Source organism: Rana temporaria, chromosome 12 (genome assembly GCF_905171775.1).
Source record: "Rana temporaria chromosome 12, aRanTem1.1, whole genome shotgun sequence".
NCBI classification, from domain to species: Eukaryota; Metazoa; Chordata; class Amphibia; order Anura; family Ranidae; genus Rana; species Rana temporaria.
Window position 1 is genome coordinate 114,785,502 of NC_053500.1, and position 60,948 is coordinate 114,846,449.

A 60,948-nucleotide genomic window follows, 5' to 3' on the forward strand; every position below is an offset into this window, starting at 1 on the left:
TTTCTCCTCAGTAAGCTTTCCACCATCATCCGAGCTGTGGAAAGTCATTTAGAACAGCTTACTGAACACCTTACTGAGGAGGAACAGGAAGTGAGAAATTCAGACAAAGAAAACTAAGAAAAAAAACATTTAGAAGGGAAATGGAAGGAAAAGGTAAGTGAATCAACAATGCACTAGCTTAAAGGAACCTATTTAGAAAATAAAAGACGAACCTTTACAACCCCTTTAAGGCAGTGCTGGAAAATAATGGTGGCCACACAAAATATTGACACTTTGGACCCAATTTGGACATTTTCACTTAGGGGTGTACTCACTTTTGTTGCCAGCGGTTTAGACATTAATGGCTGTGTGTTGAGTTATTTTGAGGGGTGAGCAAATTTACACTGTTATACAAGCTGTACACTCACTACTTTACATTGTAGCAAAGTGTAATTTCTTCAGTGTTGTCAAATAAATATTATAAAATATTTACAAAAATGTAAAATGTGAGGGGTGTACTCAATTTGAGCTACTGTGTGTGTGTGTGTGTGTATATATATATATTTAAACCAGACTTCAGACATTGTCAGATGTGACTCTGAAGAAGAGGGGCTGCCTCTCGAAATGCACAAGCAATATTGGACGCATAAGAGGTCTTCCTGGCCTATAGGATATGCATTGCTGATCTGGAGATAGTTGGCTTTTGGTCCGTTGATATGTTTGTTCAAGCACATTGTGAGTATGTCATTTGTTTTTATTAATCAATAAATTGTATATTATGGTAATGCACTAGACTGGTGCGCCCTCTTTTTGTTTTGTAGTGCTGAATATAAAGGAATACCCATAGTCCTAAGAGGGCTGGAAAGCTGGTGAGCGCTGCAACTAAAAAGCATGGAGAGCCTTCCCCTAGTACCACATTCCAGCACAGAAGATAGAGTACAAATTATTTACTTTGTTGTTTAGTGGTTGTCCTAATTCCAGAGGAGTTACATGGTACTGGGGAAGGAACTAGGCATCATTTATTAATATCTCTCTGACAAATATACAACATGATGACTTCTATTACAATGAGCATGCAGTAGCCTAGTAGAGTAGCTCTTAAGCTATGTACTGTATATATCGTATTTTATGTATTTTAACTGGATAAGAATGATTCTTTTAGGGTGAGTGTTCTATTTGCATTGTATACCTAAAGTATATGTACAGGCTAGCCAAAACGTATTTTTTTTTACAATTGTAATTATATTTAATTCAACAAAATCTAACAAAGGAACAGGTTTACAATGTCATTTCAGCAAAGACAATAATGGTCAAAGGTACATGAAAGCTGAACAATTAGGAGAAATCTACAAAATAGTTTGCTCTGAAAGCAATAAAAGTCCAAATGTTAGCTGCAGTATCTTCCAACTATGGTTTATTCTTTGAGCTGAGATAACAACATGTAACCAGGGGAAGAAGGTAATTAAAGAAGGAGCAAGGAGAAGGGAAAGGGTATAAGGAAAAAAACTAGGGACAGAACATAGCAAGCCCAGAAAATAATACAAAGTATGTCAACCTGTAAGTCATCAGAAAATATAACAAATCAAGTTCTACCTTTTTTTTAGACATGTGCAATCTGTTTAGTTCCAAATTCGTTTAACGAATTTTGACAAATTTGTTAATTCCGAAATTTCCAAATTTTTCAATTTTCCGAATTTTTTAGGATTTTTGGATCTCAGAAATTTTGAATTTCAGAATTTTGGAATTTCCGAACTTTGGAATTTCGGAAATTTGAAAGTTTGAAAATTGGAAATTTCGAAAATTCGAGATTCGAAATTGCAAAATTCGAAAATCTAAAATTTGAAAATCAAAAATGCGAAAATGGTAAATTTTGAAAAATGTTCGAATTTTCCGAATTCCGAATTTTTCTAATTTCCGAATTTTCTAGAGAATAGGAAGGGGATTTTGGGACTTTAAATGAGGTCTATGAGTATAGCACCTCCATCCCTAGTAACGTATGTGAAAAAATAGGGCAGGAAAATATTTGGGACTTTGAATGAGGCTGCAGACATGGTGCGGGATGTTGATATGTGTTTTGCAAATGTGTGACCAATAAATTTGTACGTTTTTTATTACCCGCACCATGTCTGCAGCCTCATTCAAAGTCCCAAATATTTTCCTGCCCTATTTTTTCACATTCCGAATTTTCTAATTCTGAACTTTCGAATTTCCAAATTTCCGAATTCCCAAATTTTCGAATTTACGAATTTTTCGGCAGTGCACGTCTACTTTTTTTAAATTAAAGGTTTTTATTTCCCACAAAAATGTACAATTTTCCAATGCACAAACATTTTTCTTCAGTACAATTATTTTATATATTACATGTATGGGTAATTCAGAAAGTTCCTGATCAATTACAAAGATTGTTACTATGTAGTCATGCTTTTGTTTTTGGAGCATTAACATACTTTTTGCGATTATGTATACATGAAGAAAGTAGCATTTATGACCCAGGTCCAGCTGAATGGCATTCAAAGGCGGGAGATGAGTTACACATCTATAAGCCAGTGGTCCCAAACGTTGTTATATTTTGCAGGGCACCCTCTATTAATGTAGATAATTTTTTTATAGGGAAATGTGATGTTTACGTCAGTCTTCCAGTCAGATAGTCTGGGGGGGCCTGCCTCATTCAAAGTTTAGCTATTGTTTTTCGGGCAGAAAATAGAGTAAATCAAGTTCTACCTTTAGTTCATTTTTCAAATTTTGGATGGAGTGGGGAAAGATTAGAACCCTATCAATATTGCTGCCTGAGTCCCCCCTGGGAAGATTCGCCCTCTTAATTTGTGGTCATTAGCACTGGTACAGAATGCAATAGGAAATCCAAAATGTTACAGTAGATGACTAGAAATCTTCCAACAGGGATATCTCTTCTGGTAAAAATTGTCTAAACGGGCATTTCCTTCACTTTGTAAAGATTTGGGGCAGATCCTCAAAGAAATTACGCCGGCGTATCTGTTGATACGCCGCGTAATTTCAAATTTTGTGCGTTGTATCTTTGTTTTGGTATCCACCAAACAAGATACAACGGCATCTGTATTAGATCCGACAGGCGTACGCCTTAGTACGCCGTCGGATCTAAGATGCAATTTTCCGGCGGCCGCTGGGTGGCGTTCACGTCGTAATCCGCATTGAGTATGCAAATTAGCTATTTCCGACGATCCACGAACGTACAAGCGGCCGTCGCATTCTTTTACGTTGTTTCCGTTCGGCTTTTTCCAGCGTATAGTTAAAGCTGCTATCTGGTGGCGTACTTAATGTTAAGTATGGCCGTCGTTCCCGCATCTAATTTTGAAAAATGTACATTGTTTGTGTTAGTCGTCAGTGAATGGGGCTGGACGCCATTTACGTTCACGTCAAAACCAATGACGTCCTTGCAACATCATTTAGCACAATGCACATCGGGAAATTTTAGGGACGGCGCATGCGCAGTTCGTTCGGCGCGGGGAAGCACTTAATTTAAATGAAACACGCCCCCTACCCGCCGCATTTGAATTCCGCGCCCTTACGCCGCAAGTGATACAGTACGCCGCCGTAACTTACGGCGCAAATTCGTTGTGGATTTAACACAAAGCCAAGTAGGTTACGGCGGCGTAGCGTATCTTAGATACGCTGCGCCGGCGCAGATCTTTGTGGATCTGCCCCTTTATCTTACTTCCCATACATGAAACGAAACACAGACAGTAAAGAATACATACGCCAATTACTTTTTTGATATCAAATGCCCTGTACACACGATCGGACCTTTGTCCGACCAAAGTCGCATGGGAATTCCGCCGGAGTTCCATCGGAGTAAAAGAGAACATGCTCTCTATGTAATCTCCGATAGAATTCATCGGAATTTCCGATGGAATTTCTCCGATGGGGCATACACACGGTTGGAATTTCCAATGGAAAAAAGTCGGACTTTTCCATCGGAAATTCCGATCATGTGTACGAGGTCTTACTCAGACTTTAAAGCAGAGCTTACCCAAAAGGGGAAACTCTGCTTTTCGTACCCCTCCATGGGTACCTGGGGCAAACTCGGCCGAATGTTCGGCCCCCTCCTCCTTCTCCAGCAGCCGGCCCATTCACAAAGCGCACAGCTCACTGCTGGTTTTACTTAGAGGGGATGGAGGCGGTAGCACCAGATAGACAACTGAAAAATTGGCTCAGGTGAAAACACCACTGGATTCCTGGACAGGTAAGTGTCCTAATATTAAAAGTCAGCAGCTATAGTATTTGTAGCTGCTGACTTCTATTTGTTTCTGCAGGAGCCTGGAGCTCCTCTTTAAGAATATCTATGTGTTCTATTCTTGGGAAATTTCAATACTTGTCTGTTATCATTCACTTTTTAACTTGTAGTTAGCATAGCTTACTTTTAAATTAAAGATACCACTTTTTTCTTAATGAATAAAATAGGCTTTCATTTATTTGGAAATAAATGCAAATGACAAAATGTCTAAAAATCTTTTTCGATGCACCAACAACAAATGAGGCTTCTAAATAATGTTTATTTTGTGTTCCCTCCGGCAGGTATGGCTTTACATGAAGAAGCCACTTGAACTGATTTAAAGCCCTTCACATTTGGAAACTTCTTAGAGGAGAAATCCGCTAGGAGACTTCTGTCACCTTCTCTGTGTGGAGTCATCTCGAACTGAATTGTAACCCTCTGATCGGGTTTCAGACTTGGTACACTAGAAGAACAAAAGATGTTTATTAGTAAGTTGTGGGAGGTCTATTGTTTATGTAGTTATACAGAAATGGGTGGAAATATTGTATTGCAGTAATTTTTTAGCATACATGTTACTCCATTTCTATGAATTTATATGCATGGAATGAACCCTCTTTTGTTAGAAGAGATCGTGGAACCTTTTATAATGGATGGCAGTTACAACTTTTCATGAAATATGATAGATAGATAGATAGATAGATAGATAGATAGATACTGTAGATAGATAGATACTTAGGGCCAGACTTGCATACATTTAGATCGGCGCAGCGTATCAGAGATACACTACGCCGCCGTACCTTACCTGGCGTATATTCAAATCCTCAGCGAGTTTGCGCCGTAAGTTACGGCGTCGTAGTGTATTTCTGGCGGCGGATTTGAAATTGGGCGGGTTGGGGGCGGGTTTCTTTTAAATGAAGCGCGTCCCCGCGCCGAATGAACTGCGCATGCGTCGTCCCAAAATTTCCCGCCATTCATTGCGCTAAATAACGTCGCTAAGACGTCATTTTTTTAACTTGGACGTGAGTTATGTCCATCCCTATTCACGGACGTCTTACGCAAAAAATTAAAACATTTCAAATTTAGACGCGGGAACGACGGCCATACTTAACATGGCAAGTCTATGTATACGCCGAAAAATACCAGCTTTAACTATACGCCGGAAAAAGCCGACTACAGACGACGTTAGAAAATGCGCGCGTACATTCGTGGATCGTCGTAAATCGCTAATTTGCATACCCAACGCGGAAAACGCCACCCAGCGGATGCCGAAGTATTGCATCTTAGATCCGAAGGCGTACGAAGACGTACACCTGTCGGATCTAACCCGGATGCCGTCGTATCTTGTTTTGAGGATTCAAACCAAAGATACGACGCGGGAAATTTGAAAGTACGCCGGCGTATCAGTAGATACGCCGGCGTACTTCGTCTGTGTAATTTGTACCATAAGGTGTAGTAGTACACTTTAGTGGTATGCAAACTCCTTAAAGGAGTTGTAAAGGAAACATTTTTTTTTTGCTGAAATGACTGTTTACAGGGTATGGAGACATAATAGTTAACTGATTCCTTTTAAAAACAATTAAAAATAGATAAAAATCAATCATATAATGTACCTGTACTTTTTTAGTTTGGTTTTTGCATCTAGTTTCGTTTTTGCATGTTATCCTGCCTCTGTGCTATACAGAGCCATAGAGCAGTGATGGTTTGGAACATGAAACTAGAAACTCCCAGTACTGTGGTCATCAGGGAACAGACAACCAGGAAGTGTCCAGAATAGAGAAGGATTACAGCAACATCAGAGCAAAAACGAACAATGAGGACATGAAACCAGGACTGCAGTAAGATAAAGGAAGCTATTTAGCTAAAAAAATGTTTTCCTTTAGTGACCCTTTAATGTTCAAAGTAAACCATTAAGGGTGCTGCCTCCCATTTCCATTGCTGCCCGCCACCCCCTATTGCATGCATCCGGCCCCTTTCAAGGCGCTAATGCTCGTGAATAACAGCAGCAGTGTTTTTTAAGCACCTGATTAGAGGAAAAGGCTCTAATAGTCTTCAAAATAGGGTGTGCTGTGGACGCAGAGTATTGTGTTATGCCGCGTACACACGTTTTTCGGCATGTAGAAAAAACTACGTTTTTCCAACTTCATCATTAAAACGACGTTGCCCACACACCATCGTTTTTAAAAAATGCTCTAGCAAAGCGCAGTGACGTACAACACGTACGACGGCACTATAAAGGGGAAGTTCCATTCGGATGACGCCACCCTTGGGGCTGCTTTAGCTGATTCCGTGTTAGTAAAAGACGATTCGCGCTTTTCTGTCTGTTACAGCGTGATGAATGTGCTTACTCCATTACGAACGGTAGTTTTACCAGAACGAGCGCTCCCGTCTCATAACTTGCTTCTGAGCATGCGCAGGTTTTTAACGTCGTTTTAGCCCACACACAACCATTTTTTACAACCCGAAAAACGACATCGTTTAAAACGTTGTTAAAAAATGCAGCATGTTCAAATTTTTTGGGGTCGTTTTTCAGAACCCGAAAAATGATGTGAAGCCCACACACCATCATTTTAAATGACATTTTTTAAAAACAAAGTTTTTTTTCATGCCGAAAAATGATCGTGTGTACGCGTGCATCAGAATAGCGACTGAATATTCACTAGTCTCACACTGCATCACCTCTCCTCCAATCAGGAAGCATGGGTGTGAAACGCGTTTCCTGATTGGCCGAAAGGAGAAGTGTTCTGATTGGCGGCTGAGGAGGAGGGAGGCGACGGAAGCCGCAGAGCAGGGGAAGGAGATGCCCACTTGTGATGCCTGTGGAGGAGAGCCGGGGAAGCAGCCCAGGGTTGAGGTAAGTGCACCTGCTGTAAATTGACCCGACCCGGGGGGGAATTGGCTGCACTGTTTGTGGCCCTCCCCAAAAAAAATTACCATCAGCCGCCATTGGTCCAAAGATCATTGAAGCCTAGAAGCCCAGGCTAAATTCAGTTGTGTTTCTATCTGCTGGTTAACTTTAAAGGATGAGTTCACTTTTAGTAATATGCTACATGTTATACCCATATTTGGGGTGTAACATGTAACATGTTACTAAATTACCTAGTCTTAAGACTCCCTGGCTAATCGGGTCCCAGGAACTGCTTCCTGATTGGCTGGGGGGGGGGCTTGGGGGGCGCAGAGCCTATAATTTTTTGAAGCCAATTAGAGCCTTATGCCGCATACACACGGTCGTTTTTTGGCATGAAATAAAATGACATTTTTAAAAACGTAATTTAAAATTCGAACATGTTTCAATTTTTTATGTCGTTTTTGAAAATGTCGTTTTTTGTGTTGTCAAAAATGATCGTGTGTGGGCTAAAACGACGTTTTAAACCCGCGCATACCCAGAAGCAAGTTATGAGACGGGAGCACTCGTTCTGGTAAAACTAGCACATTCATCACGCTGTAACAGACTGAAAAGCGCGAATCGTCTCTCACCAAACTTTTACTAACACGCAGCAACACGATATCAGCAAAAGAGGCCGTCTTCCGCATGGAAATGGCCCTTTATAGTGCCGTTGTACGTGTTGTACGTAACCACGCTTTGCTAGAGCATTTTGAAAAAACAATGGTGTGTGGGCAACGTCGTTTTTTATGATGAAGTTGGAAAAACGTTGTTTTTTTTTCATGATGAAAAACGTTGTTTTCTTCCATGATGAAAAACGTCGTTTTCTTTCATGACAAAAAGTGATCGTGTGTATGGGGCATTAGGCTCTAATCATGTGCTTGAAAAAAATAAATCCCCATTGAAATTCATGTGTCCGGCGTCCAGCATTTAGATTAGGGGGCCAGATGCATGGACGGGGGGGGGGGGGGGGGCAACGCCCGTGTGCCCCCTATGTACGGGCTGCCACTGGTGAGTACTCTAGTAGTTGATCTTCCTGCAGTTCAGTAACTGACTGCTCCAAATCTGCAGGAGCATGGTATGGCTTTACATGGCACCTAAGCAAAAAAAATAATAAATGCCCATTTTTTTTACCTGTTTTTAAGGTAAGCTCATCCTTTAATTACTATAATTCTGGCTAATCTCTTTACCTAGCAATAATGTATAGAGATTTCATTTTGTACACTGTTTTGATAAAAACAGTGGGGTAGATTCACGTAGAATGGCGTATTTTTGTGCGGGCATAACGTATCCTATTTACTTTACGCCTCTGAAACTTTTACAGGCAAGTGCCGTATTCTCAAAAGAAAGTTGCGGCGGCGTAGCGTAAATAGGCCGGCGCAAGCCCGCCTATTTTAAATTGTGAAGAGGTGGGCGTGTGTTATGTAAATTAACCAAACGACGTAAATTTTTCAAATTTCGTCGCGGGAACAACGGCCATACTTAACATTAATGCGCCGCATATATGCCTCATATAGCAGGGGTAACTTTACGCCAGGAAAAGCCTAACGTAAACGGCGTAACTGTACTGCGTCGGCCAGGCGTACGTTTGTGAATTCGTGAAATCTAGCTGATTTACATATTCTAGGCGTAAATCAGCGTACACGCCCCTAGCGGCCAGCGTAAATATGCAGTTAAGATCCGACGGCGTAAGAGACTTACGCCGGTCGGATCTAATAGAAATCTATGCGTAACTGATTCTATGAATCAGGCGCATAGATACGACGGCGTATCTGGAGATACGCTGTCGTATCTCCTTTCTGAATCTGGCCCCCTGTAAAAAATCTGCCCACTAAGCGGACTAGTGGGCAAAAAAAATGCATGTACGTGTATACAGTGTGTGTGTATATATATATATATGCACGAAACATTTTTCAGTCTATAATTTTTTTTTTTGCCTGCCATGGCCAAAACATTTTTTGTAGCTGACATAATAACTTTTCTGCTACGTTCCTTTTAAAAAGTTTGTTCTTTATTTCCTTTTATAACATTTTCTTTCTTTCCATTTGCAGGTTTATTTTGTAGCTTAGAAGTAGGACCAGAATTATACATTCACAAAATACATTTTCATTTTACCGTATAGTCCTTTCAATATATAATATTTCCTTATATAGTAAGACACTTTTTCATTATTAAACTAAAATTTACTTTCTAGAACATTATCTATTATTTAGAACATTTAAAGTATTTTTTTTTTTTTTTATGTCACAATTATTTTGCTAGTTTCCTAATAGAGAGAAGGTACAGTATTATGAGCAGATATCCCGTGGGAAAGCCAGCATATTCTTCTTAATATGCTTATGAAATATACAGTACTCCTCCTGGGTATGACTATATAATTTTGCCATTTAGAACCTGTTTGTTCTTGTTGGTTCAATTTTTCTTTTTTATTAGTCAACTGTCACAGCACACATTTATACTATATTATCTTGGCATGGATATCTCTTTGGCTCAGGTGCATCATTTTATTATTGAATTGTTTTTTTTTTCTCATCATTGTGAAAGTATTTACTTTAAATCTCTTTTGGCCTTACTTCTCCTGTGGGTAAAAGGGGTGCACTTAGTTCTGCACTCCTGTGACCCAGGTTCAGCCATTGGTGGGCTAAAGACTGTTGTTGTCTAACATCATAGACGTCACGGAGCTGGTCCAGGCTCTGCAGGGATCCTGACATTTAGGGTTGCACAGATACCGATACTACTTACTTACCTACCTACTTACCGTACTTGTACTCATGCAAATGCTCAGATGCTTGACCCGATACATAGACAGACTCAGGGGGGATCCATGCGACGGATGGGATGGAGTTACAAGCACTTATCTCCCTGTATAGATTTTCTGACAGCCGTTTCACCTCCTATCCCTCCCATGGCTGTCAAGAAGATTAGTGCTTGTAACTGCCCCCCCACCGCCGCACCAATCACCCCCTGCTGTCCCCCTCTGCTCTCCCTGTGTCGTCCTCCTGGTCCCCCTGCGTCCTCCCTGGTTCTCCGTGTCCTCCTCCGGGTCCCAATCTGTTTTATCCTCAGGGTCATTCCCGGCTCCCTGGCTCCTTCACCGGTTCCCCATGTCCTCCTCTGGGTCCCCCTTGTCCTCCTCTGTGTCCCCCTGCTTCCTTCCTGGCTCTCCAGCTCTTCCACTGATCCCCCTATGCCCTCATTCAGTCCCCCCCCGTCCTCCCCTGGTTCCCCCTGCATACTTCCTGGTTCCTCCTCTGGTCCCCCCCATCCCAGATCTGTCAGGATGGAGAGCAGAGGAAAGAGCCGGTAAATCTGTCATTTTCTGACTCCTTCCGAATGCACAGAGTCAGCGATCACTGAGCATTGTAAACTGTTCACAATGCTTCAGTTTATGAATGTATGTTCATTTATTTTCAATGCAGCTGAGGCTGCAAAGAAAGGGACTGGTGAATCTCTGTCCTCAGTCCCGTTCCCTGTCTCAAAGGGGAGATGTCAGGGGTCTGTTTAGATTTTGATTTATATCTCACCAAAGCTCACCCTCCCCCCAACAGGGCTGAAAAAAAAATGTAATAAATATTTCAAAGTTAAATTATTAAAAAAACAAAACAAAACACTGACATGGTCAACTCCCCCGCCCCCAAAAAAAGAAAGCATTGTAAAAAAAATAACAGAAAAAAAAGCTACTGACACTATACCACTGTCACGTGATATTAAAAAAAAAAGTATCGGTAATCGGTATCGGCGAGTACTTAGAAAAAAGTATCGGTACTTGTACTCGGTCTTACAAAAGTGGTATTGGTGCAACCCTACTGACAATAATATCAGGATTGGGCCAGATTTCTGACCGGCAGCTGGTTCAGCCTCTCAGGGTACCACCTTAAGCCTGAGCCGGAGTGTCCTGGCCCTTCCACAGCCAGACAGTGTAGAGCCTGCAGGGGACAGCATGTTTGGATTTTGGTTTCCCACACTTCTCTTCTGAAGTGGAACTCCTGACTCACTCAGCTGATATTGTTAAATTGTAATTCCATCTACTGTGGAGTAATTGTACTCCACAGTATGATTAATCTATAGTAGGAAGCAAATATATATCATATGGAAGAATGTATGCAGTATCTCTGCTGCTAGTATTGTATGTGGAATTAAAAAGAGTGAGACAAGACCTAGATTCTTGCCTGAACCCTCGGCTTAAAGGATAAGTTCAACTTTGGGAGCATGTTACATGTTCCGCATGTTTTTAGGGTGGAACATGCAACATGATCCTGAAGCTGCTCCCCGATCCCTGTACTCCCTGTGATAGCAGGTTGGGGATCTTTTCCCCATACTTGCTGTCTCTATTTCATTGATTCCTGTGAATCAATGAACTACAAGTACCGACAGCCTTTGCAGCTGTCAGCTCGTAGTTTTCAATGAACTACCAGGGAGCTGTTGAGTGCTGTGGTAGTTCATTGAATCTTCCTGTCTTTGTGAAACTACCTGCCTGTTTGGCTTCCGCGATCTATTGAACGCGGGTGCAATGCTTTCCTATCACCTTCGGGAAAAAAAAATGTAAATGCATTTTTTTTTACCTGCAAAAAAAATGTGCATTTATTATTCTTTTAAAAAAAGTGAACTTATCCTTTAAATTGAGTCCTTTCAGCAGTGAATTTGGCTCAGTAAAGTGGCACTACAACAATTTGTTTTTGGTGTAAGTAGAGAAAAGTTAGAAGCAAGCAATGTCAGGTTTGTATTCGTCTCTCTCAGAGTACTCCATACGTGTCCTGATGATCACTGTCACCAGGACAAAACATGAGAAGATAACCCAAAATATTACAATTGACAAATGGAAATCGTCCAAGAAAATACCTGTTCTGCTGAAAACTTCCACTTTTGGCAACTCTTCCTGATTTTGGGGAGATTTCCTCTTACTTCCTGTTGTGTCTCTGGGACAAGAATCGATAAGCAATCTCCATACTTAGGCGGCAAACAGCCTCTAACCTTTCTTTACTATGTCTGAAGCTTGGTTTTATCGAGAATTTCACGTATATTTGAATCAGTTTTCCAGTGAAAGGATTTGCAAATCTGCTTAACCAGTCTTGTGACATCCGCTGCGCATCCAGTAGGCGACAATTTAATTTTGTGGACTGCTTTTATAGCTTGCGGAGTCCCCAGCACCACAGAATGCTAATTAATTTGTCCAGTCAGGAGCGCTGAACTAAAAGATGGATCCCATCTTACGTATAGCAAAGTCGTGTTAGGCGCAAAACTAGCTGAGCAAAATTCTAAGTTCTTTAAACTGAAAAAACAGTTCGGCATATGACCACTTTTATAATAGGCCATGTCTGAAAATTGCCATGTCCATTCAGTACAGGCTAAACAGCCTACCATGCCTGGCATTGGTCAAGATAGTGAAAGAAAAGACTGTTTTAAGCTATGATAGTGAATATTAAATTTTATATAATTTTTTAAATAATATTTATACTCACTTGATAAATACTCGGTCACGCAAAAGGCCACTCCCCTCTACAATCAAAATACTGTCCGGGACATCCTCTTTGATTGGGTTAGTAAATATGCAATCCACACGTGCAGTTTCGTCAAATTTGACATCGTCGATAGGCTATAAATAAAATGCATATACAATCTGTATTATTATTAGTATTATTATTATAGTAGTAATAATAGTAGTGATGGTAGTAGTTTTAATATGCTAAATAATATGTATAAATTAAAGTGTATGTAAACCCTAATAATGAACTTCTCTTCGCTTCCTTTCAGCCTGTTAAGATTACTATTCAGAGCTTTTTGTTATATCCATGGCAGGTGTTCCTGCCAGAATCTTGTGAAATAGTAACTTCCTGTGCTGCACTCTTACATTAAGTTTACACTAGACATTTCATCTGCGTTTTTGAAGCCTATCGAACGCCTGTCAATGCTCTGTTAATTACATGTATTGAGGCAAACAGTGTTGTTCACATGGTTGCATTTGCTTCACTTTGTGGTGTGTTGCACCAAAATGTATCTCACATGAAGTGTTCGCCTGGCTTTACTGCTCCCCAAATGCCTCCATTAACCACTAGAGGGCCACGCTATAGACGAAAGACGTCCACAGCGCGGCTCTCAAGCAGGGATGGACTGGCCATTGGGACTACAGGGAGTTTCCCGGTGGGCCGATGGCTCAGTGGGCCGGCTTCAGTGACAGCAGACCGCCGCCCCCCTCCGCTCCTCTGTGTCTCCCTTCCTGCAGCGCTCACCTCCTCTCCCTCCCCGCAGCGCCTCCCTGGGGGGAACAAAGAAGCAGAGGGAGGACCAGAGGAGCAGGGGGGGGCGACAGAGGAGCATGGGGGGAGGGGACAGACAGCTGACTCAACAGCTATGGCCTGGGAGTTTCTCACTTCTGCCTAATCTTGTCCCATAAGGGGGGGGCACCGAACTGATTCTTTGCCCCGGGTGAAATAATGTCTAGCTTCCCCACTGGTACTGCCTATAAGAGTACCAGTACCAGCCGTTCTACTCTAATAAAGTAGAATGGCTAGTGGCTAGTGAATGGGGAGAGGGGGTGCGGGTGGCTGGGGGGGGGGGGGGTGCGGGAGTTGTCCGGCCGCCATGGGAGAGACCTGTCATAGTGGGCCAGTCTGGATGAAGTCCAGGGCCAAATTTTTGTCCCAGTCCAGCCCTGCTCTCAAGTGCCGGGTGGACGTCCCTGGACGTCCTGTTGTTTACATTCCCCGCGCGCGCCGGGGAAACACTGTGCCCGGCACATCGCTGGGAAGCCGATGCACGTGCCTGGTGGCCGCGATGTCCGCCAGGTACCCGCGATTGGCGGTGACAGCAGGGACGTGGAGCTCTGTGTATTTTGTAGGCATTTTTATAGCACTGATCGCTATAAAAATGCCAATGGTCCCAAAAATGTGTCAAAAGTGTCCGAAGTGTCCGCCATAATGTCGCAGTACCGAAAAAAAAAACGCTGATCGCCGCCATTACTAGTAAAAAAACATATTAATAAAAATGCCATAAAAATACCCCCTATTTTGTAAACGCTATAACTTTTGCGCAAACCAATCAATAAGTGATTATTGCAATTTGTTTTAACGAAAAATATGTAGAAGAATACGTACCGGCCTAAACTGAGGAAAAACATGTTTTTTTATATATTTTTGGGGGATATTTATTACAGCAAAAAGAAAAAAATATTCATTTTTTTCAAAATTGTTGCTCTATTTTTGTTTATAGCGCAAAAACTAAAAACTGCAGAGGTGATCAAATACCACCAAAAGAAAGCTCTTTTTGTGGGAAAAAAAGGACACCAATTTTGTTTGGGAGCCACGTCGCACGACCGCGCAATTGTCAGTTAAAGCGACGCAGTGCCGAATCGCATAAAGTGCTTTGGTCTTTGGGCAGCAATATGGTCCGGGGGTTAAGTGGTTAAAGAAGTGGTATGACCCACGGCATGGCCATACCTCTGTTTTGTAACTAGACTCCTTATTGTACCTCTGGACATTGGGGTGCAGTAAGAAGATTGTCCTACCCTAATCAGCAGTTCTGGATTCTTCAGCGTAGTCACTGTTTGTGCTAGCAAGTTGCCTCCCTTTTCATCGGTACACACAGCTACAACTTGGATCATGTTGTCTGCAGTTATGGCATCTCTATAAGCAACATATGGTAATTTCATCTCAAGAGGTTTCTCTGGAAAACAAGTACATAAAGAAAGGTTATGAAAAGGCTATCAAAGCACAACAAAATATTGTTTCACATCTAGGCTGAAAAAGTACAGATTCATCAAGGTCAACAAATAGAAGAATCCCACAGTTCACCCACATTAAGCCCTCTTCCACACAGGCAGACTCCGTCGCTACGGGGTCCGCCAGCTCCCGCCGGCTCAGCGGGAGATCTCTCCGATGATCTCCGCTGAGCCGGCGGATGACAAGTCCCTCTCTGCTCACTGAGCAGGGAGGGGCTTGTGCAGCGCCGCTGTCTCCATCTGATTTTGGCAGATCGGGTCGGATGTCGACATCCGACACTCCATAGGACTGCATGGAGCGGTCGTTCAGGTGCGTCGTCAAAACTGACAGGTGGACCTGAATGGTCCGATCGTGTGAAAGGGGCCTAAGACTAAAGACCCATATAAAGCATTGTGTAGTTTGCTCCAACAAGGCAAAAACGTCATTCATGTTCCCCTAGTAAACGTGCTCCACCTGTGGCTGCAGGGGTGATCACTAAGTCAACATAATACAGCACATGTGCCAAACATAAGGCCCATGGACCAAATCTAGCCCACCAGACAATTTCATGGGGCCCTCATACCCAGGGCTTTCTTTCGAGTGGAACAGCGTTCCACCACTTCCGGCTCTCGCCCTCCACTCCCCAATCACCACTGGGACTTGTAAACACGGAAGCCTTCTATGTTTTCAACGACATCTTTCCTTCCGGCAGCTCTCACAGATCCATGCTTGTCCTACACTCACAATTAAAGCGGAGGTTCACCCGTACAATATACTTTTTCCCCTTAGATGGATGCTCGTTTTGTCTAGGGGAATCGGCTAGTTGTTTTAAAATATGATCCGTACTTACCGTTTATGAGATGCATCTTCTCCGTCGCTTCCGGGTATGGGCTGTGGGACTGGGCGTTCCTATTTTGATTGACAGTCTTCCGAGGGGCTTCCAACGGTCGCATCCATCGCGTCACGATTTTCCGAAAGAAGCCGAACGTCGGTGCGCAGGCGCAGTATAGAGCCGCACCGACTTTCGGCTACTAGTGACGCGATGGATGCGACCGTCGGAAGCCTCTCGGAAGACTGTCAATCAAGAAGGAACGCCCGCTCCCGAAGACCCATACCCGGAAGCGACGGAGAAGATGCATCTCGAAAACGGTAAGTACAGCTCATATTTTAAAACAACTAGCCGATTCCCCTAGACAAAACGAGCATCCATCTAAGGGGATAGTTTGAAAAAATAGATTAATGGGTGAACTCCCGCTTTAAGTATTTAAAAAGCAACAACAAAACTAAAATAAAAATTATTTAATTAAAAAAAAAACAGCTCTTCGCCCTCTAGGGTCGGGGCGATTACCTTCAAGTGCAGTCTGCATCCAAAACGCCGATCAATCACAGGTAACTGCTGCATGGTGATTACATGCGAGAAGCACCAACCAGGCGTAGGGTCAGCGACAAAAAGGCGTAAACCGGGCATAAGGTCAGCGACAAAGCACAAGGAATTGACAACATTGGTGTTAGCCAATCACAGTGGTCACGTAATCAGTTGGGTCTTTCTGCCCCCCAGGCGTTAAAGGGATGCCATATTTGTAACATACTAACCAATGTTCATCTTCAATGGGAATCTTGCTTTTTTTTATTTGTTATTTACCATTTGTAGAACCGTGGCTTTTTCCCTGGCAGAAAAATTCCCTGTGTGCAATATTTACAGTTTATGTTTTTATATCCACTAACATTAGCATACATACTGTACATTGTACCTACCTTCATTAGGTCCTAGGGAAACTGAATGGGATTCAGTAAGAAAATCTTTAACTGGTTTACTGTTGTATATTACGGAGGTGGCTGTCATTTTGATCTGTATCTTCTGGGGGTCAGTTACAGTGTTTTTGAGCATCAAGGTGACTGTCAGGTCTTCACCAACTTGTGTTTCAGGGGCCTTTTTAAAACTGCCAGTAAATAAAGGTTTCACAGGAGCAGAATCATCAGCGGCATTAGCAGCAAAAGCAGATTCGCGCATAGACATTCGAGACAATAATCTGGGTGGCTCTATTATATTTCTTGCTTTTTCAAAACTCTCTCTTTCCTTAGCAGAACCTGCAAACAAATTTGATATAACAGTCAGTGAATGTGGAACCTTAACATTTTTTAACCTTTTTTTGAGCTGAAGAGCAGAAAAACTTGGAATGTGCCTGAACGCGTCTAAACACGCATAAACATTAGACACGTCTAGCGTTTGAGTTTGAGTTGTAATGCATTACAATAGCTAGAAAAAAATTATATCCTGGCCAACAAAATGCAATAATGCTCAAATGCTATTTGCAATATGCGGCTTTTAGTGCGTTTTTTTTAACCACTTGCCTACTGGCTTATACCCCCCTTCCTAACTCTCACATTTTGAATGACAATTACTCAGTCATGCAACACTGTACCCATATGACATTTTTGTCCTTTTTTCACAAAAAAGAGCTGTCTTTTGGTGGTATTCGATCACCACTGAGTTTTTTATTTTTTTGCAATATAAAAAAAAGCCCGAAAATTTTGTAAAAAAATGCATTTTTCTTTGTTATAAAATTTTGCAAATTAGTAATTTTTCTTCATAAAATATGACCAACATTTATACTGCTACATTTCTTTGGTAAAAATAACCCAAATTAATGTATATTATTTGGTCTTTGTGAAGGTTATAGAGTCTATAATCTATGGCGCCAATAATTGAAAATCGATCACACCTGATGTATTGACGGCTTATCTAATTTCTTGAGACACTTGACTCCTTTTTGGAAAGTAGACATTAAAAAGCTTTTTTAGTAAGAGGCATGGTGAGTTTTTTGTAGTTGTAATTTTTTTCCACAATTTTTTGCAAACTTTAAGATTTTTTTTTTCCACAAAATTGTAATATTAACAGGTTTTTTTTTTCTCATATGGCATATGCCTAATTGTAATTACACCCCAAAATACATTTTGCTACTCTTACTGAGTATGGCAATACCACATGTGTGAGGCCCCGTACACACGTCCGAGAAACTCGACGAGCAAAACACATCGTTTTGCTCGTCGAGTTCCTTGTGAAGCCGCCGAGGATCTCGGCGAGCCAAGTTTCCTCATTGACTAACGAGGAAACAGAGAACATGTTCTCTATTTGGCCCGAGGAGATCCTCGTCAGTTTCCTCGGCTGAAAGTGTACACATGACCGGGTTTCTCGGCAGAATACGGCTCCCATCGAGTTTCTGGCTGAATTCTGCCGAGAAACTCGGTCGTGTGTACGGGGCCTGAGACTTTTACACAGCCTAGCCACATACAGAGGCCCAACATGCAGGGAGCACCTTCAGGTGTTCTAGGGACATAAATTACACATCTAATTTCTTGACTGCCTATAACACTTTTGAAGGCCCTGGAGCACCAGGACAATGGAAACGCCCACACAATTACCCCACTTTGGAAACACTCCAACATATATTCTATGAGGCATAATGAGTCTTTTGAAAATGTAATTTTTTACACATATTTCTGACACTGGTGTGCACTGATGAGCACTAATAGAGCACTGTATTGGCACTTATAAGCACTGTAGTGGCACCGATGATTACTTTAGTGACCCTGATTAGCAGTCACTGATGGCACTGTAGGGCACTTATATGGACTGTATGGCACTGATGTGCACTGTAGGTCACTGATGAGCACTGGTAAGCACTCATTGATGGCACTGATAAGCACTTGCTGATGGGCAGTGATGAGCACTGCAGTGGCACCGATAAGCAGTGTAGTGGCACCAAAGTGCACTGATGAGCACTGTAGTCGCACCGTAGGGCACTGATGAGCACCTGTAGTGGCACAAATGGCACTGATGGTACTGTAGGGGCACTGATGGTACTGTAGGGGGCACTGATGGCACTGATTAGCACTGTAATGGTACTGATGGCACTGTTGAACACTGTAGTGTGTTCACGGACATTTCCTGGATGCGCGCCCACAAGAAGCGCGAGCATGGGAGGATGTCAATAGACGCCCTCCCAGAACTAGCCAGTCATGCTGTAGCCGCCATACAGCTATAGCACGGTTGGCAAGTGGTTAAAGTGGGTGTGAATTAATTCTCCCCTTCCACTCCCTACTGGGGAACTTTACAACTGAAACTTAAGAAAAACAATATTTTTCACTTTCTGCTATTTTTCCATATCCGATAAAAAATGCAAAACATCTAATCTCTTCATAAATTTAAGCCAAAATGTATGCTGCTACGTGTTTTCATTAGAAACAATCCCCATAAGTGTACATTGATTGATTTGCATGAAAGTTTCAGGGACTGTAATAGTGTGGCGCACAATCTGACGCTAACTGCCACTGAGTGTGAACTGACTAATTGCCACTAACCTCACCAGTCACATTAATACAGTAATCAGTGCTAATACTATACACTGTAAAAAATCCAATGACATCTTTTGTGAAACAGTCAGGCCTTGCAACACTACCATACACTTGCAAGTGTTAAAGTAAACCTATTAAGACAGAAATGCAAGGCAAACTTTTGCTTACTACTGAAAATGCTCTTTGCTGGGCTGTCATGCCTACCCAGTGATTCACTATTTGCTGTGCCTCTGAGCTGTAACAAGAGTACAGATGAGCGATATCAGAAAAAAATGAGAACTCTCGATTTGCACACAGAGTCAGCGCTTTCGAAAGAACTGAAGTCAGAGGGTCGGCATGAGAGCCAGATAGCTAGCACTTTGAGGCCCCGTACACACGTCCGAGGAACTCGACGTGCCAAACACATCGAGTTCCTCGTCGAGTTCTGTGTTGAAGCCGCCGAGGATCTCGGCAGGCCAACTTTCCTCATTGAACAACGAGGAAATAGAGAACATGTTCTCTATTTGGCCCGACGAGTTCCTCGTTGGCTTCCTCGGTGAAAAGTGTACACACGACCGAGTTTCTCGGCAGAATCCAGCTCCGATCGAGTTTCTGGCTGAATTCTGCCGAGAAACTCGGTCGTGTGTACGGGGCCTTAGAAGTGAGTCCAAGGCAGCCTCTGTGTCTCTCTCAGAGAAATTTATTTCTTCCATCTTTAAATGCATATATACAGTATAAAAAACAGTCAGCTCAAAGATTGGCTTGTTTTTGGAGTTTTATCCCCCTGACCCATTATATTCATCCCTTGTGCTGCTTATTTCTTAATCATATGACAAGTATATAACTCATAAGCTTCAAGCAAGATTTGAACACTTTATGCTGTCATTAAATGAGACACATCAAAGTAAAAGATACCTTCAGGGTGTTTGTAGTCATTGGTTACATCCTTGCGTTCAAAGAGACCAACGGCTTTGGTGCTGGTGAGTCTCCCCACACCTGCAGTATCGGTGTAAACCTTTCTTTTGGTTCCATCTCTACTTTTTACCCAGGTTACTGTGTCGGCATTCACTTCAGCAAACACAAATGGTGTATCGTATGCTTTGTCTACATCTCCGTTCTTCACAGCATACACTGAGGTTGGTCCTAATCGGTATATACCTGTATGAAAACACAGTCATGTACTGTTTGTTAGTATAACATGATTAGATCTTTAATTAGATACGTGTTAAAAATTATGGAATGTAATACTTCATAAGCAGGGCCGCCATCAGGAATTATAGGGCTCCGTACACAGCTTCAGGCATAGAACCGGGGGGGGGGGGGGGGTGGTGCTGCCGCCTCAAATCGAGAAGCAGGGGGGCTGCCGCCAATTGAGAAGCGGGGGGAGGGTGCCGCCGCTAATTGGTTGAGAAGCGGGGGGGGGCGTGAATTGAGAAGCGAGGGGGTAGCCTGGGGACCTCTGGGCCCCTTACAAAAAAATTGAAGAAATATATTAAAAAAAGGGGGGTAGCCATCCGGGGCCCTGGGGACCTCTGGGCCCTTTAATAAAAAGAAGAAATAAAAAAATATATAAAAAATAAAAATAAAAATAAATTTATATAAAAAAAGGAGGGGTTGCCATCCGGGGCTCTGGGGACCTCTGGGTCCTTTAATAAAAAATAAATACATTTTTTTTTTTATATATATATTTTTTTTAAATGGGGGTTGTCATCCGGGGGCCCTGGGGACCTCTGGGCCCTTTAATAACAAAATACAATTAAAATATATAGGTAGCGCCTGTGTACTTATCAGTACAGGTGCTATACTAAATTTAGTGGGGAATGAAAGAGTTCTTTGCTCTCATTCGTTGATTTGTTAAATTTGGCTGTCGCCAATCCTGGATTGTCCTGTGGGTCAGTCTGTGCGTCCAGAGATACGGTTTCATCTCTGGACGGCAGATGGCGCCAGAGGGATCCAGGCGGAGCCATTTCTTCCCAGCGGCCAATGAGAGGAGTTGGACCTCGCTGTGCAGGCTGGGAAGGGGTATTTCTGTGGCGGAGGCCGCTGTTCGGGGTTCTTCACGGGTTCCTGGTTCCAGGTGCGGCACCCACCTTTAGGGTGTGCGCACATCACGGGCCCCGGCGTTATGGCCTACCAGGCCGGGGCGCACGTGCTACGCGGAGTTCCTGACTCTGGGCTCCTAAGGCCCGGAGCAACTGATGCTACAAAGGGGCCCCAGTGACTTACTGGGTCCCCCATCTCTATTGAGAAGATCCCAAGCTGGGTGCTGTTCGGTGGGGGATCGGTCTGAGGAGAACCTGGAGGCAGGTGATCCAATAGGGCTTGAATGAACCATCGGGGATCTGGGTGACCGGACACTGACAGGTTGTATGCGGCAAACTGTCGGTCGGTAACCCTAAAAAGTATATACTGGGAGGATTCGCTCTACTATCTAAACCTTATACTGGGCCTGTGACAGAGGTCTCATCTTTAAACTTTAAATCCTATTAGAGCCAAGTCTGTGGCAGAGACTTGTTCCTTTCCCAGAAGTTTAAGTGGCGCTCTGGCTGCCAGGCCTGTGAGAGGGGTCTGTCCAGGGGCACTTTACCCACTCCGGCTGGAGTGGCGACGTGAGAAAGTATAACTATTGGAGGCAGGACTGCTTTCTTTATCCAAGGCCTGAATCTGTGAAGTTGTTCTTCTTTCACCAACCTACTGTATGCTGTCTACCTTAAGTTGACTGTTGGTCGTGTTGACCAGGAATAATAAAAGCATTGAAAACGTCAGTCAACTGTTTGGACATTCCGTCATTGCTCTCACTGCCGTCATCACCCCTAGACACATCACAGAGGTAACTTAAATACGCTGATCTCAAATCTAACCAGCGGCTCCTCCGGGGGGTAGCGCTACACATATATATATATATATATATATATATATATATATATATATATATATATATAGGAAATGTTTTTCGGGAAAAAAAGGGGGGGGTTGCCATCCAGGGCCCTGGGGACCTCTGGGCCCTGTAATAAAAACATAAAAAAATATATATATATATAATAAAATAAAACAAAATTTAAAAAAGTGGGGGGGTTTCCATCCGGGGCCCTGGGGACCTCCGGGTAGTAGGCCTTCCTATTTCTGCAGTTTTGCTGTGAGAACCCCTTGTGGCAATACCTAGAGCATGACCGTTCACAAGCGCCTATGGCAGCAGTCCCCGTAGGTTCTGCCAGTATGCAATCCTCTAACCCAGGGGTGTCCAAACTTTTAAAACAAAAGGGCCAGTTTATTGTTCTTCAGACTTTAGGAGGGCCGGATTGTGGGCAGTGTGAGCAGAAAATGTCCCAGGTCTGGCATTAGTGACAATAAATATGGCCTCAGGGTTGATGGTCAGTAGGAGGAGGAGGAGGAGGAGGAGTAATGCCTATATTAGTAATAGGAATAGTATCCCATGATTGGTAGCAGTGAAAGAGTGAAAGAAATAGTGCCCTATTGTTGGTGTCAGTGGGAGGAATAGTGTCCCAAGGGCCGGATAAAGGCTAGCAAAGGACCACATCTGGCCCTCGGGCCGCAGTTTGTTCTAACCATTTAGTTGAGGAGGGTTGGCAGATGGGGAGTGGGGTTGCTGTACTAACAACCCCCCCCCCCTTTTCTTAAAAGAGCCCACATTTATTAACGATCAGAGCAGCCGGGAAGTACCACATAGGCAGCACTGATCAGTGTATTCTGATGGCGGAGAAGGTTACCCGCTATCAGAATACAACAGTTCACCAGGAAAGATTCCCTCGTCCACTTAGAATGTGTGAATGGGGGAAATGGGTCATTTTTTTTTTTTTTTTTCAACCCACTGGTTGAACGAAAAAAAAAAAGAATAATGTATGGACTGCTTTACTTTTGTACGACGTAACATTATTCGGGTGAGTTCCTGGGACAGCTAAGGTTCCCAAATCTCCTACACGGCATAGGAGTATCTTTTCGAAAGATTTTGGATACTCAGTTTTCCCAGATCTCGCTCGAAGGGCCGTGACATCACTTTCTTTGATTTGGAATTTAAGATGTAAGGTAGTTTTCTAACTTTTTCATGCAGGGTTTTTGGCAATAAAACTAGGATGATAAATAGACAAGGTAGCCCTGATGTAATAGGGGGTTTTGCAAAACAATACAAAGTATGCTTTAGGCCAGGGGTGTCAAACTCAATTTCATTGTGGGCCCCATCAGCATTATGATTGTTCTCAAAAGGGCCGGTTGTATCTGTAAGATTAGATATCCAGTGCATCCCCTCCCCTTACATTGGATGTCAAGAGTCACCCCACCATCAGAAGTTGAGTCCCCCACTCTTACTTACATCAAAGTGCACCCAGGGCTGTCTTAATAACATCATGGGCCCCTGGGCAAAGTAATGCTCTGGGGCCCCTACAATGATGACAATGCAGGTAAACAGACATCAAGTAGGAAGGAGGCAGACTGCCTCCCTGTGTATCTATCACTCTCAGTGCCATCATGGGGCCCCCAATTATGGGGCAGCGTGGGCTCAAGGACCAGCTTTTTTGGGGAAAGTGCAGGGGCCCCCCATGCAGCTAGGGCCCCTGGGCAGTGCCCTCTCATTAAGACAGCCCTGATTGCACCCCCCTTTCCTTATGCTGCTGGGAAGAAGCTGGATGCATTGCTTGAAAGCAGAAAGTAGGGGTCTGGAGGAGGACCAGAGGAGGGCTAGAGCTCTACTGCAGCTGCAGGAGAGATGCGAGGGTCACATGAAATGGCCTGGAGGGCCGGATTCGGCCTGCGGGCCTTGTGTTTGACACCTGTGCTTTAGGCTTTGAAATTATAAATCTAAAATGCCAGGATTCAGATCTGCTGATCTGTTGTTGCCTAGTTCCAAAAGGATCAAATGAAAGTAGATGCTATTGTCCACCAAATGTATCTATCTATCTATCTATCTATCTATCTATCTATCTCTAGCTGTCCATCCAGTTTATGTAATTAATAGAAATATACTTTATGTATATTTATACAGGGCACATATTTTTTAACCTTAGTCAGTCACATACCCTGGCTGGTTTCCTGTGGAGTTGCATCAACTACTTGCCATCCACCAAACTCGGGCCCAAGATCCTTTCTCGCAAAATAGGCTTCATTCCATGCATGGAAGTTCCTAGGAATAGAAAAACATACACATCATAACTAGAAGAAAAATGAACACTTCTGACTTACTGCAACACAATTTTTTTAAATTGAAATGATCTTATTAAAGGGTTAGTCTATCCAAAAAATTTATACAGTAAAACCTCGGTTTCAGAGTAACTTGGTTTGAGAGCATTTTGCAAGACAAACAAAATGTTTTAAAAAATTTTGCCTTAATATACAAGCGATGTCTTAATATAAAAGAAGAGAGGAGCCTCTAAGTGTAGCAATACGGTTACATTTAAAGGGGTTGTAAAGGTTAAAAAAAATAGCTTCCTCTTAGTGCAGTCCTTCTTCACTTACCTCATCCTTCCATTTTGCTTTTAAATGTCCTTATTTCTTCTGAGAATTCCTCACTTCCTGTTCTTCTGTCTGTAACTCCACACAGTAATGCAAGGCTTTCTCCCTGGTGTGGAGAAAGCCTCTTAAAGCAAGCAGGAGGGTCAGGACACTCGCTACTTTGCAGATAGAGAAAGGAGCTGTGTGTTAGTGGGCGTCCTGACACTCCTGCTCGCCTCCTCCCCCCTCAAGAGGCTTTCTCCACACCAGGGTGAAAGCCTCACATTACTGTGTGGAGTTACAGACAGAAGAACAGGAAGTGAGGATTTCTCAGAAGAAATAAGGACATTTAAAAGCAAAATCGAAGGATGTGGTAAGTGTAGGGTGACCACATTTCCAAACTACCATTCAGGGACATCTTCCTTCACAAAAATCAGTTTGTGCTGTAATGTATCACAGCACAGTGATTGGACACAAGAGGCAGGATTCATGATTTCTCCAATCACAAGCAGGGCACGGGGATTGTGCTCCTACTACTCTTCTTCAGCTACTACTTTTATTATTTTACCCTGTAGGGTAAACAGCTTCCTCTCAAAGGAACAACGCTTGGTATCTTCTCAGGATTGGGGACCCAGTCGATCACTGGGGTCCAGCCACAGCTCAAACGTTCCAAACCAACGTGGTCCCAGAACCAGGAACACCGCGTGGCATGTGCACCCCGGCCTGGTAGGCCATTTTGCCGGGGGGCTGTGATGTGGCCACCCTAAAGGTGGGTGCCACACTGGAAGAAGACCCAGACCAATGGCGTCTGTCCCATAAATACCCTCCCCCAGCATGCACATCAAGGAAAACCCCTCCTGATAGGCTGCTAGGGAAAAGCACCCAAACCTTGACTCCACTGCTGCCACCTGTCATCCTGGGGTGGCATCAGCACCCCAGAAGCGACAGAATGAGCTCACAGCACAGCCAAGCTGAGACAGAGACCCAGATTCAAACAAATCAGCCTGGTCAGAGCTAACTAACTCTCTGACCCCCTCTAAATTTAAATTAGCACCGGTTCTTAGAAGTAACCAGACGCTACATTGCGATAACTTGTATTTTACAGAAATCCTTGTTTTTATTCGTTGCACCTTAAACATCCCATCCTGATATGCAAAACCTTTTTCTATTTTTTTATTCAGGGATGCAGCGCCTGGTGGTCACTCAATCTTAGTTTTTGATTCTTGTTGGAATGTAAAACTTGTCCTATATGTCTATTCAGCTGCTTGCCTGGAGTTTGGCTACAAATAGTACAGTACGTCTAAAACCAGACCTAAAGTATGGATATAGTATAGAGTAAGAGAGCGTTATCACTCCTGTCAGATAATTTTTTTTGACATCTGTGGCCCATTGGTGGGATTTATCTTCACTTCCTGTCCCATAGCCAAACAGGAAGTGAGAAGAAATCCCTAAAAAATAAGGAAATCCATTGGAGCCCCCCTAGGTCACCAGAAATGTGTGTTCCCATTGGAAGATTTCCCTCTATTACTTTTCTGGGGACAACCCAATTTGAGATTTTCTTTTACATTTAATGATAATGGTAAACGGGACAAATAGAGAGGTTGAATCTCCCCAATTGGTCACAGACAGTAAGAAAAAAACATGATGGGTGTTGTAATCCCTCTCCACTACAAAACAGAAAAAAATAAAAAATAAAGGTGTGACTTTAGTTATACTTTAACGCTTTCCCGCCCCGCTATTTCAAAATGAAGGCCAAGCGGTAACATTGTTCTGGGAGGACGTCATATGACGTTCTCCCAGGATCGCGCCTCATTCACCCCATGGGCCGCGCTCCAGTGCAATCTGTCACCCACTGTGTCCACCGGACATGGTCAATGACAGATCCCTGTACCGACCTGATGCCGGTGCCATGTGACCACTGTGGCCAATCACAGCAGATCACATGACAGTTGTTAAGGATGGAATTCCCCTCTTTGAGGACATTTTTAATCACTTCCTGTTATATTTTTGGGACAAGAAGAGAGGGTAAGGCATTATACAATTTCTTGTACAGTTTTCTTAGATTTACCAAAACCATATAATATGAGGTCAGATCTAAACACTTTAAATTTGTATTCAATTTGACAGGCTCTTGTACTACATAGTTGAAGGTAAATCTAAAAGAAATTGAATTAGAAAATTGTATATTGTATGGCCAGCCTAAGAGCCGGTTCACACTGGGGCGACCTGGGATCCGACTTCAAGTCGCCCCAAGTCGCGCGGTCGAGAAAATGAATGGAAGTGAATGGGAGCCGTCTTAATACACACTACTGAAGTCACTTCGACTTCAGAAAAGGTTCCTGTACTACTTCAATCCGACTTCTAGGCAACTTGTAGGCAACTTGTACCCATTGATTTTAATAGAAGTCGCCTCAGAAGTCGGATCACTGTCTTAACTGAAGAAACAATACAGGAAGATAACATACATTTTCTCAGGCAAACCCCTCCCTCCCAAAGAGCTGATTGTTGTTTGATTGGCCACTGGAAAGCCTCCTGTCCTGGTGGCGACTTGAAGTTGCCTTGTACTGTCCTGGAGGCAACTTGAAGTTGCCTTGTAAGTTGCCTGATGATTCATACTCAAGTTGTGTCCAAGTTGCCTCCCAAAGTCGTGCTAGAAGTCGTGTTGCCCCTGTGTGAATGGGCTCTGAATCTCCCCCGTGAGATTGCAGACAGCGATAAAAACCTGACATAGGATTTAAAGTTTTAAATTGAGTCTAATAGTCCAACAACTGTTTTTTCCCATTAGGTGCAACTGACACACTTACCAAACGCTGTCCTGAGACTCATATTCATCCTTTACACCATTTTCATCATAGACCTCATCAACAAAGAGATTTCCATCAGTGTCATGAGCAGACTGGAAATTTATGATTACACGAGCTGGTATCCCCAAACATCTGAGTACTGGGCAACAAAAGAAAAAGAAAATGTTATTATTGTAAAACAATTTTTCGTATATTCATGTCATGTAGATGTCCATTATATGACTTATTTTCATAGATTGAAAACTTTCTGTATGGAAGTATATTTATACAATACTAGCTGAATACCCGGCGGTGCCCGGTCTTCCTATCTTAACCTTTTGGGGAGGAAATTCATAGTAATATAAATATACCCATCTTTTATATAAGGGTGTAGGTAAGGGTTAATTTAACTGTCATATATTTTTATTTGGCATATAAGTAATATGTGTAGCAGGTATTATTGAAATATCTCCAGGCGTACAGAAGTTATGTGGGAACATACATTTCCCATTGATTTGCATGGGACTTTAAACAAAAACCCCGACCCTCACAAATGGGGGTAGTTAAGGGATAAATTAACTATCCTATAGTTTAAGTGGACATATAAGTAACATGTGACCAAGTGTTATCGAAATATGTACAGCCGTTTGGAAGTTATGAAGTAACATGTATTTCCCATAGAGTTGAATTGGACTGTAAAGAAAAACCCCGACCATGGCAAATGGGGGTGGGTAAGGGTTAAACCACCTATCCTATGTTTGTTGCTGACATATAAGTAACATGTGTGCCAAGTTTCATGTTAATATCTTTAGCCGTTTGGACGTGATGCTGGAACATACATACATACATACATACATACATACATACATACATACATACACACACACACACGTTGAGTTTTATATATATAGATTAATCGTATATGTTATAAATATATTTGTTATGCTTATGTTGATTATGGCTGTTCAACCAAAATAATTTGTATTTCAAATTTATTTTGGGCAGTTTGGGGTTGAAAGCCACCCTGTTAGGTCTTTTTTTACCCTTTCTTCTTGTCTTTGGAAAGTGCTCACAGCCAAGACAAGCTGCAGCTATGAATCAGCCCTCTCCTTCAAAGCTGTTGTCAGATCAGCCATGGCAGGAGAGGAGGGGGGGGGGGGCAGGTTGGAACTTGGAATATGTTAAGAAAGTACTTTGAAAACCAAAAAATTATAATGACAGATATTTTTCAATTCATGTGTATTTGATGGTTGTGATAAAGAAGAAGAAACACATAGTTTAGAAGTCTGAGACAGATTTTGAAATGTTGTCAGTGCTTTATTGCTTTCCATGTCCCATAGTTGGTGAGGGAGATTTACAATTTTTGTCTGATTTAAACTTCTATAAAATTTAGATTTAACTATCAGTGTTATTGAATACTGTACTAAACTTTTTATCTGACCTTCAAATTATTGCATTTATTATTTTGAAAAGCCACTATAGAAAAAAGTGGTGAAAAAGCACCGGAGGGCTTAAAGCGGAGTTCCAACCACAATTAGCATTTTTTAAATGTATGTCCTTTCATCCTGCGTTTTTATAATATAAATCTGGTCACTTACTATTTTACAATCCGCCGCCGATCCGCATAGATATTCAAAAAAGATAGTTTATAAAACTATATCTACACCGTTGTCATTTTGCTTGTGGGCAATGTGAAGCCTACAGGCACTTACTTCCTGGAAGTCTTGGATGGGGAGTGATAATTGGACAGCGCACTGCATCCTGGGAAATGATGGCACACATTTCCCAGGAGCATTAGAGGGAGATGTCAGAATCCTAGGTGGATTCAAAGGCAGATTTTGTGGGACCGCATAGCAACAGGCATTTCCAGATGAGTAAAAAAAATAAATTTCTTTTTCTTTTTTATTCGTAAGCTAGAGTTTAAAGCAAAATTGTTTTTTTGATGGAACCTCCACTTTAACTAATCATTTGCATATTAGGTTTACATAGGGGGCGGGGCATAGCGCAGTGTGCCCTTTGTACTAAATACTTTCTCATCTCAGAAAGTTGGTGCCTCATATCTCAACCTTCCCCACCAAAGTTCTACTGAAAAGGAATATACTGTTAATCTTAATCATTTTGAAAAGCTGCACCTGTACAAAGTACTCCTGCATACACCCAGCACTGGCCAAATTTGACCGGTCCTTTCTGCATCCATTGGCGAAGAATGCCAGCACTTCCGTTCCATGTTGTTGGGCTCACTCCACCAGTATAGCTTCCACTCCAGTTCCCAACCATGATTCCATTGTCGTCATTGCTGTTCACCTATAGAATACAATCAGATTACTTTGTCAAGCTTCTTACAGTTAAATCTTTTTGAATTATGACAAGTTAAATTTATTTCACCCACCATAGCACTTAGTACTCTTCCCACGTAAATGGGATCATTTCTGCGAGACACATCTGTAGCTGGGTTCCTCCTGTAGTCTAGACTCTTGTCAAGCATTGCGAGGGTGATGTTCAATATGTCTCTTTCAAACTGTGCAATGGTGATTAAAACAAAATAATATATATATCTCAACGAAAGTCACAACTGAAACAGTGATGTCATAAATTAATAAAGGCATATTGTAGAGTATATACTCACAAATATCTAGGCAACAAAAGCTATTTAGGCCAACGTTTAGTGAGAGGGAGGACTCCACCATGCCTCACTACATTTTTAATATGTACATTTTAAATTAGATCTCAACTCTTAACTGGACAGAAATTATTCACATTACCTTTTAAATGCTTTATTTGAATATTAATGCGTAGGTGCAACAAAAATAGTTTTCATATTTTTTTGGATAGAGTGAAGGATGGCTAGATGTCGAAATTTCCTTACAACCTGGGGCTCTGTTGGAGAGATTTTTATTTTATTCTTCTGCAGACTCACGATCGGTTTTGACCGATGAAAACGATCCATCAGACCATTCTCATCGGTTTAACCGATCTTGTGTACGCGGCATAAGAAGTGAGTGAAACGCTTCAACAGCTACCCAAACATAAATAAAAATGCTTCAGGCTTGTTGGCCATCATTAGTGTAGTGCATGGAAACCGCTTACTCATACTAATTATAAACCCAATATTTAGGAATGGCAATCACCTGTGCATAATCCCATCTTCTAGATCCATAACTAGTCGCATTTCCAAACCAGTAGAGTCCAATCTCATTCAGAACGTACTCTGTTTTCTCTGCTTCATTACTCATGTATACCTCATCATCTGGGGAAAGAGAGGAACCTTCAATAATGGATTCATTAAGCAGGAATAGGTAGAGTAGGACATGGTGAGTATAGCATGTAAAAAAATAAATTTCCCATCCACCCATTTAAAACATGAAACCTCAAAATGTTAGATTGTCCTTCAAGCTGAACTCTGGCCAGGGATAAAACGCTATAGCCTCTTACACACGCACGGGTGACTTTTTACCGCCGGGAAACACGAGGAGAAAACCAAGAACCTGCTCGGTAACTTTTTCCCCCTACACACGACTGGGTTTCCCGACAGGAAAACTGCCATGAGAGCTTTGGTCGGGAAACCACGTAGACTAAGGCTCCTTTTCCACTATAGTATGACTTGTCATGCAACTTTGGACATATAAAGTCGCATTACAAGTCTCAGCCCATTGATTTCAATGGCACCTGTTCCCATTTATGCGACTTTGAAAATGTACCTGCAATACTTTGATGCAATTTTTGATGCAATTTGATCCAGAGAGTGTAAAGTTGCATCAAAGCCACACTCCAAAGTCACACTCTCGCCTTAGGCTATGTTTCCACTAGTGTGACTCCAAAGCTGTGCAATTTAAAGTGAAACTTTCAGTGCAGCTTTGATCCAACTTTAAACTCTGAATCAAAGTCACATCAACAGTTGCATCATTGTAGTGCAGGCACCTTTTCAAAGTTGCTGATTTTCAAAGGCGCATAGATGGGAACGTTTGCCTTTGAAATCAATGGGCTGTGACACCATGCACACAGTGCCCATTACTGGGCCACAAAATGCACACAGTGCCATCACCGGGCCGCACCATGCACACAGTGCCATCAGAGTGCCACACCATGCACACAGTGCCATTACCGGGCCACACCATGCACACAGTGCCATCAGAGTGCCACACCATGCACACAGCGCCATCACAGTGCCACACCATGCACAAAGTGCCACTCCATGCACACAGTGCCATCACAGTGCCATGCAGAAACAACCATGTGGTTGTACACTGTGCAAAATATGCAGCATGTTGCATTGTCATCTCTCTTACAGTTTCTAACAAACAGAACATTGTGTCAAAAACATGTTCCTCCATTGACATTTTGGGGCCACGCTGGACCTCTTTCTCAAGATGACACACCATATCACCGGTAGTCATGCACTCCCCATCAGTGACTTTTAGAATTGTATGCTGGTTGGATTTGTATAAAGGATTTAACTGCTATCTGTGATGATGCTGCAGAGATTTACCCTCTAATGCCCCATACACACGTGCAGGATTTCCGACGGGAAATGTTCCCGTCGGAAATCCAGAGGGGAAAGCCGAGAACCTACTTGGTAAGTTTTTCCCCCTACACACGAGAGGTTTTCCCGACAGGAAAACTGCGATGGAGCATTGGTCTGAAATCCTGACCGTGTGTATGCTCCATCGCAGGTTTTCCTGTAGGAAAACTGCCAAAAACCGCAGGGAAAAAGTCCGCCGGTTTTCACCGCGTGGAAAAAGAGAGCTGGTTCTCTTTTTTTGTCTGGCGGTTTTTGGCACTTTTCTGCGTGGGAGCATACACGGCCGGGATTCCCGTCCAAAAGCTCTCCTCACAGTTTTCCCGTCGGGAAAACCGGCCGTGTGTACGAGGCTTAGGCCCGGATTCACAAAGAGTTATGCTGGCGTATCAGTAGATACGCCGATGTAACTCGGAATCTAAGCCCGTCGTAAGTTTAAGTGTATGCTCAAACGGAGATACACTTAAACCTAGCTAAGATACGACGGCCTGCGCCGTCGCATCTTAGGGTACAATTTTTCCGCTGCCCGCTAGGTGGCGCTTCCGTTGATTTCGGCATAGAATATGTAAATTACTCGAAGCGCCGATTCACGAACGTACGCTTGCCCGTCGCAGTAAAGATACGCCGTTTCCGTAAGAGATATGCCGCGTAAAGATAAACATGCCCCCTAGGTTAATTATGTTAAGTATGGCCGTCGTTCCCGCATCGAAATTTGAAAATTTTACGTCGTTTGCGTAACTCGTCCGTGAATGGGGCTGGACGTAATTTACGTTCATGTCGAAACCAATGACGTCCTTGCGGCGTACTTTGGAGCAATGCACACTGGGAAATTCCACGGACGGCGCATGCGCCGTTCGGGAAAAACGTCAATCACGTCGGGTCACCAAAAATTAACATAAAACACGCCCCCTCATCCTCATTTGAATTACGCGCGCTTACGCCGGCCCCATTTACGCTACGCCGCCGTAACTTAGGAGGCAAGTGCTTTGTGAATACAGCACTTGCCTCTCTGACTTACGGCGGCGCCGTAACAATGCGCGCCCCTACCTGAATCCGGCCCATAATTCATGATTTGTGTGTGTGGATATGTGTTGTTGATAACTAATGAGTGTTTTTTTAGTTGGTGCTGAACATGCTAATTATAAACAAGTAAAACATGCTGTCAAAGCAATTTAGATAACCTACTTGTTGCCCATGGGTTAAACAGCACAATCATGTTTCCCACTCTGGAGACATTCGGTCTTCCTCCACTGGTAGTCTGTAGACTCATTTTATATCGGCCAATCACAGCATTGACTGGAATATTTATTGTAATGTTCATGACGGTGTTACTGATTGATCCACGTACCGCACTCCAGGATGTCCCACTGCTAGAGCTGGACACTAGCATTTCTGCCTTTGTATTTGTCTGCGTTGATGGAGAGGGGCCTGACAATAAAAGTCATTATTTGTTAAAATGGAAATTCCATACTTTTTATATACCATTTTCTTAAATACATGCAATGAAACCGGTTACACATTAGCCATTGTAATCTAATAAGTCAAACTGTTTTGGTATGACCAGGGTGGCTTTGCTTTTGGCAACCAATCAACACCCAACTGATATAAATCTCATTAGTTATTATGGCATTGCCTTTCTTTATTTCTTTAGGTTTAAAGCAGAACTAAACTCGATTTAACAGGTACAGAAAAGTTACCAGAACTTGCCGGGAATGTACAGTAACTGTCACGCTTGCCATCTTTTCACCAATGTGCACTTCTGCTCCTGCCACTACTATGCCAGTGTTCACTACTTGATTGCTCACCACTAACACTGAACACTTCTACACTTGGCACCACTGCACCATTGCACATAACCTCACTCTTGACCACTACACCGAAGTGCACTACCCTACTCTTTGCCACTGCACAAGCATGCACTTCTGTATTAATTCTGTTCAATGATTAACACAGTGTTGCTTGTATTGAAAACATTAACGCATAGTTTCCACTGAATGCTGCTTCTTCTTTGGCATTTCTCATATTTAGCTGATTGGTCTGCTCTATCTTTATCTCTACTATCAATTGTTAAATAACTTTATTTTCTGCAAAATGTATCAAGTTTATTGAAGAAGATATTCTTACTTTTGTAACTATGTTGTTTAATGTCCAAATATGGCCCCGTACACACGACCAAACATGTATGCTGAAACTGGTCCGCGGGCCAGTTTCAGCATACATGTTCGGTCGTGTGTAGGCACGAGCGGGCCGAATTCCAGCAAACATTTGCCCGCCGGGCCTTTTCCCAGTAGACAAATATTCGTGGACGTGTTTTAAAACCGTCCGCTGGAATCCTGCCCGCTCGGACATGTACGGTCGTCAGTACAGACCTACCATACATGTCCAGGCGCCCGCCGTCCCTCGCATGCGTCGAATGACTTTGACGCATGCGTGGAAGCCTTTAAATGGCAGGCCCGCCCACGTCTCCACGTCATCGCCGCGTCGACGACGCGGACACGCCCCGCGTAGTGTTTTTCGCGCGGACTTCTGTACGATGGTTAGTACAACCATCGTACAGAAGCCCTCTGGCAGGCATGTACGGTGAAAACGGTCCGACGGACCGGTTTCATCGTACATGTTTGCCCGTGTGTACCCGGCCTAAGTTCATTAATGTTTTGGTTGTAGACAGGGCTTTTTTTCTCGGAAAATAGGTACAGGAACTCAATCACAAACCCTCCAAACCGCATCAAATAGTGGGTGTGGTCAAATTTCACTAACAGTGGGATGGTCTTAACAGGGTCATTAAATACCAGGAGTACATTATGTACAGAGTGCAGAGTTTAGCGGTGCGCTACACACAGAGAGCAGAATTTGGCCTTCTTCCACAGCTGCTTACCTCTGCATCCCCCATCCACATCTCATGTTTACCCCTCTTCAGCTCTGACCTCTGCATGTCACTTGTAAGCATAGAAGCTGGACTTTTGTGTTTTCAAATAATAGTGGTCTGCAAGGAGCAGAGGGCCTGAGCCAGAGGTGGTGGAACTGAGTTCCACCAAGTTCCAGCTGAAAAAAAGCCCTGGTTGTAGGTCCACATCTAGTGATATGCACATAACTACATGACCATTACTAGCTGCTCATTCCTCACAAACAAACTCATCAGGTATGCCTGATGTGTCAAGGTCTTCTTCTGAAAAACTGGAAGTACTCCCACCCCCCAAGCCACATTCAAATTTCAGTTTGATTGATGGTTGTTGGGAAATAGCTCCAAAAGGATGCATCTACCTGTTGTCTACTTTAATGTGAATGGATTATGAAATTTGATAAATCTTTGGATAGGCGAGACAGGGAGTGAGACAATTCTGGAAAGACTAGTTTTGAATCCGTGAGAGAATGTAACTTTTAGACACCCAGCCTTCAAGTCACATAAGGATAGTGTTAGTGGCAAGTCCTTCTCATTTTTAACCATGGATGTACTTTTACAGAGAATTGGTAAAAAGTTGGGCTTAAAAAAACTGAATAGTTATGCTTTAATTAAAACTCTGCAGTCTGAGGCCCCGTACACACGACCGAGTTTCTCGGCAGAATTCAGCCAGAAACTCGATCGGAGCTGGATTCTGCCGAGAAACTCAGTCATGTGTACATTTTTCAGCGAGGAAGCTCGTCGGGCCAAATAGAGAACATGTTCTCTATTTCCTCGTTGTTCAATGAGGAAAGTCGGCCCGCCGAGATCCTCGGCGGCTTCAACACTGAACTCGACGAGGAACTCGATGTGTTTGGCACGTCGAGTTCCTCGGACGTGTGTACGGGGCCTGACTTGTGAAGCATAAGCATTTATACGTTCTTTACTGACTTTGCCTAATCCTGACTCCTCAGTTTCTGAGTCCGAAGTGGCAAGTGCCCCAGAGGTCTATGTGACTGTTGGTAAACTCTTAAAAATGAATAACAGGGTCAATTAACACCGTCTAGTAGTTAAAGTGCATCTAAAGCCATGTATGTTACTTGTAGTTTGACATGAGTGAAAAGTGGTGAGAACCCCATAGCGCCCCCTACCAACTGCGCCTCCCTTCACTTTGCTGCCAACCCCCACCTCTGCTGCTGCTTACTGAGTTAAGATATTATTTTGCCTTGCACAAATAACCTAGTGTATAGGTGCTGCTGACCTCCCCTACAAAATAGAGATCTGCTGATGGCTGTCCCATTGACATGTTATAATGCCCCCCCCCCCCCCCCCTGCATTCCATTATGTGACATTATCTCTTGAGCAAACATAGGGGTGGATAGGGAAGCATCACTGTGCCAGCTATTGGCAGCCTATTTGCTTTGACTTGCACCTGTTTGCAATTTAGTGGTAGTAGTAGTTACATGAAACTATAAAGCCGACCATAGACAGTTTGAATCATCAAACAACGTTGCATGTGCATTAGTCTCTGCAGGTGCCATACACTATTTCAAGAAGGGTCAACCCTAGTCTCCTAAAATGCATAGGCTGTATTTGATATCATACATTAATAAAATGTTTATTTTTCTCCTAGCAATTCCAAGATTTTGAAGATTAAAGGGTTCTTAAAGGTACACATGTGGTGAAAAAACATTAGAGCATTAGCGCCCCCCCCGAGCCCCCGTTTACTTACCTGGCCCCTTTGAAAGTCCCGCGCCATTAACGCGCTGGCTTCTCGGTCGGTTTCTCGGCTCATTCATTGGTTAATTGAAAGCAGCGCAGCCATTGGCTCGCACTGCTGTCAATCATATCCAATGACGCGGCGCGCCGGGGGGGCGGGCCGAGTGATACAGTGAGAGGCTATAGCCGCCGGCTGTATCACAGAAGCGCGCCCGCAAGAACTTACCACCATGCAAAAGAGCTTGCAGGAAGGTGGAAAGTTCTTGCGGGGGGGGGGAGCCGAGACAGCCGCCGAGGGACCCCAAAAGACCAGGTTCGGGGCCACTCTGTGCAAAACGAGCTGCACAGTGGAGGTAAGTATAACATGTTTGTTATTTAAAAAAAAAAATCTCTTTAGTGTTCCTTTAAGACACGGCACCACTCACCTACCTCTACAAACTCTATCATAATGATATTATACCCCCAGTTTATTCTGCTCAAATCATTCCCTACGTGTATTCTGCATCTGCTTATTGGGAGTTAACAGAATGGTCATAAACCATCAAAAACCATATTACCTGTTTCCACAATTATTTTAAGCTCATCTCTTGACGTTAATTGTCTGTTGAATGTAAAAGCCATTGTAACTGGCTGTCCCCTTCTGAGCACCATTTCATTGGTGTCGTAGTCTTGGGTCTTGTGAGCTGTGGCATTTTTGACTTTCTGGAAGTCAGTATTGGTCACCAAAAGATCTGAAACAAAAATGATTTTATGTTACAACCATAAAAACACATTTGCAATGTTAATCCTGATCTGTCTTAAGTGGAAATGCATGCACTGCTTTGAAATGCATAGTGTTTGCTGTAATTGCATTATCAAGAATAATTATAGAAAATTGAACAACTCTTCATTTGCATTGTCAGATTAAGTAAAGTAGGTTGGAAAGATTTGACACTTTCAATCAAGCAAGGTGTGTCCTTTAGAGATTTCATTGCCTAGTTTTCACAGTGCAATCGGAGCAGTACTTTATATTTACAGCAGATTCATGAGAATTTTTTTATATATAAATTAACTTGAAAGCACAACTCTGGCCAGAGCTTAAACTTGTAGAGAGCAGATAAGTGGTAAAACCTTAATTATTTTACTGCTTACTTTTTATCCACATAGAAGATTTATCCTCATGTCCTGTAACTGTGACCACAAAGGAAGTAAGGAGAATTTTGTGAATGCAATAGTGCTTATTGCAAATATGTGCATTAACATTGTAGTCTGGGTGAGTTGTCAAATCGTTTATTTTTCTGTGAGTTTTGATCAGGACATTCCTGTACTCCAGCAGTGGGTTTGGTATTATGAACCAATCTAGAGCAGAAGATGTCTACAATTGTACAGAACAGGGGTCTCCAAAATTTCTAAACAAAAGGCCGGTATACTGTCCTTCAGACTTTAGAGGGGGCCCGGAGTGGCCAGTGGAATTAGAAAATGCCCCATCATCAGTAGGAGTAAAAAAAGGCACAGTGCCTGTAGTATGTAGAGGGAGGATTGTTAACCTATTACTGGAATTGTGCCCCATTTTGGGTGTCATTGGGGGGAATAGTGCCCTGTCATTGGTGTCAGTAGAAAGAATATTAACCTATCATTGCTGTCAGTGACAGGAAAAATGCCCCATTGTTGGTTATAGTGGAAGGAATGGTGCCCTCTTAGTTTCAGTGGGAGGAAAAGTGCCCCGTGGGCCGGATCAAGGCAAGCAAAGGGCCACATTTGGCCCACAGGCCACAGTTTGTATTCACAAAGCACTTGCGTCCTAAGTTACGGCGGCGTATCGAAAAATGTGCCGGCGTAAGCGCGCCTAATTCAAATTATGAAGAGGATGGTGTGTTTTATGTAAATAAAGCATGACCCCACGTAAATGATGTTTTGAATAAACGGCACATGTTGCTCATTTACATATTTAACACGGAAATCAACAGAAGCGCCACCTAGCGGCCAGCGTAAATATGCACCCCAAGATACGACGGCGTAGGAGACTTACGCCACTCGTATCTTGGCCAAATCTATGCGTAACTGATTCTATGAATCAGGCGCATAGATACGACGGCGGCCATTCGGACTTACGACGGCGTATCTGGAGATACTCCGTCGTAAGTCTTTAAGAATCTGGGCCCAGGTGTCTGTTTAGACCCCTGATATTTCACCAAAGCCCCCCAATGAGGCTCTTAAAAAAAAATGTAAAAAAAAATAATGATAAAAAATAATAATGCAAAAGACAATAAAAAACTAAATTGTTAATTTTTTTTATTTTTTTTTATAAAATAAGATACAAATAAACTACTGACACCAATCTCTTAAGCCTCGTACACAGGGGGCAGAAATGTTGTTTTTCCTGATGAGATTCTTGGCAAGAATCTCTCGCCACCCGAGTGTACACACACTCCTTTCAAAAGAACCGCGGTACATTTCAATATCTTGGTTTGAAGTGATTGCAAGATAAATTTAGGAACCACAATGGGCAACATTCAGATTCAAATAGTAGAACAGAATAGGATGAAACCCCATATTAAAGGCATTACTGATCCAGAACAAGTATGATCAATTAAACCAACAAGTATGATGAGACCTATCAACTGCACACTACTTGTCCTGGATCACTGAATTAGAAACATTTAAACTCTGGGACAGAAAAAAACAAGAACCATTTTCAGAAGATCAGCAATAGCATACAATTCTTTAGGTAAAGGTTTTTTATTTAATTTTCTCTCTCCCTAATATTTTTAAAGAAAACCGGTGCTGAAAAAAAAAATCTTAAGATTGCCACTGATGTCCTCATTCTAAATATGCTAGAGTAAATTGGCTGTCATGCTATTCTAGTGGCTCCAGTATATTTACAGTCATTAATACAATCGAGCATGTGGTAAGGAATGTCAGCAATGCGTCCAAAGTAATCTGTAGACTAGTTATTGGATCAGCATGACAGCCAGGCAAATAGCATTTTCAAAAAGAAAGACCAGCAGTGGAACCTACATGTTCCCGCAGTACAGGTCTCCTCTGTGCTAAGATGAATGGAATGTGTAGGTGATCCAAGGTACTCACAACTCTAATTTGTTTAACAATATTTGAATATACAATGCTCAAAAGATCTTATCTATGTGATGACTGCGTAATATATTTTTTCTTTCATCCGTAATACAGGCACATAAACAGATAAGCCTGTCATCTTAAAGCAGTTTTAACCTCAAAAGCAAACATTTATCATATTGCAGCTTACAAATTCTTATGCCGCCTACACATGACCGTTTTTATGACGGGAAAAATAAAAATTTTTAAATTGGTCGTGAAAACGGTCGTGTGTAGGCTCCAGATAATTTTTCTTAACAGGAAAATTGGCTGTTAAAAATGTAGAATCTGCTCTATTTTTCACGTCGTTGTTTTTCACGTCATGAAAAACAGTTGTGTGTACGCTTTAACAAGGGGGAAAAATGCACATGCTCAGAAGCAAGTTATGAGACGAGGAAATTAGCATAAGCAGCCCAAAGGGTGAAGCCATTCAAATGGAAATTCCCCTTTATAGTGCCATTGTATTATTATTATTATTGTACAGGATGTATATAGCGCCAACAGTTTACAAAGTGCTTTACAATATAAAAGGGAGACAATACAATAAAATACATGAGGATTAAAGTGGTAGTAAACTCTGTACTACCACTTTAACCTACAGGTAAGCCTATAATAAGGCTTATGCCGCGTACAGACGGTCATTTTTTGTGATGAAAAAAAACGTCCTTTTAAAAAACGTCATTTAAAATGACCGTGTGTGGGAAAAAGTTATGAAGCGAGCTTCAATGGAAAAGAGTGGTGAACGTAACCGCGCTTTGCTAGAGCATTTTGAAAAAACGATGGTGTGTAGGCAACGTCGTTTTTGAAAATGAAGTTTCAAAAACGTTGTTTTATTTCATGATTTAAAACGTTGTTTTTTTTCATCACAAAAAACGACCGTCTGTACGCGGCATTACCTGTAGGTATAAAAAATATCTCCTAAACCTTACAGGTTTAGGAGATATTCCCCCCGCAATGCGCCGCTGACTGCAGCGGAGCATGCGAAGCGGGGATCCTTGGCTAAATGGCCGGCAGCCGCCGAACCTTGCCGGAGAGAAGTCTCCCGCACGCATGCGCGGGAGTGACGACATCGCCGCTCCAGCCAATCACAGCGCTGGAGCGCCTATACCCAGAAGACACGCCGAGGAAAGATGACATCTCCCTCGGCGTGGACCAGGTAAGTTCCTCTCACCTCGTTCCAAGGTAAGTATTTCATAATGAGCTAATATGCGGTGCATACTGGCTCATTATGGCTAAAACAAGTTGGCTTTTTTTTAACCGATGGGGCCCACACACGATCGGTTTTGACCGATGAAAACGGTCCATCAGACCATTCTCATCGGTTTAACCGATCGTGTGTACGCGGCATAAGTCTGTTGTTTTTCAAAAGATCAAGCTCTCTTGCAGATGTATCAGTTACAGGGATGGGAGAAACTATTTGCTACCGGCAGGGATGCTTACAATGGATGGCTTCTATTTATTTATGTAAAACCTTTATCCCAAAAAATAAATAAACTATTACTGTAACTGCTTATAACGTGTTAGGCTCCATGCACACTGAAGCAGATAAAAGCTATAAAAAAAACGCCAGTAGCTTTGCAGGGAGCCTTTCAACGTTTTTTAGCGTTTTTGCAATAGCTTTAATCAGCGTTTTTCAGTGTAGCTTTTTTTTTTTTTTTTCCAATGGATTAAAAAACGCAAATAAACTCTGGCACCAGCGTTTTTCAGCGTTTTTAAGCGTTTTTCAGCGTTTTGCGTTTTTAAGCGTTTTTCAGCGTTTTCCCCCGCCAAAAAACGTCACTTTGAACGCAAATTTTCGGGCGTGATTCGGGCATTAACACTAAAAAACGCACAGGTGTGCATGGGCACATAGGCTAACATAGAGTTCAGTTTATGGACTTTAAAAAAAAAAAGCCAAAACGCCAATAAACTGCAGTTTATCAGCTTCAGTGTGCATGGAGCCTTAGCTGGAGTTTGGCTTCAATTTGTTAGAGCATTTAAATCTTCTGGTCCATCTAACACTCTCCCCCCCCCCCCCCCCCAGGCTGACAATGATGCTGTCCAAATGTACCGCTTGTGCTCATTCATCCAGAGTGGGGGTGCTCTAATACAGGAGGTGTGTTATTGGCCAGATCACCAGGAGAAAACAGAAGGAAATGAGCCAAAAAAAGCAAACCACCACATCTCATGATTGCCAAGCTGCAACATATTTCATTTTTGGTTTTAGATTTTATATCACTGTATTGCAGAACTTTACCCCCCTCTCCACATTTTTTTAACCCCTGTTTACCTGGTTACCTCGGGAAGCTGCAGACTCTTCCAGGTGCATATAATTATTTATATCGCTCTGTCAGTCACTTATTCATTCAGTAGTCTACCAGGTACACACACCCATATATACACACTTACTTGACATCTTGCTCGTTGTATCTCCGTATATCAGTCAGTCTTTGGTATAATTGTATCCAACATTGCTGTGTGTTCTTATATTGTCTTCCGTATGCAAAACATCTGGGTGAGGTTTTTTCCTCCTTTTTTTTTACTGCTGTACACTCATATTGGGGTTGCTCAATGCTGAATATGTAATTACTGAGGTCTCACAGTCACAACACCCTGAACTTGTCTGAGGACATGCCAGTCAGAGCTACTCATACGTATACAAATTATTATTATTATGCATGATTTATCTAGTGCTAATGCTGCGTACAGACGGACGTTTTTTTGTGATAGAAAAAAAACGACGTTTTATGTGATAAAAAAAAACAATGTTTTTCAAACTTCCTTTTCAAAAACGATGTAGCATACACACCATCGTTTTTTCCAAAAGCTCTAGCAAAGCGCGGTTACGTTCAGCACGTACGACGGCGCTCTGTTCCATTCAAACTTGCGTCCTAACTTGCTTCTGAGCATGCGCGGGTTTAAAAACGTTGTTTTAAACATCGTTTTAGCCTACACACGGTCATTTTTTATGACACAAAAAACAACGTTTTGAAAAACGACACAAAAAATTGAAGCATGCTTCAATTTTTTTTTTTTTTGTCGTTTTTCACAAGACATAAAACGACGTTTTCCCCACACACGGTCATTTTAATTGTCGTTTTTAAAAACGTTGTTTTTTTCATCACATAAAATGATAGGGGCATATTCTTAAATATCTGAGGCGGCGGAACGTATGTCCTTTACGTTACGCCGCCGCAAGTTTAAGTGGCAAGTGCCTGATTCCCAAACCACTTACCTGTAAACTTGCGGCGGCGTCGCGTAAAGTCCACCCGCGCAAGCCCTCCTAATTCAAATGATCCTGGTAGGGGGCGTGGATCATTTAAATTAGGCGCGCTCCCGCGCCGATCGTAATGCGCATGCTCCGTCGGGTAAATTACCCAACGTGCATTGCGCTAAATAACGTCTCACGGACGTCATTTGTTTTGACTGTAACGTAAATGGCGTCCAGCGCCATTCACGGATGACTTACGCAAACGACGTAAAATTTTAAAATTTCGACGCGGGATCGACGGCCATACTTAACATTGAGTACGCCACCTAGGGGGCATCTTTATCTTTACGCCGCGTATCGCTTACGGAAACGACGTTAAAACACTACGGCGGGCAAGCGTACGTTAGAGAATCGGCGTGACTAGTCATTTGCATATTCTACGCTGACCGCCACCTAGCGGTCAGCGTAAATATTGCAGCCTAAGATACAACGGCGCAGGCCGTCGTATCTTAGGCATGTTTAAGTGTATCTCAGTTTGAGAATACACTTAAACATAGGATCGGACTTACGTCTGCGTATCTGCTGATACGCAGGCGTAAAGTATTTGAGAATATGGCCCATGGTGTGTACGCGGCATAAGGCCTCGTACACACGGACGAACTGTCCGCTGAAAAAGGTCCGCCGGACCGTTTTCAGCGGACATGTCCGCCCGGAGATTTCTGTCTGATGGTTGTACACACCATCAGACAGAAATCCGCGCGTACACGATACGCGGTGACGTGGCCGCGCCGTCGCCACGACAATTACGCGGCGACGTGTGCGGCCCTGGAAGGTCAATGCTTCCACGCATGCGTCAAATCACTTCGACGCATGCGAGGGATGGCGGCCGAGTGGACATGTACGGTGAGTCTGTACAGACGACCGAACATGTCCGACGCACAGGCTTCCAGCGGACATGTTTCTTAGTATGCTAAGAAATTTTTGGCCGCTGGAAAACGGTCAGCTGGACAAATGTCCGCTGGAAACCTGTCCGGTCGGCCGTACACACGACCGAACATGTCTGCTGAAACTGGTCTGCGGTTTGCACAGCGCTTTACAACATGAGGGCAGACAGTATAGTTACAATACAATTCAATACAGGAGGAATCAGAGCCCTGCTCATTAGAGCTTACAATCTAGAAGATGTACCTATAGCTTCAGTAGGGAAATTACATACATACATACATACATATGTAGCGTTCCCCCCCGCAGGAGCCGCTGGTTTGTTTTTGGGATCGGCATATTGAGTTACCTTGATATGGCCCAGGGGTGCAGTGGCAAAGACAAATAGTGAGCGAGGGTCCAGACAATGAATAAAGGTTTTTTTCCAATGCTTTATTTTCCAGGCCAACACGGCCAACATCAACATAAATTGGGAAGGATGAGGTTGATGAAGAAAGAGAGAGAAAGAACCTTGCAGTATCAGGCATGGATATTAAATGGAGCAGTCAGTACTGCTCTGTATAGTACCAATTTGTAACTCGTCGCCACTCCAACTGAGTGGGTAAAGTGATCCCGGAAAGACCCCTCTTTGTAAGCCTGGCAGCCGAGATGTTACTTAGGATCTGCATTAGTCACCAGATGACAGCAAACATACCTGTCAGTACTCCGGTCACCAGATCCCCAATTGGTTTGTTCAGGCTCTGTTGGACGACCTGCCTCCTCAAACCGACTCCCCAATCGTACGGCACCCAGCCAGGGATCCTCTCAACAGAACCGGGAACCCAGCAAGTCACTGGGGTCCCCTTGTATCTTCGGATTAAGGTTTGTGTAGTCTGTGGTTTTGGCCAGGTGGGCCACGCCGGCGGGGTCCATGGATGCGCGCACCCTGAAGGTGGATGCCGCACCTGGAACTGGGACCCCAAAGATTTTAGAACACATGACACCTGTCACAGATATACCCTTCCCCAGCATGCCTTGTGAGGGAGAAACTCCTCTAATTGGCTGCTGAGGAAACTCACTCTGCCAGAACCCCACTGGCGCCAACTGCCGGCCAGGGATGGTACCGCATCCCTGGACCACAGACTGACCCAGTGGACATTTCTGGAATGACAGACGTCCCGAAATTTAAACCATTTGTGAATGGGAGCAAAGTAACTCTCCCATTCCCCATTAACTTTAGCGTAGTGCCCATACTGAAAGTAAGGGGGCGCTACACATACATACAGCTTGATCACATGTTTTTTATGTACTTACAAATTGGAGGATCGGCTGGACACCATTTCCTAAAGGAAACTTGTGCTTAGAGAAATAATAACATGGCCATCATTACATTACTGCCCCGCCTCTCTATCTCCTCCAATGACAGAGCGTTTTGCATTCATTGAGAAAAATGAGACGCATACTCTGAGTGAGGCCCTCACTGAGCGAGCACCCACCTGGGGGTGCTATGGCAGGGCAGCCACTTGGCACAGCACTTGGGAAAACTGTGGTGATCACTATGGTAGCAGCAAAGTCTAAAGTGATTACCAGCTTTTACAGGGATCCCACAGTTGTATACATACATACCCCCAAATCAGTTAATAATCTCAAAAAAATCACAGAAAGTGGAAAAAGATAGTAATAAACTTGTTACATGAAAAAAACATAAATTATGTTTATGTAGAACTAAATGTAGCACTAGCCCCCGAAGGAGCTGCTGAGTAGGGTGACCACATTTCCAAACTACCATTCAGGGACACCCGCCTTCCCAAAAATCAGCTTGTGCTGTAACGAATCACAGCACACTGATTGGACACAAGAGGCGGGATTTATGATTTCACCAATCACAAGGGGGTGGGGATTGTGCTCCTCCAGGCATTCCCGGCCAGGACAAGTACTGTCAGTGAGTAGAGCAGTGATGTGGCGGCCTTTTTTGGGGGTATCAGATTGGCCCGGGGGGGGGGGGGGGTGGCTGTGTCAGTTTCATTCCGGGACACTGTATTGTCCTGGAATGAAGGTGCCCGGGACAGACCTGCAAAATGCGGGACTGTCCCGGGCAATCCGGGACACGTGTCACCCTACTGCTGAGTATTTCGGGCAGCATGTTACCTCTATATCTTCGCCATCCAGGGTAATACAAAAGAGTTGAAAAAGTTCAATGTCCACACTTTACACTTCTTTTTCTAAGATTTATTTGCAGAACTTGATAAGGAAAGAAGAAGTGGTTGATGGGGTGGAAGAGTAAACAAGTAGATAGGTTCAGGTGCATAATCTCAATTCGGAAACACTCCTGCTTCCAGCAAACAGTTCTCTTCACCACCCTAGCCAGAGTGGGTATTGCTCACCCGGATAGGTCCCTCTCACTGGTCTAGCAGCCGGAATGGCACGGAATAAAGTACAGTCTCTGCCACAGACCTTCCTTTACGATGAGACACTTTCGGTCCCGAATCCCCTTAACACAGAATTCAGCACCTGGATCTCTCCAGATTCACTTCTGTAAGACTCAGATCTGACAGGCGATCGCTATAAAGCCTCTCAGTATATGGTGCATCCTTTGATGAAGTTTCCAGGCCTCCTCCCGAGATACCAGCCTCTTGCATGGGCCTCTCCAGGATAGGTCCTCCCCTGGCTTCCTTCATCAAGCGGCTTCCTCCCTCTAGGACAGACACCACAGGATCACCTTGAAAGCGCAGGCCCCAGTCTGACTACTGGGCCTACTTAGACAGATCACAACCCTGGACCAACGTGGTCCCGAAGCCAGGATTTCAGGAACACAGACCCCGGGCCAGGTGGGCCACGAGGTGGTGGGACGACACATCCTCGGTCCAGTGGCGTCTGTTCCTTAAGTACCCCTCCCCAGCATACACAGCGGAACGATTACCCCCACTGATTGGCTGCAGAGTGGGACACCCAATACACCCTGACTCTGCTGCTGCCACCCTTGGCCTGGAGTGGTAATAACACACCCAGGCGAACATTGGTGGTTACTCCCAGCACAGCCATGGCTGAAACAGAGGCTGAATTTAGTCAAAATGACACATGTCCGAGTCAACTAACACTCAGACCCCCTCTTAATCTAAAGCAGCGCCTGCCCAACAGGAGCAGTCCGTTACATAAAGACAAAACCTTTTTTTATATTTTGAATCGATTGGAACGGGATTAGAACATCAGTCAGTTCTTATTGCTGTCTCTGTCCCCGTTAGGGAGATTCAGCCCCTCAATTTGTCCTGTTTACTATTATCGTTCACAGTGAAAGAAAATCTAAAATTTTGGATTGTGCTGGGATTTCTTCCAAAGGGGACACACGTATTTGCAGGGATTTCCTCTCACTTCCTGTTTGGCTATGGGACAGGAAGTGAAGGTAAATCAACCCAATGGGACAAAGATTGCAAAAATAAACCTTACAGGAGTTTATAACCCTTCCTTACGCTATCCAAAATGGAAAAATGTCTAGAATTTTTTCTTCAAGACACACCCTATGGCAGACACAGAAGATACTGCCTAGTTTCTTGTTGAGCTGAAACCAAAGAGAGTCCGTTTAAACATGCTGCAAATGTCACAATTAGTGATAAAACGATATTAATCATTTCCAGCCTAATTTGGGGGGGGGGGGGGGGGAGCTACAGGTTGAACCTGTTCTAAAAGCAAACACATTTACGATCATTCGGTTCCTTCAAAGTATTCATTAAATCTAAGTGCTTTTATATTCATGAAGCCTTTTATATCTCATTCTGAATTATAGTTTAGTATTAAACCATCCTAATTTGTTTGAGAGACTTTGGGCCAGATCCACAGAGCAAGTACGCCGGCGTATCTACTGATACGCCTGCGTACTTTTAAATTTCCCACGTCGTATCTTTAGTTTGAATCCTCAAACCAAGATACGACGGCATTTGGGTAAGATCCGACAGGTGTACGTCTTCGTACGCCTTGGGATCTTAGATGCAATACTTCGGCGCCCGATGGGTGGAGTTTGCGTTGTTTTCCGCGTCGGGTATGCAAATTAGCGATTTACGACGATCCACGAACGTACGCGCGGCCGTCGCATTTTCTAATGTCGTCTGTAGTCGGCTTTTTCCGGCGTATAGTTAAAGCTGGTATTTTGCGGCGTATAGATAGGCTTGCCATGTTAAGTATGGCCGTCGTTCCCGCGTCGAAATTTGAAAAAAAATTTTTTTTCGTAAGTCGTCCATGAATAGGGATGGACGTAACTCACGTCTAAGTTCAAAAAATGACGTTGTTGCGATGTCATTTTGCGCAAAGCACGGCAGGAAATTTCTGGACGACGCATGCGCAGTTCATTCGGCGCGGGGACGCGCTTCATTTAAATGAAACCCGCCCCCTGATCGCCGATTTGAATTCCGCCGCCAGAAATACACTACGCCGCCGTAACTTACGGCACAAAATCGTTGAGGATTCGTATTTCCGCCAGGTACGGCGGCGTAGCGTATCTCTGATACGCTGCGCGGATCCAATTCTCTCTGGATCTGGCCCTTTGTAGGTATCATGCACTATATCATAATGAATTGTTTTATTTGTAATAAACCTTAAAATCACAGAAATACATCTAGGTTCATACAATTAGATGTGTAAGGCCTCGTACAGACGAGAGGATTTCCGCTGGAAACGGTCCGCCATCAGATCAAAATCTGCGCAGAAAACATCTGCGGTCATGTGTCGCCGCGACGATGACGCGGCGACGTGCACGACGCTGGAAGTAAATTCTTCCACGCATGTGTCGAATCATTCCAACGCATGCGAGGGATGGGGATCGGACGGACTTATCCGGTGAGTCTGTACAGACGACCGGATAAGTTCGAGGGACAGGATTCCAGTGGATAGATTTCTTAGCATGTTAAGAAATTTTTATCCGCTGGGAATCCGTCGGCTGGACAAATGTCCGCCGAAAATTGTCCGCTCGGGCCTACACACGACCGGATCTATCCGCTGGAACTGATCCGCGGATAAATCCCAGCAGATAGATCCGGTCGTGTGTACAGGGCCTTAGATGTTCAATATATAACATTTATTCCACCATATATCATCAAATACCAAATGTTTAGCAAACTCGGATGTATTTACAATTATATACAAGAAGGATATTTTCCATTCAGTTGAATCTGATTCCTGCAGTGGGATTAGGATAATGCCGCGTACACACGATTAGCCAAACGATGAGAACGGTCTGATGGACCGTTTTCATCAGACCAAACCGATCGTGTGTAGGCCCCATCGGTTATTTATCCATCGGTTAGAAAAATTCAATCTTGTTTTAAATTTAACCGATGGATACCTAACCGATAGAAAAAAAAAACATCGTTTGTAAGCACGTCCATCGGTTAAAAATCCACGCATGCTCAGAATCAAGTCGACGCATGCTTGAAAGCATTGAACTTTGTTTTTTTCAGCACGTCGTTGTGTTTTACGTCACTGTGTTCTGACACGATCGTTTTTTTAACTGATGGTGTGTAGGCACGACTGACCATCAGTCAGCTTCATCGGTTAACCGATGGAAAAATCTATCAGACCGTTGTTTCCCAGATCATTGATCTGCTTCATCATCAAGAGATAAAGGCAGTGGGCCAGATTCTCGTACTTTCTGCGGCGGCGTAGCGTAAGCCATTTACACTACGCCACCACAACTTACTGGAGCAAGTGCCGTATTCCTCAAGCACTTGCTCCGTAGTTTGCGGCGGCGTAGTGTAAATGGCCCGGCGTATCCCCGCGTAATTCAAAGGGGGCGGCTGTATTTAAATTAAGCGCCCCCTCGCGTTGATTGAACTGCGCATGCGCCGGGCCGAAAAATAGCCCAGTGCGCATGCTCCAGCTCACGACGGAAAACGTCAATGACGCCGACGTGTGCGTCATTGACGTAAAGTCGTATTCAAGAACGACTTAGGAAAACGACGTACCCGATGGGTAAAGGCGACGCGGACCCGACGCCATACTTAACATGGCATACGGCGGACTGGCGTAAGGTTACCCCTCATATAGCCGGGGTAACCTTACTCCTACGGAAACGACGTAAGCGACGAGTACGCAACGCAAATTCATTCGGGAATCGGCGTATCAGGCTCATTTGCATAGTCAAATGAGACCTGAACGTAAACGCCACCTAGCGGCCAGCGGCGAATTACATTTAAGATCCGACAGTGTAAGTCACTTACACCTGTCGGATCTTGGCCGTATCTATGCGAAAATGATTCTAGGAATCACTCGCATAGATACCCGGGTCAAAAAACAGAGATACAACGGAGTTTCCTGAGATACACCGTCGTAACTCTTCTGAGAATCTGGCCCAGTGTATCTACAATATTTTCCTGGCCATACCTCACATCAGCACACAATGGGTTAATGCCTCATCTGGCCCCCACATGACCACCTTTTTCTAGCTAAATAAAAGACAGTCCCTCCCCCACTGACGTGTTTTTTTGAGGAGTTTTGAGCCAGGCCAATTGTGGATTGCAGTGGTAAGTACTTTGTTTGCTTCAAGGATATCCCCCCCCCCCCCCACCGCTCCACCCCTCCATGTTCAGCCTCTCATGGAGTTGGAAGACCCAGAATGTTGGACGGCGGAGCCTCCTGAAACTGGGCATCCCTTGTGTTGGGTCTCGGGCAATATTGCTTAGACAGCAAAAATATTTTACAGGTAGGGTATTCGTAAGTAAAAGCTCAATGATGTAGAATGGGAGACATGTGATAAGAAGACCAATTTTACAGTAAAGTAAATGCACTTCCAGGAGTGGATGGGGCCTGTCAGCGTCAGGTGCGCAAGTGTCTTTCCTTTTAATACCTTTAGGAATCCCACGGATTCAAAAGTGGAGACTCATGGCTGGTTCACACTTGTTGCAGTCCAATGCGTTTTTATTAGTCAAAAATGCATGAACAGTGTTTACCATGGATTCCAATGGTCTATATCACACCAGTGCAATGTGTTCCAGTACAGTCAGTTAAAGGAGAACATGTTGCATTTTTTCTTTATGGAATGCATCTATAACATGGCAAAAGCTTTGAAAAAGCACCTGAACATCTCAAAGGTGTACATGCAGAAAGACCTCTTTAACCCTTTAATTGTGGTGAACTGGCCTGTAGAATTGCAGAAAATGTATACTGTGGCAGTTTTTTGCCTGTGGACTGGCGCTGTGATGTTTAAAGCATTAAGAATGGCCTTTAATTCAAGTGGAACCTGTAGGAGTGGGCATGGTTGGGGGGGATTTGAACCTGGCTGCTGACTTTTTTGGCCAAGGCTCCAATAGACCTAGTTCTAGGGTTGGCACATTCAGTCACAGCCATGATAGCTTTATGGTTGCGCCACTGGACGGTGCATGAAGCTTCCACACAAGCCCTTTGTAACATTCTCCATAATGGGAGGTTGTCGTTTGGCAAAGTGCTGGACAAAGCGAGTGACAAAAGAAGTGTCCAGAATGTGGTTACATTGGAAAAACTTTTGAAGGTGGGCCCATTAGATATGTGCATTCCCGTTCGTACGAATGTTATTTTCGTACGAAAATGTTCATTTTGAATAGTGTGTACATACGAAAAAATTAAAGCACCAAAATATGAAAACGACGGGATTACGAATGAGCCACATAACGAACAACCGCAAATACGAACGAACGATCCAACGAAAATACGACAAAACGAAAACGGCAAAAGAACGAATATGACATCTATAACAAAAGACTTGCATTCTGTATTTTGTTTGAATCCTTGTTCTGTTCGTATTTTGATTTTCAGTCGTATGTTCATATGACATCTAACAAAAGATTTTCAGTCTGTATTTTGTTTGAATCCTTTTTCTGTTTGTATGTTCATATGACATCTTATAACAAAAGATGTGTATTCTGTATTCTGAATTCCTTTTTTCTGTTCGTAATTTGGTTTCAAAATACAGAATGCAAATCTTTTGTTATAAGATGTCATTTTCGTTTTTTTGAATGGACAGTGAGTGTAGTTAGTTAGTGAAGCAGCTTCTCTTTTGTGCTGAGTACAGTAGTACAGTAAAGCCAAATAAACTTTTCTGTGGATTTTCGTCTGAAGGGAGATCAGTTGGCCAGACTTTTGAACCTGGAACCCAAAAATGGTTTTCTGATGGAGTTTAAAAACGAACGAACGTTCGGTAAAACAATCGTTTTTATGTTTGTTGTTAAAAAAGTCTGACCAAGTGTATGGGGCTTAACAATAGTTAATATGGATGAGCCGCGTGTTGAAAGTGCCGCGAATCCCGCGATATATTTACGAAAGTACAAAATGCCAAAAATTCACGAAAATTATTGTCTAACAAGTAACGAACATGAATTAAACAGAATAACGAACCATCCCGCATGTACGAAAATAAAACGGCAACCAAAATACGAAACGATCGGAATACGAAAAAATCGCGTCGTACGAAAAACGAACGGGAACGAACAGGAAAATGGGCGTCTTACGAAAAACGAACAGGAACGAACCTATGGAACGATACGAAACGGAACAAAAAAAACGAAAAAAAATTCTGTGCACATGTCTAGGGCCCATCCAGTGTCTTCCAGTGGCAGCCAGGATAGCCCCCTTTTTGAAGGGTTTGGATTTTTTTGGTATATTAGAGACTGTTTTATTGTGTGACTGTGTCAGATTAAAATGCCCTTTATTACCTAAGGATAGTTGCTCAACAACATGTTACTAGAGAAATTGAGCAACTATTTCTAGATGATAAAATGCTGTGTAATTTGACTCACAGTATCAGTATAATATCTTGATAAATAAGGGTGGCCAAATATGCTTTATGAACAATCGCAATTCATTTGTTTGTTGAAATCTTTCACCTGTTTTATCAGAATTAGTCTATACATTTTTTCGTTTTTTTAACCACTTCAGCCCTGGACCATTTGGCTGGCCAAAGACCAGAGCACCTTTTGCGATTCGGCACTGCGTTGCTTTAACTGACAATTGCGCAGTCATGCGACGTGGCTCCCAAACAAAATTTACGTCCTTTTTTCCCCACAAAAAAAGCTTTCTTTTGGTGGTATTTGATTACCTCTGCGGTTTTTATTTTTTGCGCTATAAAAAAAAAGACATACATTTTGTAAAAAAAAAAAGCTATGTTTTTCACTTTTTGCTATGATAATTATCCCCCAAAAATATATATAAAAAAACATTTTTTTCCCTCAGTTTAGGCCGATACGTATTTTTCCTAAAACATATTTTTGGTAAAAAAAAAAAATCGCAATAAGCGTTTATTGATTGGTTTGCGCAAAAGTTATAGCATCTACAAAATAGGGGATAGTTAGATGGCATTTTTATTAATATATATATTTTTTTAATAGTAATGGCGGCGATCAGCAATTTTTATCGTGACCGCGACATTATGGCGGACACATCGGACATTTTTGGGACCATTTACATTTACACAGCGATCAATGCTATAAATATATAATTACTGTGACTGACAATGAAGGGGTTAAACAGGAGGGGGTGCTGAAGGGGTTAAGTGTGTCCTAGGGATGTGTTATAACTGTAGGGGGGGTGTGCTACGTGTGTCACGACACTGATCACCGCTCCCTATTACAGGGAGCTGTGATCAATGTCCTGTCACTAGGAAGAATGAGGAAATGCTTGTTTACATCAGCATTTCCCCATTCTTCCACCCTGTGAGACGATCGCAGGTATCCCCGCGTCTTAAAGGGCAACGTACATTGATACATTGATACAATACATTGATACAATTGATACAATACATTGATCTGCCCAGCCATGCCATTCTGCTGATGTATATCGGCGTGAGCCGGTCAGCAAGTGGTTAATAATGAAAATCTCTTGGCAACGTGTTCTTAAAGGGGAGTTCCACCCACAATTTCACTTTTTAAATATAAATACCCCTGTAATACACAAGCTTAATGTAGTCTAGTAAAGTTAGTCTGTAAACTAAGGTCCATTTTGTTAGTTGGTTGGAGCATTTAGTTAGTTTATAATCTAGAAATAGACCGTGGCCATCTTAAGTGTGGGCATCATGAAGCCAGACTGTATGACTTCCTGGATTTCAGCCTTGCAGATCTCGCACATGCTCAGTGCTGCACAAGCGATGTAATAGGTTTCAGTCAGGTTTCCATAGCAACGGGAGTGTCAGAGGAAGTTGCCGCCCCTTCTCTATGCAAATAGGCTATTTGCAAGGACTACTGGGATACATGATGCCTATCCCAGAAACCCTTGCGAATAGCCTTGTGACTTAATAGCCTAGGCTAATAAGGAGGAGGAAGTAAATGAAGAACTACAAAATAAAGGTATTTAAAAGCAACAAAATAAATAAAAAGTGTCCATTCTAAACACTATGGGCCATATTCTGAGTATAGTTACGATGGAGTATCTCAGGATACTCCATCGTATCTCTCTTTTTTGGGCCGTGTATCTATGCGAGTGATTCTTAGAATCATTTTCGCATAGATACGCTTAAGATCCGACATGTGTAAGTCACTTACACTGTCGGATCTTAAATGTAATTACTCCGCCGGCCGCTAGGTGGCGTTTACGTTCAGGTCTCATTTGTTTATGCAATGAGCCTGATACGCCGATTCCCGAACGAAATCACGTCGCGCAACCGTCGCTAACGTCGTTTGCGTAGGCGTAAGGTTACCCCTGCTATATGAGGGGTAACCTTACGCCAGTCCCACGTAGGCCATGTTAAGTATGGCGTCGGGTACGTCGTTTTACTAAGTCGTCCGCAAATACGACTTTACGTCAATGACGCACACGTCGGCGTCATTGACGTTTTACACCGAGAACTGGAGAATGCGCACTGGGCTATTTTAAGCCCGGCGCATGCGCAGTTCGTTCGAATCTGGGGCGCGCTTAATTTAAATACAAGCCGCCCCCTTGGATATACGTGGGGATACGCCGGGCCAATTACACTATGCCGCCCCAAACTACGGAGCAAGTGTTTGGGGAATACAGCACTTGCTCCTGTAGGTTGGGGCGGCGGAGTGTAAATGGCTTACGCGCCGCCCGCCTACTTTCTACCAGAATATGGCCCTCTGAGATTAGGGCATGCAGCACAGACAAACATAAAAAAATGGGTGGAACTCCACTTTAATGAGGGTAATTTCCTAAAGCACCAATATATGATCCTGCAGTCCCGGATAATAGTGCCCACTTAGGGCCAATTAGGACTTCAATTCTGATGCCGAGTACACACGATCATTTTTCGGCATTAAAAAAAATAATTTTTTTAAAAATGTAATTTAAAATGATCGTGTGTGGGCTTCACATAATTTTTCGGGTTCTGAAAAAAGACCAAAAAAAATTCGAACATGCTGCATTTTTTAACAACGTTTTAAACGATGTTGTAAAAAATAATCGTGTGTGGGCTAAAACGACGTTAAAAACCTGCGCATGCTCAGAATCAAGTTATGAGAAGGGTAAAATGAGTTCTGGTAAAACTACCATTCGTAATGGAGTAAGCACATTCATCACGCTGTAACAGACAGAAAATCGCAAATCGTCTTTTACTAACACGAAATAAGCTAAAGCAGCTCCAAGGGTGGAGTCATCCGCATGCAACTTCCCCTTTATAGTGCCATCGTACGTGTTGTACGTCACCGCGCTTTACTATAGCATTTTTTTAAAACGATCGTGTGGGGGCAACGTCGTTTTAATGATGAAGTTGGAAAAAACTAAGTTTTTTTTCTAGATGCTGAAAAACTAATTTTTTTTACATGCCGAAAAATGATCGTGTGTACGCGGCATCAGAAACTGGGCGTACATGCAAATGGAAGTCAATGGGGCTTGAACCTGCAAAATCCAAAGTTCTGAAGGCTTGTATGCAAGTGCTTTGTGAAAAAAAGTGTTTGGGGACCTGCGTCCTGCCCCAGGGGACATGTATCAATGGAAATTTTCTTTTTTTAAATGTCTGTTTTTTCAGGAGCAGTGATTTTAGTGATAAAAAGGAAAAAATCTTTAAAATATTGTGCCTGGGGGTCCCCTTAGTCTGCCTGTAAGGTAGGGCATCTTTCTCGTGTTTATTACTGTACCGCAGCAAAATTGCATTTCTAAAGGAAAAAGTTTAATTTAAAATTGCTTGTGGCTGTAATGTTTTGCGGGATTCCCGCAATATAGATAAAAAATCAAAGGAAAAAAATGGCGTTGTGATACAGACCCATGTCGGTTATACTTGCTGCATTTTATCGGTTTTAATGTGAGTAGTTTGTGTGTGAACACATCAATACATTTTTAAGCAGTGAGCACTTAGATCCTTTCTATTATTATTCATGACCTGACGCCCTTGCTGAGAAATAAGGAGACGTGAAAGAAGTATATGGTCCGTGTTTAACCTTTTGAGTTCTGCTTGCATGACCACCTGTTCGCTCAGGGGTCTATGCTGTAAGGTGAGAGTAATTAGTTAGACCAGAGGTGGAGGGATTGTCACCCATTGTGGACTTCTTCAGCACTAGTGAAAGACTCTGTGGATCTTGTTGTTTACCGTTTTTCTGGACTGTTACTTTATCACATTACTTTCTGAGAATACCATTCTGTCAATATTTTGGACTGATTGAATTGCGCTGCACTTATATTTTGTTTTAATAATCGTCATTTGAATTACGTGAAAATTCTTTAGTGTCCAGCCTGCATACGGGGGGTTTAGTTGAATTTTTGCGCTAATTGCACCTTTCTGCTTTTTAGAGCCTGACGTTGTCTGACGTCACTCAGCCAGTCCACCCAGATGCCTGGACCTGCAGCTGGCTCAGCCTCTCAGCTGTGCCACTGGGAGACTGAGCCAGCTCCTTCTACCCCTCCCCAGCCCAGCGATCCAGTGAGCGCTGGAGGGGAAGAGCAGAGAATCGGTGATTGTCAGTCATCACTCCGCTCAGAGCAGGAGGGAGAACCGAGTGATCAGTGGTGTTTGATTACTCAGTTCTCAGTACAGAGGACAGATGCAGCATTAGATCAATGCTGCATCCACCTAGATAAGTGTGTGTGTGTGTGTGTGTGTGTGTATGTGTATATATATATATATATATATATATACATACACACACACACACTTTTTTTGTAGGAATGTCAAAGCAGGTACTGTAACAGGATGGAGTTGCATAACCCCTGTAGGGTTTTTTAATTTGTGTTCATATGCGATATGTTTTATATACTGTTATAACCACTTCCCATCGGGCCACTGCACATTAACGGCCGGTGGGCACTTTCTCCTGAGTGGACGTTCCTCGACATCCCTCAGAAGGAGCGAGATCACGCAGCTGTGAGATCCTGATGCGCTTGTGTCAGCCGGACACGGCGCATCTCAGATGAGCAGGTGGGCTCTGCGATTGACCCTCCTGATCACATGATGGCTGTGTCCAATCACAGCCATCATGTTATGTACATAGAGAGCCAGTTGCTAGGTGATCGGCTCTACTTCTCCTCACACAGAAGCTTGTCAGTGAGAAGGAGAGCAGATCTTTGCAGCCGAACGGTGATAATTTTTACACACTGTTCACCGGCCTGGTGTCCCCACACAGTATCCCCTGTTTCCTTATGAGTTTATGTGAAAGCTCCATTAATAGCTGTAAAATATTGTAATTTTGAATATATTTAATTTAGATTTGTAACAAACGTGGGTGTGTTAGCTTCACAGAAGTCTCTTTTATACAGACGATTCGGTGCCTAAGCTTGTGTATCTAAACAATGGGACCCAAACTGTGCAAAAAATTATATATAGGATATACTGCACTGTGCAATAAGTGAACACAAAAATTAGCTGTACGGTATCGCACTCTTGAGTTTTTTTTTCCCATTACTCATGTGGTTACCGTATCTCTGGCTCCAACAGGACTACATGTATTTTATACTTCCTGGTGTTTATTGGAATTTGCGGTGCCAACTGATATGTGGATTCAAGACCAGCTGGATACATCTTGCTGACTGATTATACAAGCCTGTTTTGACTTGGGTGGTATATACCTGACCAAGTCAACACCATCTGGTAAACCTCCTCCATATATCGGTGGTGGTGTCACTATCCTTTCACAAAGTGGGTCATATCCATGTGGAATTCTTCATTTCAACCTTTGTCTCCTATCCCTGTTGATGCCTCGTATGGAGAAACGCAGTGTTGGGCGGAGCAATAGAACCTGACGTCACTACCCTCCGGCTGACTGGCCAGAGCCGTGGCTGGAAGATAGCTTGTTTTTAAACTGTTCTGCCTAAAAATTTTACGTTGATGTCAGTAACCCTGCATTTTGAAATAAAGGGACTTTAACTTTTTAATAATACTGCACCATGAATCTTTTTACAATATCCTCGCCTATCACGTTTTTTGCTGGGAGTAAATCCTGTCTGTGGCAAGACGTTTGGTGGAGGAGAGGATCTGATTGGAGAAACAATCGGCTGCTGTGGAGTCTCAAGAGTAACCCCTTGTTTGCCGAGCTCTCATGATCTCTGTGATAGAGATCCAATAGATCCGGTAAACGGCCCCTCTGTATAACATTTCTCGTCTGCTTGGCCGAAAATATTGGATGAAGATTTGCTTCCATGTACCTCTGATTACAGCAAGCCGTGTCACAGCCATTTTAAATTGGACATTGTTGTGTTTTTGCTTTAAGTCATATTGAACTAATTCAGGTTAACAATAGTTCACACATTTTCACCTATAATTGGTTGCGCCTTTTTTTTTTTTTTTCACACTTTTTTGATCATTTCAACCTTTTCTACACTTTTGGACTGTTTTGTGTTTGGTCACAATAGAGTTCTGATTTATTTGTTCCAATTTTTTTTTCACGGATAAGTCCTGTACACACGATTGGATATCTGATGGAATCTAGTCTGATGGATTTTTTCATCGGATATCTGATGAAGCTGACTTTCATCAGTTTTGCCTACACACCATCGGTTAAAAATCCGATCGTGTCCAACGCTGTGATGTAAAAGACTACGACGTGCTGAGAAAAATGAAGTTCAATGCTTCCGAGCATGCATCGACTTGATTCTGAGCATGCATATTTGACCAATAGATTTCCCCACAGACGATCGTTTTTTTAACCATAAGAAACATTTAAAACAGGTTACATTTTTTTTTCACTGATGGATAAAACACACACGATCGGCTCGTCCGATGAAAACGGTTCATCGGTCCGTTTTCATCAGACAAACCGATCGTGTGTACAGGGCTTTAGTCACTGAAATTAAGATATGTATGTTTGCAACATTTGAAACGTGTTGTCAACTGACTTATGCACAAAAATAAGCGCTACACTTTTTTCATATTCAATGGGACCCAAACCCCTTTGTTCTACATATATTTACTTCAAAGGATTCCTTGTTTAGATCAATCAGAGCCACTAGTCTGTAATGATAGATTATATTACGAAACACCAGAAAGAAACAGCATGTGATGATTTATAAATTATCGTATATGAACATCACAAAAACAGAGCCATAAGCTGGTGATGATTGGCGGGAAAAAGGGGGAATAGGCACACCAGTCTCTTTCAGAAGTTCAAAGCGATAAACACTGCTGCACCCTGTGACGAATCTCCAATAGACACAAGACACTTGCGAGTCCACCACCATACAGATGAAAGGCTTACCAGCTTTTCAAGCTGGGATAGCTTATCACCCAGTCTGGGTTATTAGGATCTCCCGCCGCTCCAAATCACTCGCAAGCCTGGCGTTCCCAAAGCTCCAGCCTGGATGGTCTGACAAGTATCAACTCACGCCGTGGAACTGAGTTCTGGGACATATAAAACAGAAACCACACCCGTGCAAGGCATAACGTGACAAAGCGATGTGACGTCAGCACGTTTCTCACCCTGCACGTTTTGTCACACAAAGGACATTGTATCTAAAGGTTTGTCTTATGTCCTGTTTGTATTTTGATGATTTAAGAAATATACTCTGTATTCCTTCACGTAATCCATGATTTTTACCCCTTTTCCTGTACAGTAGATAAATTGTGTGCATTAGACTAGGCCTCCATACTATTTACCAATACATTCTGGTTATTGTGCTAAAGCTTTCACTCATGGTCAAAGAACTCTCATTAACCCAAATCATATGAGAGATATTAAATCTCAAATATTGTTTACAGGTAACATAATTGGCGACCAACGCAAATCGGGCCCGGACTGAAAATATTTAATACAGAGATTTGTGTAATACAAATTGTCACTTCATCCATAGTTTGGAGGTCACAGCAAGTTTATCTAGGGGTAAATGTTTGTTTTATTAGTGGGTATTAGATTAACTCTAAAGAAAGAGGGAGGATACCCCCCCCAGATTTTGTTTTGGTTAATATCCCGTAATTATAATTGAAAAAAAAGTATAGAAGTACCATTATAACTGGTCAATGTAATGGGGAGGCTATATTAACCACTTCAATACCAGGCACTTACACACCTTCCTGCCCAAGCCAATTTTCAGCTGTCGCAATTTGAATGACAATTGTGCGGGCATGCTACACTGCTACATGCTTTTTTTATAATTTTGTTACCACAAAAAAAAAACACAATCAGCATATACCCCCCGTCAGGAGAGCCGCAGATTGGCTCTCCACGAGTCTGTCAGGAAGAGTGAGAAAGCCGATTGACGGCTCTTCCCGTTTACATCGTGATTGGACATGACTGATCACGTGGTAAAGAGCTTCCGTCAGAGGCTCTTTACCGAGATCAGTGTGTCAGACTGACACGCCACACCGCCGTGATGCACGCCCTGGCTGTTATCCTGCTGGACTTCAATAGACGTCCAGTCAGGATAACGGAACCACTTCCCAGACTTTAATCTGCTATTGACTGGGCGGAAAGTGGTTAAGCTGGACATTTTTTGCGCTCACCAAGCTTCATTGCTCTCTCCAATCATTGTTTGAGTTTGCTTCATGGCGAGTACATATGCGTTTTATTGAAAGGACACTGGAATGGCAGAATTACTATCAGCGCTGAAGAGCACTTGATGCTGGAAGGACACTTGTCGCCTGTCTCAAACCTGCTGGGTAAACTGCCCTGAACTGGGACTTTGCTCTGCTGTGGCTGGGATGGTGAGCATTATTTAAAAAAGGACTTCTACTGCCAAGGAGAGTTTGTTATTTTAACGGCCTATGAAAACAAAGCCCATCAATTTTCTGTCGCTTTTTGCTGAACAAAGCCTTTCAAGCTGACTAAACTGTCTCACAGTTGCCCGTTAACCCCTTGGATCCTGACAAAAGTATACAAATTACCGTACTATAATTATAACATGGTATGTGTTTGCAGAACCCCCAAAAAATATACTAAATGCACC

General features: G+C 43.0%; 1 protein-coding gene across 1 annotated transcript; it reads right to left on the reverse strand.

The window, feature by feature from the left end:
* Positions 1 to 4,393: 4,393 nt before the first annotated feature.
* LOC120918606 (protein-glutamine gamma-glutamyltransferase E-like) lies at positions 4,394 to 42,062 on the reverse strand. Its single transcript, XM_040330277.1, has 13 exons — positions 41,955 to 42,062; positions 37,034 to 37,207; positions 33,065 to 33,307; positions 30,492 to 30,610; positions 29,753 to 29,881; positions 29,496 to 29,667; positions 27,385 to 27,523; positions 24,169 to 24,272; positions 20,054 to 20,296; positions 16,559 to 16,891; positions 14,611 to 14,768; positions 12,569 to 12,702; positions 4,394 to 4,691 (listed from the first exon to the last, which is right to left on the reverse strand). The coding sequence occupies exons 1-13, from the start codon at positions 41,959 to 41,961 to the stop codon at positions 4,508 to 4,510; spliced, it is 2,139 nt and encodes a 712-aa protein (XP_040186211.1). The 5' UTR covers positions 41,962 to 42,062; the 3' UTR covers positions 4,394 to 4,507.
* Positions 42,063 to 60,948: the final 18,886 nt, after the last annotated feature.

What these genes read in the sequence shown, in the direction of transcription:
- LOC120918606 (XM_040330277.1), bottom strand. An exon ending in GAAGAGTACTAAGTGCTATG is followed by an intron (nt 29,668 to 29,752) that starts GTGGGTGAAATA and finishes TGTATTCTATAG; the next exon opens with GTGAACAGCAATGACGACAA. An exon ending in TCCACAGGAAACCAGCCAGG is followed by an intron (nt 20,297 to 24,168) that starts GTATGTGACTGA and finishes GTTTTCATACAG; the next exon opens with GTATATACCGATTAGGACCA.